The following is a 72089-nucleotide window of genomic DNA, read 5'->3' on the forward strand; positions in this document are numbered from 1 at the left end:
TCTGCTCCAGGGGCCCCTTCCCACACTGTCCTTCCCACACTTTCCTTCCCGGTGGCAGAGCTGCGGCAGAGGAAGGCCAGAGCAGGGCCTGCTCTGCAGGCGAGGGCAGTGCTGCCCTTGGGACAGGTCCTAACGGCCGTCCACACGAGAGCCATGTTTTACGCAAAGGGAATGCCTGGTGATGCTGCAATGCAGAGCAAGGGTTATGGATTAGGCCACTTTAGTCAAGGAGATATTAGGTGTATGGGTCCCATGATAAAATATGAAGTCCATAATTTTTATGAACTTAATTCTTTTATGTAGTAAGGAAGAAGTGGAATGGCAGATCATGGAGTCTACCTTCAGGAACCAGCTCCGTGACCTGAGGCTGCTTGCTCCCTTGACTCTGTGCTAGTCTCTGTGTGACTATGGCCAGTGACACTGTCCTGCAAGATAAATGTAAGCAGTTTTTAAAAGACAGTAGAGCACAGTGGGTGGAGAAGGTATAATATAGTCCTACGTTCTTTTGTCCGGGTGTTTATTTAAGTCTATTTTTTAATGAAGAATTTTGAAAACCAGGGTATCCCAAAAGTGTTAGCACAGTTTTACACTTTAAATAACTTTGCAAATTTAATACAACAAAATTTACTTTAAAAATAGCATTTGCAAGTATAAGTAGGTATACTTATTATATTTTGGGGGGATTTGAATTTTGGTTACTATATTTTTTTATTTAAAATTTTGTCTTTAGTTAATGTTTGTTGTTTTCCCTTAGAGAGAATAAAACCAAAAGTTAATGTTAAAAATTCCACTAAAATGGTAAAAATCAGTAAATACTTATTACATGTAAATAACATCACTTTCAAGTGAACTTTCACATGTTTTAACATTTAGACATCTGAACTTACTAAGCTGCACCTGTGCTAAGACAAGGCATCTATAACCTAGGCAGCCTTTTTATATTCTACTAATGGAGTCAAACTTCGCAGTCTTTCTTAAAAAAAAACAAAAAACCTCTTCATACACTTATAATATCTTTCACTGCATTTACAGCTCAGTTTTTGTGATTTCTGAAAATGTAGTTTCTGTGAGTGGCTTAAACTAAGTCAGGCTGATGGTGAAATGTTAAAGTTGGTACAGATGGATGTCAGGAGAACGAGTTGCGACTAAGTGTCAACCATGGCGCCTGTGAGATATAGAGAGGAAGGAGTGAGGCCGCTCAGCACAGAATACCTGGTGGAGTGGGCCAGGCAAAGTCACTAATAAACAAAAGGCAAGAAGGAAATAAAGAGGAACTTGACAGTCCTCGTATCAGAAAAATGTGGTTTTGATGGATATGCACTTTCCTCTAATGTGATTTTTTAAAATATTTTAAAAGATTTTACTTATTCATTTATAGAAAGAGGGGAAAGGAGGGAAAAAGAGAGGGAGAGAAATATCGATGTGTGGTTGCCTCTCATTCACCGGCTCCCCCAACTGTGGACCTGGCCCACAATCTGGGCGTGTGAACTGACTGGGAGTTGAACCAGCGACCCTTTGGTTCGCTGGCCAGCATGCTGTACACCGAGCCACATCAGCCGGGCTGATTTATATATATTTTTAAATATTTTATTTATTTATTTTCAGAAAGAGGGGAAGGGAGGGAGAGAGGGAGAGAAATATCAATGTGTGGTTGCCTCTTATGTGTCCCCCAATGGGGACCCGGTCTGCAACCCAGGCATGTGCCCCGACTGGGAATCGAACCGCGATCCTTTGCTTCACAGGCCCGTGCTCAATCCACTGAGCTACACCAGCCAGGGCTGATTTATATTTTTATATAAATTTCTCCACACTTATTTTCTCAGAAAAAAAGCACAAATTCCTTTTTTCCCTCATAGTGACACTTGAAGTGTTGATTAAATGTTTGAAAAACATTGGAGCATTTGATACATTATGGAGATAACACCACCCCTCCCCAAATTCCCCGTATATATATACATATATACATATACATATATATGATAAATACATATCATACATTGCAATTTTCTAAAAGTGAACTTTTACAGGGCTTAAAGTGATATATAAATATAGTTTAAGTCACATCATATATAATTAACTAAAACAATTTATACAACATTTGAGGGAGAAAGCTGATAGGTTATAAACAATTACATAGTGTTATCAAGAAACTTATATTAAACTGAACAATTGAATGTCAAAAAAAGATTGTTTTTCTTTTCTGAAATATTTTGCCTAAGCCTTTAATGATACATTTCCTGGAGGTTTGTGGGGTTTTTTTATTTGAAACATATTTACATATTTTTCATTTGTAGATAAAACTACAGTCTTTTAAATCTCAACATGCACAGGGAGATTTTAGACAATGTGTTGTATTCAGAAGAGATCACTTTAAACTTTCCTGCAGAATCAAAAATACGCTGCGCACAAGGCAGTCCAAACTTTTGACAAATGACCACACTAAACACGGTCCGACTGTCACTTCCATGTGCTGTTCTCCACCACACGTCTAACAGTGACAATTCCAGAGCAAATTCCCTGACTCAATATGCTCAGGGCTTTATTTATTCTTAAGGGGGGAAAGTGACATATTCTTGCTTCTGTTTTGATGGGTAGCATTTAAAAACCAACAAGATTTCTAGATCTATCCCACCACAATGGACACTCCATCAATTAGTAAAGAGCTGAAGCAAAATAAATTATTGAGAAGTAGTTTGTCATTCTCGTTTTTTAAATGTCAGTCAGAAAATACTTATGAAGGATTATTTCATGTCTAGACGTTTGCTAGGTACTATGGGAAAAAGAAACTTCTGGAACACGAGGCCTTTACTGACTAGGAACTTAGGATCTCTGCAATTAAAGTATTGTCCCACTTATTTTCAGCTAGTCAGCTCTGACGTGTTTACTATGATTGGAACTGTTTGAATTTAAATGTTATTTGATTCCATCTATAGCAAGGAATGACAGCAGAAAAACTTCTAAAAATTAGCTTCTGGGCAGAATTGCCTATGAACAAAATAGATGAATTTTAGTTTTGTCTTTTATTCTTAATACAATTCTTAGAGGGAGTGATTCCCAAATATTTAGTGTTTCATAAGTAAAATAGTCTAGCACTTTTCTTTTTTTGAATTTTATATATATTTTTTACATTATATAAAATATATATGCTTATGTTTTAAACATTTTTATGTTTTTAAAGATTTTATTTATTGATTTTTAGAAAGAAGGGAAAGGAGGGAGAAAGAGAGGGAGAGAAACATCAATGTATGGTTGTCCCTCACGTACCCCACACTGGGGACCTGGCCCTCAACCCAGGCATGTGCCCTGACTGGGAATTGAACTGACAACCCTTTGGTTCAGAGGCCCAGGCTCAATCCACTGAGCTACACCATCCAGGGCTATAAACATTTTTAAAAATATGACCAACAGAAAAATTCCCTAGAGATCACTATTTTAAAATATTGACAAATAACTAGCTATATTAATTTCCTAGGGCTGTCATAACAAATTACCAGAAACTGGGTGGTTTATACCATAGAAATTTATTCTCTCACAGTTGCGGAGGCTAGAAATCTAAGATTAAAGTGTGGGCTAGTTTGGTTTTTTCAAGGTTCTCTCTTCAGCATACTGAAAGCCCTCTGTGTTTTCGCATCATCTCCCCTTAGGGTTTGTGTGAGTCTAATCTCCTTTTCTTATGAAGAACACCAGTCTAACCACTATGCTGTACACTTGAAACTAATACAAAGTAATATTGAATGTGACCTGTAATTGAAAAATGTTTTAAAAAAATTTACATCACAAAACAGAAAAAAAGAAGAACACCCGTCACATTGGAAATGGACCCACTCAAATGACTTTATTTAACCTTAATTACCTCCTTAAAGGCCATATCTCCAAATATGATTGCATTCCCAGATATTGGGGGTTGCAGCATATGAATATGACAGGACACAACTTAGCCTATAAAATTATCTGTATAAGCCAATTGTTGATAGACAGATAGGTGGAACTAAATATACACACATATATCCTCCTCTCAATATATGATTTTTATGTAACTATAAATGCTCTATGAAATATTTTCTTAAGGGCTAAATATTAATTATTAAGTTTAACATAATATATTTAACTAGTTTCCCACCATTAATCATTTGAGTTATTTTTTAATTATTTTTAAGGATTTTATTTATTTATTTTTTGAGAGGAAGGGAAGGAGAGACAGAAACATCAATGTGTGGTTGCCTCTTTTGTGCCCCTCCCCCCAGGAACCTGGCCTGCAAGCAGAGTATGTGCCCTGACTGGGAATCGAACCAGAGACCCTTTGGTTCATGGGCTGGCACTCAATCCACTGAGCCACACCAGTCAGAGTCTCATTCGAGTTATTTTTAGAATGTTTTAATTTAAATACTGCTTATCAACATTATTACGTATATAACTGGGCACAATTGCCTATTATCTTTTCTTTGTTTTTATTGTTCACATCATTAGATGTCCTCGTTTTACCCCCATGCCCACCTCCCCCCACCTTCGCCTCTTCTCCCCTCAGGCCGTCACCACACTGTTGTCTCTGTCTGTGGGTTATTCATACATGTTCTTGATTCTCTTGGTCAAAGTATCTTCTCTTTTACTCTTAGAGTTTTATACTACAAATTTGGCATCAAATCTCACTCCAACAAGTATAAAATAAACAATGCCTATTTACCTCAACCATGAAAACTTGTCCATCATTCCCTAACTTCTTGAAAAACGAATGACAACTTATGTATTTACATTTGTATTTATGAGATTAATTTGATGCTGGTAAGTTTGAACACTGTGTGTGTGTGCTTTATTCTCGTCCATATTCTTCCTCTCGTGAATACAGGTCTATCTGAATACAACCCCAACCATCACTGAATACAATTAACACTCATTTTCTCCACTGAACCACTGAGCAGACTGTAAGTCATTTCAGTCAGTACCAGGGAAGCTTTTGTAAAGTTTAATAACCCAAGTCACTTTCCTTGCACCACATGCCCTCTTTGTGACAACTGTAAATTCTGCCTCACTTAAGACCTTGCACTCTGAGCTGACACAGACACAGTGCCCTTGCAGAATCCCACCAGAGCTGTGTTTTAGTGACTGTTGTTGTGCACCCATATTTTCCGAATATTAATGGCAGCTATTATTTGCAGATATCAGGCTTTGCCTGTGGTTCTCTGTACCTCGATATTGAACTATTTCAACTCTAATACTTTTATGCACCGTTGGTTACCTCCTATGTGGCAGTGTTTGACATAACATGGTTCCAGGTTAATGTGGCAAATAAAGCAAAGTTTTAAATGTTTTATTGTCAGTTCCTTTTTTCCTCCCTGCTCATTTCCCTGCCACCCTCCCTGTATATTGTAAATGGTGATTTGTTCCTTGGGAGACGTGGAAAAAATGGCCTAAAAATTATATTGGACATACTTGATAAGCTCTCAGTGGTGGTTTCTCAGAAATAAAAAAAAAAAAACAATAGATTTCCTTAGAGATACTGACACTTCAGTTCACGGGCTGTTTTTGGTTTGTTTCTATTCCATACTGGGTTTGTCTAGGTGTTCTGTATGATTGGTTTAAGTGTTCCAGACTGCTGACACCATATGCCTTGTGAGCGTCTTTTGTTTCCAAAGTATTTTTTCATAGATTCTAAATGAAATGAATTATACAGCACATTAAACAAAGTACAAGACTGGGGGGAAAACAGAAAATAGAGAATGAGCGCAAAATGATTCCTTGGCTTTTGAAAAATTTAACTTTACTTACCAAACTATCCAATTACATTTTCAAAATCCCCAGCGCCCTCATCACCACCACCATCACACTCCACATTTATCACAGCTCAGCGCTGCCGTATATTTCAAAATCTCTGTATGTTTCTGGCCAAGGTCTTTGAAACAGCAAAATCTCCCTTAGAAAAAGGGGAGGGTTTGGAGAAAGCACATAATCATTTTCTACAAATATAATTTACTCCATTTGTCACTCCTTTATTCTTGATTTTTTGTTGTGTGCTTCTGGACACATATCCATTTAAATTTCATCTTACCTTTGGGTCTGTGTGTAGCTATACACCGATAGGTGTGGGGTGCACAGCGGCCCTCTGGCCATCACGGTGACTTAAGTGCTTATTTCTGCTGAAGATGAAGAAAGCATTCCTCAAACACTTACTGAATGTGCCTTTCACTCAACAGAGATAATTAGATAATTAAGATAAGCGACTATTTGCTTCAAAGAAGATGGTATATTTGCTTAATTGCATGTGAGTGCTAAACACTATAAAGGATAAAGTTCCCTGAGAATGGAATATTTCCCTCTTACCTGGCAAAAGCATAGTTCATGAAACTAGGGTCAGAAGAAATTTGCAATCAGTTTGAAAATAATAAATATGTTCTGATTGTTGATATGAACCACGTTACCTTTCAAACATCCAAAATTCCATATTCATTTAATCAGATTTGATCTTTAATCATTTAGGCTCCATGAGCACAGTTAATTGCTTAGCCCAAAGTATGTCTTGGTAAGCAAAATGACAATATCACACACAAAAAATAATTAAACAAAACTACTCTCTCTGGACATTGGGATGAAGCCATTCTATCACTGCGGTGTTGCGTTTTAATTAAAACAGATCTAGCAACTCATCCTTAGTAAGAGTAGTACTATTTCATTAGACCAAAATAAATTACCAAGTAGTAGGTAAATAAAACCAAAATAAGATAAGACAAAACCAATTATTTTTGCTTTAATTTTCAGCTAAACAAATAAATAAGCCAACAATGGAAGCAACTGATGGCTAACACTTGATAGTACAAATTTATCACTCCCTATAACTGCTTCCATTTGGAATAGGAAGTTTGTCTCTGACTCTCACTGAAGTGACAGCAAGATACCAAGTTTAAAATTCTCAAACTGTCAACGGCTGTTTTACTAATTATCCAGATTCCAAGGCAATCATACAACCGTAATCATTCACCTCACGCCTGGAAACATAAGTCTTGTTCTTTTGATGAATATTTATAAGACAGCGTAAAGCAGTCTACTTTCTTTTCCCTTCAGGCAAGACAATTTGGAGTTCATCAATATGTATTACCAAGGACTTTTATAAAAGGCACTTCAAAGAAAATTCATCAGGCATTCCTTTTGTCTTGATTTCTGTTAGACTGATACTTCCTTTTGACAAGTATCAATAAATTATCCTCTGATGGCTAGAAATTTGATGTCTTATTCAGAAACTCCCTCACACAGCAAAATCTAGGCTTTAAGATTCAAGTGAAATTATTAAGATCCTGCATCTCACTTAAGGACAGACAGAAGGTATGCAAATTAAAAACAATAAAACAAACACGCATATAGTCACCCTACAGCACATGGGATGGAGTACCATAGGGGAACATTTTCTTACTGTATACAACTTGCAACTTTTCTATTTGCCATGCAAACATATTTCGAATTTTCTCATAAGTTTAAAAAATATTGCAAGCTTGGTTTCTGAATAAGAGAAAGAACCGTAGCAAATAAAACCAAATTAGTATAGATATGGAAGGTGGAGACTGACAGGCTGTCTTTCTCCATAAGGCAGATCAGTTTCCTCTTTCAAATTTCATTGGTTAGACTCATATTTCTGTAAGAGGGTAAGTAAATGCAATTTTCTAAAATAAGAATAAAATGTCATTGTTCTATTTAATGAACTTTGAAAAAAGATATAAAAATCATTTTATTTGTATTCTTTATAAAAATACTTAGCATTTTGTTTTATTGTTATGGAAAAGAGTATTTGAAATATGGAAACAATTGATATTTATTTCTATAAATAAACACATAAGGTATCATGTGGACTAAAGAGTCTATCTTACTTTATGGCTTTACTCACTCTTTACAGTTATTGTGCTAATTATAAAATATTTCCACATTCTAAGAAATTGTTTTGTTGTTATGTAGTACAGTATAAAATGAAGTATAATATTATTTTAAGCTCAGACTTAAAAAAAGGTGGTATGTGAACTTGAATATATGCTTTTCAAACCAATTGTAATATTAATCAAGCACCCATTTTTACAAATTTATATGCACTATCAGAACATGTATCTTATTTGCAAAAGTATAATTCATAATGAATAAGTAATTTGGAATATAGTTTATTTTGTAAAAATAAAGGGAAGAAAGAACAAAATGATTATAAGCAAAATACTTGTGGCATAGAGAATGCAATATTCTCTGGGCCCCTAAGGGCTGTGCCATGTTACTCAGTGGCTTTATAAATGTTATTGAAGACAAGAGTATCATTTGAATATAGTTTACTTCAATATTATTTATTAAGAAAATGATGATGATGTAAGTTTGTTGTATTTTCTAACTTTGCAACCCAAATATACCATGGAAATTGTTGCTATGCTCTTAACTATTAATTATAACATGGAAAAAATAGAGCAAGAATACAAGATAAATTATTTCCGATCATATTCCATATATCCCCCCTACAATTTTATTTCAAATAAAATTTGCCTAAATTCTGTTTTAGTTATCTATTGTTATAAACCAATCACTGGACCATGTAATGACTTGAAACAATAAATATTTATTTTCTCATTATTTTTTATGGGTTGGAAAAACAGGTGCAGATTAGCTGGGTTATTCTGGTGTAAGATTTCTCATAAAGTTGCAGTGAAGGTGTTGGCTGGGCTGCAGTCATTTGAAGGCTTGACCATGGCTGGAAAATCTGCTTCCAATGTGTCACAAGCATATGTTCATGATATAATCTTTTCTATAAATCAGCGAGCCGGGCAAATGATCAGTTAGCTGGCTGCTGTCTGGCACCGTGGAGTAGACAAGAGTCACACACAGTAACTATGCTTTTATTGGATGGAGGTTCACTCAAAGTAGAACATCAACACAAATCAATGTCCTACTCACAGTCTGACAATCTAAGAGAAATATTAGCATATACACAGCCCAGCAATCAACAGGGGATAATGAACCCATGTCCCAGAGCACCAGTCTGTAGGTCCAGGAGACAGCATGGTAGACAAGGGAGTTGTCAGCATCTTGCAAGGAAGGTTTTCCAGAGCCATGTGGGGAGCAGGACAGATGAAGCCCTCAGTCCAGCAGGCCAGATCCTCCCACGGCCAATGCCAAGGGAGATCAGTGTGGCATGGAGCAGCATTCTGGAGAGTGGAGTTTGGCTGTCTCAGCAGAGGTCTACAACCTGCTTCACTTATATGTTGAAAGTGAAGCACTCTACCCTTTTGGGTCTTTTCGATGAATGTCTTGGCACCCCTGATGCAAAGTAGGGAATTTTCTCAGGAGACTATGGGTGGTACATGGCTATTCTGCTTGAAACCCCTCCAGACAAGTGTGGAATTTCCCCAGGGGCCTCTCTATGGGTGGTCCCACTCAGCAGACATGGCTGCCTTGACCACGTGGGTAGATATCTTAAGTGTGTTTCCTTGCCAGATGCGTCTGCTCTGATTTAACTAGTTTCCTTTTTGAACCAAAATGTCATTGCTGACTGACAGCCATTTTAGTTGACATGAGTGACTCTACTTTGTTTTATATATGTTATACTATCTTAATTAGACCAGTACCATTTTATTGGTCCTGATCTCCACACAAGGTCATCACACAGGTATTGTCCAGTCGCCTCAATTCCTACAAGCTGTCACTGGAGATCTCAACTTTCCACTTTATCATCCTTTCCATATGGCTGCTTGAGTCTCTTCCCAACATGGCATCTGAATCTCCCCAGAATGTGTGAACCGAGAGAGAGGGCTCTTCTTGGAAGCCACCCACTGTGACTTTCATTATATTTTTCTAATTAAAATAGATGCAAATCACTAAATCCAATCCACTCTGAAAGGGAGAGAATTTAGGCTCAAAATTTAAAAGAAATTGGTATCAAAGATTTGTGGTGTAGTTTAAAATCTCCACAAGTGTGCTCTTGGTATGTGAATCTCACAACTGCAGCTTAAAATGGTATCTGCATATCACAAAAATATATAACAATTTCCAATTTATTCAATTTGGATTGAGTCACTCAAATTAGTTTTAACAGTATTTGAAAGTCTAAAGGAACAAGTAAATATTACATGCACTTGATATGTGATTTTTCCATTACATGATTAATTTTCATTTATTTATTTTATGTGTTTTATTAAAAACATTAAAAATATTCATTAAAAACATTTAAAAACATAGAAATAAACATAGCAATGCTCTTGTATTTTTTATCAGTCTGAATAGAAAAATGCAAAATGAACTTTATCCTCCAGGAGGACATAATAAAAGCCTATGACAACTTTGGGAGAAGAAGTGTTGAAATAAACTGGTTTATAAGTTTTGGTTGGTGGTATGAATACAAAAGAGTAAAAGAAGACTAAAGATGAAAGACCAATTAATAGGTAGTGAAATAATTTGTATGAAAGACAACAGGCATTAAAGCTTATGGTGGTAGTCGTGGTAAAGATTAAAAGGAAATCGATTTAAGAAATATAATGAAGAAGGACAGCACAATTATCCCTTACTTAAGGAAGATTTTTCACTCTACATCTTTTTTCTGGTTGGTGCTTAAGAAGAATTTAGATATCCATTTCACAGCTACAGCAACTTCTTTTGCAGTAATGAAGAGATAGCCGTCTTAATTCCCAACCTAAGCTGGAGAATTCAGGTCACTCATGGCTTCTGGTGGAAAATGCATAACTATATCAATGTTCATACAAGCAATAGAGCATGAAAGAATAAGAGAAAGTGATAATTACAATTAAAGCATTAATGGTATTTGTCATCTTAGGTGGTTAAAATACAATGCAATTTTTAGATAAACTCTTCTGGAGAGACAGATGATAGAAAACCATTAGCCAGAGTTTTTGTTGGTGATGCTATGGTAGTAGCCATACTGTTACATATTTTCCAACATACAGTTGCCTCCCCTTGTGCTTGGGGGATAAATTCTAAGACCCCCAGTGACTGCCTGAAAGTGCAGGTAGCACCAAACCCTATATTTTTTATACATACATACCTTTTCACTTAAAGGAAGCACTTTACAGCTTCTCTTTGGCATATCCTAATAGCCAGCATGACTAATACTGATCTTTGGGTCTATTAAGTAAAATATGGGTTACTTGAACTAAGCAGTACAATAACTCAACAGTCAGTCTGATAACCAGATACTTCTAAGTGACCAACATTTGAGGAGCACTTAGAGTGTGGATATGTTAGACAAAAAGACGGTTCTCATCCTAGGCAGGACAGAACAGGATTGCACAAGATTTCATCACATTACTCTTAGAGCACATATTCTAAAGCTCATGAATTATTTCTGGAATTTTCTATTTAATATTTTTCCAACTGGTGACCTCAAGTAACAAACCATGGAAAGCAAAACCACAGATAAGAGGGGACTATTGTATTCTCTAATGCATGTCAGAATAAACTGAATGATAAGATGGAAATATGTGTATAAGTAATGTACAGAAAAGGGGCTTTAGAGCTTGCCACACAATTCCTCTCCTGGCTCTATCACTACCTAGATTTGTGATCTTGGACACGTTACTTAAAGTTTCTAAACCATGATTTCTTTAAAGACAATAATTGAAATTCACTTGAAAACTAAGGAATATTAAATGAAATGGTTTATGTAAATACTAAGGACAGCATCTGACACTTAGTAAGCTCTAATAAGTATTTATGACAAATCTTATCTTATAGATGATATTATTGGGAATCATTTGATAATATGGAACTGGCTGTATTGAAATAAGGATAAGCTGTGATAATGCTCCCTGGAGCTAGGACAGTGGTAGTCCTGGTTAGGCAGCAGTAAAATGTTCTTCTAATCGTCTTTTGTAATTCCCATCATGCATTCACAGAGATTGGAGCCATGTTAGCAAAAGACCAAGATAATTGTGTGCACTGGTGTCCTGGAGCTTTCACAAGATTGCTAAGAGAAAAGACACTAACTCATGCTTGTCAGAGTGGTCTTATATAGGAGAAGTACCTTATCATTCAGCCTAGCACTATTCACATGAAGTTGGCCCTCCTAAAAGCAGGTGGGGGAATGGCCAGAGACATAGATACTTTTATCAGTGCAAGATTGTTCTGTCATTAGCCAGAGATCTGAATTTTTGAAGGTCTTCCTGATTTCCAGGAACAAAAGATCTTGGGTAGCCATAATTTTAAGAAGCATTTTGAGCCCTGGCTGGTGTAGCTCAGTGGATTGAGCACGGGCCTGTGAACCACACAATCGCGGTTCGATTCCCAGTCAGGGCACATGCCTGGGTTGCAGGCCAGTTCCTGGTTCCTGGCAGGGGATGAATGAGAGGCAACCATACATTGATATTTCTCTCTCTCTCTCTCTCTCCTTCCCTTCTCCTCTAAGAAAAATAAATTTTAAAAAAGAAGCATTTTGAACAAAATCTCGTAAATACTGCAGTTCTCATTTAAATGTTTTTAAGTTAGGGATTTACATGGTTAGACGTGGCCTGATGCAGCACGACTGATACAGCTGGCTGAGTATGGATTACCCGAAAGTGAGTGAAGCAGAGAGCACAGTGATGGAGCCACTAGGAGGAGACGGGATCAACAACGCGGAGTGGGATGCTGTATCTTGAGAATGTGTTTGTGAAAGTTACTGTGTTTTGCCATGCATAATGTGCACCACATTTTGGCCCAAACTTTCAGAAAAAAAATCTTTTAGTTTTTTCATTCAATTATGTATGTATATATGTATGTGTGTATTTTTAGACACTTGTTTTTTGTATTATAAAGAAATTTTAGCTTTTACTTTTAAACATATACGGTACAAGAAATTGTATATAACAAATAATTACAAAACACAAGAACAGATACAAGGTAATTCCAGGTACTACCCATGTATAATGTGCACCCTTATTTGTCCCTCAAAAGTTGGGCCAAAAAAGTGCTCATTATACACGGCAAAATATAGACAATATTATTAAGAGAAATGCATGAGTTCAAGTGAGAAGATGCTATGAAACAGTTTAAAAATGATGAGTTGGGTTATTAAAACACTGACTTTTTAGAGCAGATGGTAGGCAATCAATCTTCATGGTAGCCCTGAGTTTATCAGAAAATATCTTTATTTTTTAGTAATAGATTCCAAGAGAGAAGAAATATGTCTTCTTGTAGAATCTTAATTTTTTATTATAAGATGTGTCACACATTTTTCTTATTTAGTGATAATAGATCATCTTATAATTTTAAAAAACAGCATTTTTCTTCCTCTTACAGTTAAAAGAATATTATATGGTTTTACCTTTGGATCACATACATTACATTTAACTTTTTAAATATCTTGCTGATTAAACAGCTGAGTCATCCTGGAGCACACAATGCATTAGGTTAGACTATTGAATGTGATTATAAAATTATGAATCTTGAAAAGAATATCATAATGTTCTTTTTTGGCATGTCCCATAAATTAAAATGATCAAATAAATATTTTATGTGCCAAAAAAATTACACCATAAAACATTTACAGGAAAAATAACATTCATTATACATTTTTAACAAAAAGCATTTTCAGTTACTTTTTTTCAGCTTTTGCATGTTAACAAAAAATTTTATTGGCATTTTTATATGTTATACTTACAGAAAATCAATATGTTATCATCATCAAATTATTATTATAAATTTCTAAGTAACAAATTTTCTTTTTTTATTTCCTGATAAATACTAAATTATTATAAGACCCATTATTCCATTAATGTATCACTTTGAACATGATAACTACTAAATACCTATTAAAGAATGTATCTCACTGGACAAATCAGACCAGATTCATTCATTTAAACATGCTCTTCACAGCTTTAAACCATTCCAAAAATATTTCAGTTGCTTCTTTTAAATGCAAATGTACAATGCATAATTTTATAATTGTTTTTATAAATAAGAAAATTACTGTTCACATAAAATAACATTAAAATATAATTTTTATGTCTTTATTAGTAAAAACAAAATTAACATTAGCTACCATCATTGCCATTTAGAAAACTTTACCTATAGTTGTTTTATCATTGCAATAAGGAAAAGATTATTCATGACCTTCCTTCCATAGGATGCAGTGGCTCTAAACAAAATCTTGACACTGTGCATGGAAAGAATAGCAAGTAGTGTTTACACATGTTAAGACATTTTCAGGATCAGAATAATGAGCACAGCAATTACCCAGAAATTTCCTCAAGACCCTTCATAATCTTTCACACTTAGCCCTTAATGTGTCATACCCTATCCCAAGAAGAACAATAATGCACGTTCTGGTACTGAACTTTTCATTTTCTAGAATTCTGTATAAATGAAACCATATGGTATATATTACCTATCGATTGAACTCACTTTGATAATGCCGTTGTTTATATTGCTATCTCCTGTATCTATATTGTTAATTATAGATATTAACAATAGATATTGTTCTTCTATATGGATAGATATCTATTGTATAGATATTATTCTTCTATATGGATACTCCATTGTTGATACATATACCTATTTAAGGACTTTTCCCCCTAGTCTTGGATTATTACAAATACAACTACCATGAACATTTGCTTAGAAGTCTTTGTGTGGATCTACACTTTCAGTTTTCTTGAGTTAAGTATCTAGGAGTGGAATATCACATAGGGTAACATTTTAAGAAACTGCCAAACCATTTTTCAAAGTTGTTCCGCATTTTAAATATCAATCAAAACAATATGAGAGTTCCACTTTCTCACCAGCACTTAGTCTGATCAGCGTTTCTAGTTTTACCCATTCTATTTGCTGTGTAGTGGTGTCTCAGTCAGTTTAAACTGATTAAACAAACAGCACAGACTGGATGACTTAAACAATAAATATGTATTTCTTGCAATTTTGGAGGCTAGGAAATCTATGGTTAAGGTGCTAAACAATTTGGTTCTGAGTGAAGTTTCTCTTCCTGGTTTGCAGATGGCCATTTCTCACTGTTTCCTCACAGGGAAAAAGAGAGATCATATTTCCTCCATCTCTTTTTATCAGGGCACTATTTTTATCATAAGGGCTCCACCCTCGTGACCTAATTATTTTCCAAAACTCTCACCTCCAAATACCATCACACGGGGAGATTAGGAATTCAACATATAAATTTGGGGGAGATAAAAACATTCAGTCCACTTCAAGTGATACCTCATTTTGATTGTAATTGGTCACTTCCTTAATTACTAATGACATAATTTTTTAATTTTGCTAAGAATTTCTATAGAATAGGTATTATTTCTCCCCTATCTGTTTAATAGAATACAACAGTATAGCCATAAAGACCTGGTGTTGTCCTTGTGGGAAGTCTTTTAATTCAATGTCTTTAATGAATGGAATGGTTATGCAGGCTATCTATTTCTCAGTGAGAGAGTTTTGTTAGTATTGTCTTTCAAGGAAATTGTTCATTTCTTCTAAGTTTGAATCATTGACAAAAATTTGTTCAGAATATCCCTTTTTGTCTTTTTAGTTTCTGTTGATTTGGTCACAATATATTCTCTCCTGTTTCCTATATAATCTGTTTCTTCTTCCTTTATTTTCCTATCAGTCTGGATAGATGTTATCAATGTTTTTTCCTTTCATTGATTTTATCTTTGTTGTTCTCTCACTTCAGGGATTTTTACACTGATCTTTAAGATTTCTTTGATCTATATTGGATTAAATTCTCTCTTTTTTCAGACCTCCTAATGTCTTATGGTAGGAATGGGTGTAATTTATTTGAGATTCTTTTTTCTAGAAAGGTTGTTTAGAGCTACAAATGTCTTTCACCATACTGCTTTAGTGACACCCAACTAAGGCTCATATTCTGTGACTTTATTTTCATTCAGTTCACAGTGCTTTGATGTTATTTTTTATTTACTCTTTAATCCACAGATATTGGGAAGTATGTTGTTTAGTTTCCGAATATTTGTGGATTACCTGGATATCTTTTTGTTACCAATTTCTAACTTAGTTCCACTGTGGTGCGAGGACACATTCTGCATGACTTAAATCATTTAAATTTATTGAGGCTTGTTTTACAGTTGATCTTGGTAAATGTCCCATTCACTTTTTAAAACAATATGCTATCCATTGTTTTGGATAGAGTATTCTAAAACTGTCAATCAGATCAATTCCATTGATAATGTTCTTCATGTCATTTATATGCTTCCTGATTCTCTGTCTACTTGAGCTATCAATCATTGGGAGAAGAGTTTTGAAATCTCTGACTTTAATCATGAAATTACCTTCTCCTTGCAGTTCTATCAATTTTTCTTTTATGCATTTTGAAACCCTCTTATTAGGTGCATAAACATTCAGGATCGTTCTGCCTTCTTGACTCCTTTATAATTATGGAAGGACAATCTATATCTAACTAGTATTATTTTCTCTGTAATCTAGTTTGGCTGACATTAATATAGACACTCCACCTTTCTTCGGATTAATGCTAGCATACTATAATATTTTTGATCTTTTAATTTTCCCTTACTTATGTCTTTAAATTGAAAGTGATTTCCTTATGAGCAACATATTGCTGGGTATTGCTTTCGATACAACTAACATTCTCTACCTCTTACCTGGGACATTTTGACCATTAATGTGATTATTGATATTGTAGGATGATGGCAATCATTTTGCTGTTTTTATTTTTTCAACTATTCTTTCTTTCTTTTTTCTGCCTTCAAGCACAAATGCCCTTAAAAATAAAATATCATGCCATACGAAGAAAAAATAAATGTAAAAATACCCCTGTATGTAAATGTAAAGAAAGTTGACTGACAAAGAAGTAGCCATTTATTTTTCACATGTCAAGTTTTACTGAGAATGCACTAGGCTGTATGCACTGTGTTCATTCAGGTATGAGTTGGAAATTGCAGACACCTTCTTGTGAGCAGCTCTTCATGGTTATGTCCCATTATTGAAAAGCCCTTCAAGCAGAGACAAGAGCTCTTATTCTTGCCCTTTAGGGAGCACCTGAATACTCATTAACTTTAATCTATCTACTTGTGCTCGCCTAAATGGCAGTGGTAAAGTCCTTTCCATCAAGTCAGTATCCATTAAATAGCCTTGGAAGTACATTAATATATATATCTCTATCCTTAGAATGCAAGACTTACATACGTAATAATGTATCATTGGTCTTTCTGAGACATATTCAAGACATGCAAATATATCTTGGAAGTCCGAGCAGCAATCATGTTGTGTTGTTACCAAGACTGGGGATACTGTCATTTTTTTCTATTCATCCAAAGTCTTCGATTTAACTTTTTCTTCCATTGAGCTAAATGCCACATCTTCAAAGATAAAGTATTTGAAGGGTCAAGTCGTTGCATTACAAATCTATAGAATCTGCATGAGCAACTGCTAAAGCTGTAATTTCCCAGGGGAGTTCATCAAGAAGGCATTGTGTGGTGAACAAAGGTGTGCTTATAATAAAGTAACCTGGACTTTTCTTAATCAGATGATTTAAGCCCAGGGGACTCTTTACTATTGTTTCTTTTTGTTATTGAAAATCTGTAACTGGGTGAAAACGTTTGATTACCCATTTTAAAGAGGAAATAGTTCGTATGAATAAATTGTATCCACAAATAAGACTAGAGTACAGTATTCTCTGGGAGTCATCTCTCCAGACAAACATTTCCCTAGGAATTTCTCATGAAAATAGAGTGATTTTGACCCTTATAGTCTCATATTCTTCTGTTAATGTTCTACTGGAAAAGATAACTTAAAGATGGGGGGCAGTAAAGAGATATGGAGAAACATAAAGAGAGCAAGAAGTGTATTAATAAAGAGAACTAATTAGGACTTCAACGTTAGCTGTATCAATTAATTTTAGTGCAATCATATTGCTAGCTCTGGTCTCCCCATCTTATCTAAGTATATCTCTAACAATGATTTTGGCCAGTTGTAAACTCCAATAAATTCTCTACTGCCATTATTCTAACTAATAACCAAAAATAATACCTTCCAAGTAAATTCCTTACTCTCAGCTAATAACTTAATTTTCACTTCACTGATAATAAGCAGAAGCAGTTGGAATGTAATTCAATCATCTTCCCATTAACAAACCTACTGATTTATCTCAACTTAGGCCCATGTGTTTTTTTTCTTCTTCCTCAAACGGCTGAATGGTCCCAGCAACTAAGCCAACAACCAGGCCAACCCCCCAACTTGTGGCTGCCATCTCCTTCATCGTTCACTCAGGCACCTAGAAATTGTGTAATCAATTTATCCTTCTCCACACAAAAATTCCCAGGATCAGCAAGCGTCCTCTGCTACTGAAACAAAAACAAAACAAACAAAAAAATACACTCCTTAACATTACAGCCCTCTTAAACTACATCTGCCATTTTTATCACTGTATTTATAGAGGAAGTGATCAAAAAATGTTTATATCTTCTTCCTCCAATTCCTTACCTCCCATTCTTTCATAATCTTCTCCAATGTATTTTCCCCAACAATCCAATGACATTTTATCACTTAATTCTTCAGCTTGAATGATTGTTCCTCAATCCTTCACTTTATTGAGTTCTTGGCAGCATTTAAAACAGAAGATGATCCTTACTTTCTTGAATCACTCTCTTCACTTGGCCACTAGGACACCTTTAGGATTTTCCTCTTACCACAAAGATGGCTTTTTTCTCAGTCTCCTTGAGTTCTTTCTTTCCAAACTCTAAATATAGATTCTGCTGATCTCAGCCTGTGCATTTCTCTTTTTTTCCTAACTGCCTGACTACATTCAGGTCTCCCTATACCTCTAGCCCCAAACTTTCCCCTCACTTTAACACTTAGATTACCACTCTACCTACTCAATAGTTCCACTTGAAGATTTATGAAATCTAAAAAGTGCATCTGTACCAAAGGAGAAACATTCGTCCCATTCTCCTCCAAGCTGGCTCTTGTCTCAGTGTTCCCATCTAGACAAGCACCTACTAGTCATTTTGACCATTTCCTTTCTCCCTGCTACATAGTAACAAGGATTATAAACTTTGCCACCTTCAGGATAAATTTTGCATAAAGACACTTTTCCTCTCTACCACAAATATCTAAGCCATCCCACAGTCATCCTCACCTAGATTCCTCCGTTAGATGGCCGACTGATCTCTATCACTCTTTTTTCTCTTCCTGCAGACTTGCCTCCAGGTAAGAACCAGAAAACACTTTTGAAAGTGCAAATCAAATGATGGTACTTTTCTACTCAGAACCTTTCAACAATATGCTGTCCCACTTAAAGTCTACTGTCTAAATTCCATGGTCCATAAGTCTCTCCTTTGTCTGATCTGGGCCTCTTATTCTAGAAGTATCTTCAGCCGTGTCGTCCTTGCCATTCTTCACTCACTTTAAGTTCTCTTCATTTGTTATCCTAAATACCCGAAAAAAATCCCCCAAACATTTGAATGTTCCCTTACTTTTTAAAATTAAGTCTCAGGTCTATCATCACGTCCTCAGAGAGGCCTTTTCTTACCAATCTGTCTAAAAGAGCCTACTTCTTTCTTAGACACCCTTTCTAACAATACATATTACGTAAACTCATATGATGTAAAGATGACTACTTCTTCATGTTATTCTTACTCCCATTACATTAAAACTTCCTGGTTCTGCTTTAAATGTATGTCTTTCTCAGTCTCCAATGTTGCTTTTTCATATTGTTCAATTAATCTCTTAATTTAAGCATGCTTAGGATTCTGTGTTTGGCCCCTTTATCTTTCACTCAACAAAACTATGCCTGTTATTCTCATACATTATCTTTATTTATTAATCTCTACGTTTATCTGTGTCTTTGCCTTAGTCAAGATCTGTGTGTACAAATGCACCTCCATCTATTAAATTAATTATGTCAATTTGGACTCTCACACAAGCACCTCAAACTCAATATATTCCAAACAACTCATAATATTACCTTTTTTCTTTTCTCATTTTTCTAAATTTAATCCTTATTCTATTTTTCTACTTTAATTTATGCCACTACCAAGTTTCCATTTACCCAAACCACAAAACTTGGAGTCATTCTTCATTTCTCTCTTTTCCACACCTGTCAAAGTCAATCAGTTGCCACTTTCAAAACTTTCCACTGCTCCCTATTTCTACTTCAAATATATAAATTCAAGTTCCTGTCATTTCTTGCCTGTCAGTGATAAAAATATGTATTTTTGTGCATATTTGCTGATAGCCCACCCAGCAGCCATTCTTTCTATCCTTCTCCATTTTTACATAGCATTTATAATTTCCTTTGGAAACCAAGTCTCCTCCATTGTGTAACCTCGCAATACAGTTGGGATCAACGTGACTACCTGCTCTAGGCATTGGCCTTGATGGACAAAGAACCATACGCATGATCTCTTCATGCTACATTGTCAAAGTTGGGTTCATAAAACTGAAACTCACAATTATTGTTTAATCATTGCAGAAAAAAAAAACCACTTCTCAAATGTGAAAAAGTAAGTGTAATCCCAGTGTAATCCCAGTTACGGCAGCCCTCTCGTACCTTAAGAGAAGCCAGCCTGAGGAAAACTCGACTCAAGAAGGAAGCCAGGGAAGACTCAGAGAGACATGGAGCCTAAGCCCTAAGATTCCACCTTAACACTGGTCATGAGACAATTAATCATTTTTAAGCTATAAATAAACTTAGGTCAAATTTTGTGTTACTTGCAACCAGAAGTTCCCTAATTCTGTCTAATTAACCTCACATCTTTTATAGTTATCTCAGGCTTCATTTTTTCATCTTACCAACAGTTTAATTTTGTCAACTTTGTCACAGCTAAAAATTTTTCAGTGGATCCAGAATAAAATGCAAAGTTTCTAGCATTGCACACACCCTATGCTATGGACTTACTAACTTTCTTCCAGTTCCTTAGATATGCCACAGTTGTCAGAATGTAGCACTTTCATCAGTGCTGTTTATTTCAAAAGTCTTTTCCTCCTTCGATGCCTATCTTTAAGGCTCATCCTAAATTCAACTGCCTCTGTGAGATCTTGTCCAACCCTTGAGTAAAAGTGCCAACTTTCTTCTCTGTATTTTCCCATCAGATTTCTGATATGACTAAATTTATGTTTTTGAAAGCCACTTTTGTCCATATCTCTCCTGATATAAGTCATCATTATTGGCTTTCTTATCTGTCTCAAGTAAACCACTAGTGCTCTGTCTTATTCATCTTTATGTCCGTATCACATTTGTTGCAGGATCAATGATTGTTTCTTGAATGAGCTGAATAGACAAGGATCCTGCCCCCAATCAAATCTACATTCTAAAAGCAATATGCTTTTTTTAAATTTAATTTAAATCTATGAAGTCAAGATTAAAGTGCTGAAGGCCATGGGAACAGTATAGGGGAAGTAACTTACAAGAGGTGATTTCTTTCCTGCTGAGATAAATTAACGAAAGACTTTTAGACAAAATACAGTGAAACCTAGGAAGGACTTTGCTACCACTATCTTGTATATGACATTTCTCTATACGTGATAACTTCGAAGTGAAAGACCACAAAGAGGAATAAAATAGAGAAAATACATTCCTAATGGTGTGATCACCTTGGATTTAAAGGAGATCTCTGATCTGATCTCTTCCCTGATCTCTCTAGTGGTGACAACAGGTTCCTCAGAAAGTTTTCCATTTGGCCAGTTTAATTATGTACCAAGAAAATGATCTCTACTGTCTATATTAGTTTATTAGAACTTAAAGCTAATGAGGAAAAACTTTAAATGATCAATATTCTAGTGCTTTCTTAATATGTTCTTGTTACAAAGATCTTCATTTTCAGCTTGTATTTGGATATCTGACTATAATGCTATGTGTTTAAATTTGTTTGTATATATGTCATAGCTTTAAATATCAGTTTTATGTCATTATATTTTCCATATCTGATGAATCAGCAACTGTAGAAAATAAAATTGTATAGGAAAATGAACTAAATGCTTATTCATGCATTTGTGTTACCCTCCAATAATCTGCAATATCATCTTTAAAATTATAATATTTACATTATTTATTTATGCATTTTAATAGTGCGATATATAGTAGGCTGACAAACTCTGTGAACCTGAGAATTAAGAGCCCATTAAGACACTGTTTCTAGAATAAGGGACATTTTGCTCTGTAGTATTTCGGTAACTGTGAGACACTGGGGAGAATGCCCCCTTCTGTGGTGCTCAGATTCACACTTCCTTCCCTCCATCGGGAGGTGAGCAGCCTCGTCACACATGGACCAGGAAAGTTTCACATTCCCACAATGTGAAACATGTGGGAATAGTACCCAATGCAGCCTCTCTTCGAGGTGTTTTTCCATCACGGGCACCATCATTTCCCTCCCCTGACAACCCTCCTCATCACTTTATTTTCTCCAGCCTTTTTAGAAGGTAACCATTCCTACATTTTCAGTTTTCTTATTTGAAATACCCAAAGATAGTTTATGTTCTATAACTCTAGATGTATAAAAACGTGTATGTTCCAAAAATGCTGGAAATGTCTGCATTAAATTTTGATATTAGATAAATAGAGTCATTCTTACACTCTTTACTCACAGCAATTAATGAAAATAGAAATTTGGGGAATAAAAATTTGAAAATCTCTTGGACAAAATACAAAAAACAATTTCATTGCACCGTTATTTCCATTACTTAATTTAACCAACATTTATATGGGAAAAATTAGTTTTTCTATAAGTCTTTACTTGTTTCCTATATTTCCCTATGAAGTTTAGTGATGTAGCAGGTGAAGGCGCAGAGCTGGGACCCTTTGGGTCCGGAGACACGTGTGGTCCGAGACCCATTTGTTTGATCCACGACTCCGTCACACGTCCACACACACACGTCCACACACACACGTCCACACATACCCTGTGAACCACAGGCCAGGCTCATTATTTCCCCGATTAACAATGTCTCCTAATGGAGATGGCAGGAAGCACATGCATCTTTTCAAGTCTGTTATGCAGACAACATTTAAAAAGGTACATAAACATTCCTAGCTCTGTACCTGGCATGCCGTGGGCCCTTCATAAATGTTACTTGGTTTCCCCTTTTATTTGCCTTTTTGTGCATTTGGATCCAGTTAGAGACTTAACAATCTTCTTTAAAAATGCTTACAAATACCGAGAATTAGTGCTGGAAGCTTAGTTAGTTCTTTGTTAGACATTTTCTCTATCTTTAGTTCCCACAGCAAGTATGTATGAAATCTGTCCAGTAGGTATCCAACCCTGTAATATGAAAAGGAGAGCTATTTACTGAAGAAGACACAAGATACAAGAAACATTGGACACAGGACAATAACTCCTCAGTCCCCTTCAAAGTAGGCACTTTGGGACCTCACACAGTTCCCTCAATCACCGCAGCTGCCTCACCATATTTTTCTGAATCTCACTGAAGGTCTGAAATTTCTTCCCTTTCAAAGGTGATTTTAGTTTTGGGAAAAGCCAGACGTCACAGGGAACCAAATCTGGGTGCTAGGGAGGCTGAGTCACCTGGGTGATTTGCTGTTTCACCAAAAAACTCTGCATGACATGGGATGCATGAGTGGGAACATTGTAGCGATGAAGCTGCCAATCACCAGTTATCCATAGCTGTGGCTTTCTATGTCATCCGAATAGTTTCCACTGAAGAATGTTCAAGCTTAATACAAAATTTAATGAAGATTAGTTGCTCTACTCACTCAGTCACTTTGAATATGATGACTACACCTTGCACATGCTCACTCAATGATTCTACTGCCCCCAATGACTAGTACAGTGAAGTCATCATTGATCATGCGTGAGCATTCCGTGTACTCTCTTTGGCTGCCAGGTTACATCAATGTTGCAAAAACCATTCTCATTATGTTAACAATGGCTGGAGTTTTTCTGAACAGATTATATATACACATATACACACATACATACATACATACATATACACATTTAAGAGCATGATGAGGTAAACGTGATGAATACATAAAAATCAAATTTCTGTTCAACTTCTCTTCCTGAATTTCCTTCTCATCCCTCTGAAACTAAATGTTGATTAAAAATAAATAAATAAATTTTTCCCTCTGGCTTATGTTCTCCATTTATTCAAGTGTAAAAACCTTTCTCGAGAAATACTGTGAAGTGTCCAAGTACTGGCTTTTTGCACTTGTTTAGACCTTTTACAAATAATCTGCAACTTAAAACATTCTTCTACTTTTATCTAAGTAGGAGATACTAGAAGAAAAATTATTTTACTAAAGGACTTAGAGACTTTGGGATATAATATAAAAATACAATGATTTATTTTTTTGTAGATCATTGATAAATAAGTATATTAGTCAAATAAGCAGACAATATTTGGATTTTATGTAAACTTTTCCATATCTGTGGCTGACCCTTGGTTTCCAACTTAGCAGTCGTCTGCCCAGAATGCTGAGTTTGTTCCTATATCAGATTATCCTGCCTTTCAGCTGATAGCAGGTCACAGTGACAATCTTGGTTGTCTAGGTCAATCCATTAAGTTATTGGTGATTGCTGTAGGAAAGAATGTGACCCAATTTTAAATCATGAAAAATAACAGAAATTCTATTGAAAGTGGAAAGAGCCAAAACAAAACAAAACAAAACAAAACATTTTTTACTCCAAAAAAGGTACACAAGGAATGAATCTAGAGGGTGTGACATTATCAAGATATCAATATTGATTGGTCTCAACTTTGGTGCCCTTTACAAGAAGGCCAACATGGGCTATCCACAGATAAAACACCACTGAAAAAACCCTAGAACCTGAGGGTGGGCTGAAGCTATCTTCTGGACCACAGAGACTAAGGAGGACCACATCAGAAGAGCAAGAAGAGTGGCTACACTCTGACCAGCTTGCCCATCGTCCAGACTGGCACAGTGGCACATTGTGAGAGCCCTCAAGAACCTATGGTTTCTCCAGGGGGGAAAAGAAAACCCAGGGTGAACATCCAGATCCTCCATCTTGGAAGCAGTCTTTCCACTCTGGTCCTGTCTCACATACAACACTGGGGCTTGGCCACTGTGGATCATATTGAGATGGAGAACAGGGGCAGAGCTTATAGCATCTGGCACTCAGATCTTGGCAGATTACATTCTTCCTTGCAGCAAGGCCTGAAGAGAAATCCCAGCCAAAGTCTCTGCCAGTCTGTTGAGCTGAGCTGGTGGCCTTTTCCAGCTAGAGCTCAGTTGGCAGTTATGCCTGACTCAGGTTTTCTAGCCAAAAGATATAATGGCCCATAGGGTCCATTCAATAGTCCAGCCTGCAAAAGGCAGCAAATCTGAAGTTTTGTGCAAATGCTGAGTAAATCCTCCAGTCCTGCCTAACCAGGAAGCCTAGGAAGAGAACCTGGGCAGCTGCAAAGTATATCCTACAGTGGCACTTGCAATGCTGCCCAATGTACAGATCCTAGCCAGTAGCTCTGCTCATCTACAGAGTTCAGCTGGTGACTGCTGAACCCATTGGGGTTCTTCTGACCCGAGAACCCATTGGGAAGGTCTGCCTAATTTAGGTCTTTAACCATTTAGAGGTTCTGGACGTAAAGCTGGTTTCATGGCCCTGTGCATACAAGGAAGCAAATTTCCAGCCCTATCAAAAGACTGTGTAGAGACCCTAGTCCTACTAACCAGGAAGACTGACAAGAGGACCTGGGAACTTCAGAACCCATCCTACAGCCATGCTTGGGCAGGGAGGCAGGTCAGTAGTGCTGCTAAACTGTTAAGTATAGTCTCTGGCCCTGCATAACCAAGAAGCCTGAACAGTGACCCTGGGCAGCCTCAGAATCCAGCCAATGCTTCTGCTTAGTTGCAGAGCCCACCCTACAGCTTTGACAGATGGCTGAACGCAGCCTGTGGCCTGGCCTGGCCAGATAGAACAGCCAGTGGTCCTGCCCAATTGCAAAGTACAGCCTCTGGACCCACCCAACAAAGGAGTTCTGACAATGTCCACACAGAACCATAGAACACTCTTACCCACACTCAACTGTGAGATATAACTAGAAGCCCTTCTCAACTGAAGAGTCCAGGCAGCAGAGCACAGCCTATTGCTACATTCTACTTAGGGGCACAGTCTTAATCCTCAACTGACCACAGAGCACAGACTGAAGCCTTATCTAGCTGTGAAATCCTGCCTGCTGCCCTGTCTGAACACCAAAGCAAGTCAAGCCAGCAACACCATCTGTTCTAGAAACACAGCTAACACCATACTCAACAGTGAAAAGTTAAGAGCTTTTCCTCCAAGATCAGGAAAAAGACCAGGGCACTTACTCATATCACTCTATTTTACACAGTACAGAAAGTCCTAGCTAGGACAACTAGGTAAGAAAAAGCAATAAAAGGCTCCTGAATCTAAAAGAAATCAGTAAAACTCTATCTATTTGCAGACAACGTGATTTTATATATGGAGAAAACTAAAGACTCAACCAAACTGTCAAAATAAACAAAAGAATACAATAAACTTTCAGTACACAAAATCAATATATAAAAATTAGTAGTATTTCTGTGTACCAAAAATAAATTATATGAAGAAAGAATAAAACAATACCATTTACAAAAACATCAAAAGAATAAAATCCTTAGTAATAAATTTAACCAACACAAGGTGAAAGATCTATACAATGAAAACTCTATTGATGAAAGAAATTAAAGACAACAAAAGTAAGGGTATAATGAGGAGAAGAGGGCAGGGTTTTTAGGAACATATATAAAGAACACATGGACAAAACCAAGGGGGAGGGGTGAGATTAGGGGTGGGGGATGGAAATTGCTGAGGTGGGGGTTAGTGATAGGGGAAATAGGGAGACAACTGTACTTAAACAACACTAAAAAAGTTTAAAAAAATAAGAGTTATGCATTCTGTATGGAAGAATGAATATTGTTAAAATGTCCATGCTACTCAAAGTCATCTGTTGAGTTTTTGTAATCTCTACCAATATTCCAATACCCTTTTTTATAGAATTAGAACAAAACAATCTAATATCTAAAATTCATATGGAACCAAAACAGACCCTGAATAGCGAAAGCAATGCTAAGAGAAAAACGACAAAACTGAAGACACCACATGGTTTTATTTCAAACTATATCACAAAGACATAATAATCAAAACAGTATGGTCTTGGCATAAAAACAGACGTGTACAGCATTGAAACAAAATTAATTGCCCAGAAATAAACCCATGCATATATGACCAACTAATCTTTCACAAAGGTGCCAAGAATACTCAATGGGGAAAGGACAGCTTCTCCAGTAAATGGTGTTGAGAAAACTGGTTATTCACAGGCAAAACAAGGAAACTCGACTCCTATCTTACACTATCGATAAAAATTAACTTGGGTTAAACCAAAGGCTTAAATGTAAGACCTGGAATCATAGAAATTCTAGAGGAAACATAGGTAGTAAATAACTTGACATTGATCTTGGCCATTACATTATGAATATGAGACCAAAATAATAAGAAACAAAGGCAAAAATAAACAAGTAGGACTACATCAAACTAAAAAGTTTCTGCATAGCTAAAGAAGTGATCAACATAGTGAAAAGGCAACCTACAGAATGGGAGAAAATATTTGCAAACCATATATCTGGTGAGAGGTTAATATCCAAAGTATATAAGAAACTGATGCAACTTCATAGTAAATTAAAAATAATTCAATTTAAAAAAGGGCAAAGAACCTAAATACACTTTTTTTTCAAAGAACCTATTCAAACCATCAATAAGCGCATGCAAAGATGCTCAGTATCACTAATCACCAAAGAAATGCAAATCAAAACCACAACGAGATGTCACCTAACACCTTAACAAGTGTTGAGGATGTGGAGAAGAGAACCCTTGTGCACTGAAGGTGGGAATGTAAATTGGCAGAGACACTGAAAAATAGTATGGTGGCTTCTTAGAAAATTAAAACAGAAATACAGTATGATCCACAAATTCCACTTCTGGGTATATTTCATTATATACATCTACATATGTCAATTATTAAATTACCTTATGTATATCTTAAACTTACACTGTTATATATCATTTCTATCTCAATAAAGATAGAAAAACTTAACGAATTTACCACCTTTCAATTGTCTGGGAATTATTTTCTGAGATCATAGTAGATAGGTTATTGATAACTAGAAGGGGACAAGCCTGAACAAATGTCAAGAGACTGAAGATGACAGGGTTAAACGATAGGGAAATTCCAGTTCCTTACTGATATTGTACAACTGTAGCGTTAATAAACTGGGAAACTCACGTGAGGACTTGTTTTATATATATAAGCTAATTAAGGCTGTTCCCTGACTGACGTAAATGCTAAGAATTATAAAAAATACAGGTTTTTTAGAATTGGGGAAGGGTATATGCCCTATGGCCTGCATTTGCACAGGACTGACAGTGAGCTCTGGGGCCTTTGGCATATGTATCAGCAAGTGGTGAAGGCTTCTGTAATAGACAATTACTGAGTGAAATCCCTGGCTGTTAATTATGTCTCAGAGAGGACATTCATTCTAGGCTGAAAACTGTTCTCACCTCTTGTTTCATTTTGGATTCTGCTACCATATTATTACTGCATCTGCATCTTTGTTGTCCCTCGCACAAATATTCCATGATACCATCATCATTCTTAGTCATTCTGTGAGTATGGGAGTATGCTGAATAATTTCCAAGGCCAGAGAGGAATGTGTTGTTTCCATTAGCATTTTCTTGCTTAGTGTTCTTAGTGTTTGAAGGCAAGATAGTTAACTCCAGACCATTCTACGTGGATAGTCCTATCAAGCAGGACTTCCAAGAAGTGAAAAAGTCTTTTACTGTGCACAAAATAGAGCCTTAACAAGCAACTGATAAACATGAGGACACTAAGTGAGAAAATTTAAATGCGTATGACAATGAGTCGAAATCTCCCTCAATCTGCATTTACTGACAGAACATGGGGGATTGGACAGGTAAGACACAGTGAAAGTAAGGGCTCTCCTTGTAACCAACTCTCTGCACCTGACAGGTATACAGAAAACAGAGGTAGCAGTGATTTTTCATGGAGCTGATAGACTCTGCAAAGCTGTCAGGTGTTAACTAGCTTACCTTCTGCTCTTTGCAGAAAGGTTAATGGATACAGCACATTTTCCAATGTGACTCTGCAAAACAAAAAAATAACAAACAGTATGTGGTGGTATTCATTTTACTTCTATTTTAGCCTACCCTATGTAAAATCTAGAGGTTGAATGCCACATCAAAGCTTCCAGCTATCAAAAATTTGTTAGTGATCACATGTGTGGGGGTAGGGTAGTGCAGAGTTGTATTGGAAGGCTGCACATGAACCCCTAGTTGTTAAAGTGCAGCGTGAAGGATGGACCTTTATTCATTTGTAAGGTTGTAATCTCTAACCTTAACCTTTTGTACAAACATGGTCTTCATTCTAAACTATTGTATAATTATGTATTATAAAACTTTACCCTTTGCACCAAACAGTATGGCTAATCTATATGTACAGATTGTGATAACAAAGTTAATGAGAAACTTCCAGTCATTCCGGTAAGAAAGAAAACGTTATCAACAATGTTCCGGTTGTTTCGCTCCAGGGAAGTGAATACCGAACTATGTTTCAGACTGTCCATTCCCTTGATGTTTCTCTTGGTTTACCTGGTATACATAATGTATATGTATTTCTAAACATGAAAGGTTTAGTCTTCATGTTTTGGATATTTTATTCATGGAATCATACTGTTTATACTCTTGTGGGCCTCACTTTACTCACTCAACATTCTGTTTTGGAGATTTATTCTGATGGATGGTTCATTCGGTTATTCTATCTCTAGGAATTTGTTGCTGCAATTCACTGCTGCTTTAAACATTCTTGTGCATGTTTCCCAGTGCACTTGGGAGTTTCACTGGAGTGTAAATCTAGTGATGAAACTGCTCTATTACGGTAATTGTGGCATTCACACTGGCAACAACGAAGAATAAAGGTTTCTCAGCTGTTATTTTCAATCTTTAAAAAGTGTGCATTTGGTGGATGTAAACTTGACCATTTGCATTAAATGTTAGCTAATGAGGTGAGGGCATGCTTCCCAAGTTTATGTACCATTTTTATTTTTGTTGGGCTTATTTTACTCTTGAGATTTATTTTGGCTTTTTGTTATTTGAGGGTAGTTCTTAACATAGTTTGGACGCTAACACATTGTTGGTTAACTGTAAAAACAACTGCTCTGTGACCAGGGCCTGGGCTTTCACTGTTTGTGTGGTGCACATCGATCAACAGATACTCTAATTTTAACGCACTCAAGTGCAACAACTTTTCCTTTATGTTCTATGTGTTTGGTACTTTTAATGAAATAATTTCCTACCTTAGTCTCATTATGATTTGTTAAATATTTTTTCTAAGATTATTTTATATATTGCCTTACATAAATAATTTTTTTCAATCTACTTAAAATTGTCCTACTGTTTCCTAAATGATATACCTTTTCCTCACTTAACTCTAATGCCACATTTGTTATGGATCAAGTTTCCATATTTATCTGTGTTTACTTTCCCCCCAACACTCCTCCCCACCTTAGCCATCCCAACCTCCCACCCTCAATCCTACCCTCCTTTGGCTTTGTCCATAGGTCCTTTATGCATCATCCTTGATGACCCTTTCCCCTTTTCCCCCGTTATGCCCTCCCTTTCCTTTTCTGGTTACTGTCAGTTTGTTCTTTATTTTTGTGTCTCTGGTTATATTTTGCTGGCTTGCTTGTTTTATTGATTAGGTTCCACATATAGGTGAGATCGTATGGCATTTGTCTTTCGCTGCCTGGCTTATTTCACTTACCACAATGCTCTCCAGATCTATCCATGCTGTCAAACGTGGTAGGAGCTCCTTCTTTCTTTCTGCTGTATAGTATTCCATTGTGTAAATGTACCATGGGTTTTTTTGATCCACTCATTTACTGATGGGTACCTAGGTTGCTTCCAGCACTTGGCTATTGTAAGTAGTGCTGCTATGAACATTGGGATGCAGAGGTTCTTTTGGATTGATGTTTCAGGGCTCTTAGGGTATAATCCCAGCAATGGAATCACTGGATCAAAAGGCAGGTCCATTTTTAGTTTTCTGAGGAAATTCCATACTGTTTTCCACAGTGGCTGAATCAGTCTGCATTCCCACCAACAGTGCGCTAGGGTTCCCTTTTCTCCACATCCTCTCCAGCACTTGTTGTTTGTTGATTTATTAATGCGTCCCTGATGAGTATGAGGTGATACCCCATTGTGATTTTAATTTCAGTCTCTCTGATGGCTAGTGATGCTGAGCATCCTTTCATATGTCTCTGGCTCCTCTGTATGTCCTTCTTAAAGAAATATTTGTTCAAATCCTTTGCCCATTAGATTTTTAAAATATATATTCAAGTTTCATGAGAATTTCTCTTGCAGTTTTGATAGAAATCAAGTTAAATTTGGGAAGATTACAGACTTGAGTCTTTCCAATGTTGGGCCTTCTTATCTCTGAGTGTGGTCTCTCCCCATCCTTTTAACCTTCAAATTCTTTGATTATTTTTAATAATATTCTTTAAAATATGATTTCTGCAATTCTGTTACTTTTATTTCTATTTCTAAAATATTTTGATTATATTTATATAAAAATATAAACATTTTAGGCACTTATTGTGAACATAAAATAATGCACTTAATTTCTGCATTTAAATAATGCACTGACATTTTTGACAAATTTATTAAACTGGCTTATTATTTATAATAATTTTACACTGTAGACCAGAGGTTGGCAATCTTTTTTTTCTCTAAAGGGTCAGATAGTAAACATTTCAGATTTTGAGAGCCATATGGTCTCTAGCGATTATTCAACAGTGTCACTGTAGCATGAAAAGAGCCACAGACAATACCTAGATGAATAAGTGTGGCATGGCCGTGTTCCAATGAAACCTCATTTTCAAAACAGGTGGCAAGTTAGTTTTGACCTCTGGGTGATTGTTTGCTGATTACTGTCTTAGGCTATTACATCAACTGCCCAAACAGCAGTTTTGCTTCATCTTTTTATAATTCTTATCTCTTTTTTGTCATTTTTATTTTCTAACTGCTCTAACTAGGAAGCCCAGAATTATCTTTGAAAGTGTCAATAGTGTTCATATTTATACTTTAGGTCTTGTTCCTGATATTAAAGAGAATATTTCTGATAGTTCAGTGATATATATGATATTTGATATGTCTCCATAGTTTCATCCAATTATGAGAGTTTCCCTCTTTTCCTAGTCTATGAGGAGTTTTATCATTATTTTTCCCGCATCTGTTGAGACGTTTGAATATTTTTTTCTCTTTTAATCTGATACTGTGGTGAATTATATGAATAGATTTTATAATATTGTGAGAGCATCACAACTCTTGTACATTTATACATGATGGTATTATCTTTTTAAAGTAGTATTTGATTTGTTTTCTATTTTTAAAAAAATTGTCATGTACTTTTATGAGAGAAATTGACCTGTTCATGTTTTTTCCCATGTCCTTGTGTAAGAAAGGATAGTACGAAAAAGTGGAGAGAAGACTAAAATAACTACATTAATAGGATAGTCAGGTATTTCTTCCCTTTTTTACTTTATGAAAGTTTTGTATACTAATTAACTCTTCCTTGGATATTCAATTGACTTCTCCTATATTCTCTACGAAGAAAATTCTTAACCACCAATCCAACTATTTTTTAACAATTGCAGCATTATTCAATTTTTATGCTTTATTCAGTTTTGATAATTAGTATTTTTCTATGTTTTCAAGTTTGTTTGCATGACTTCATAACATTCTTTATCTTTTTGAGTTCCTGTAATGTTTGTAGTTATAAACTTGTTTCCATATTTAATACTATTTGAATCCTTTCTATACATTACTTGATCAATCTTGTCAAAGCACTTTATTAATCTTCTCAAAGAGCAATGATATACCTACATTAATCCTCTGTATCATTTTTCTACTTTATTAATTTATGTTATATTTTATTATATTTTCTTCATTAGCATGCATTGTTTCTTTGTTCTGGTGTCTTAAATTGAACTCTTGGCTTATAAAATTTTAGCCTTTCTTTTTTCCAATATAAGCATTTAAAGCTACAAGTTTCCTTTGCCCTTTAACCACATTCTATATATTTTTACTATTTATTGGATTATAATTTATTCACAAGTATTTTTAATTCATATTATGGTTTATTCTTTGAGAGATAGTCATTTGGAATATGTTTTTAAATTTCTAAATATAGAGAATTTTATGTTATTTACTTATTGTTTTAATCTTTATTGTATTTTTCTTCCATTACTGTTTAGTCCACTTATACTCACCTCCCCTCAGCAATCACCAAGGTACCATCTAATAACCTTGGCCAGATGGCTCGGTTGGTTGGAGTGTCCTCCTGGACACCACAAAGTTGTGGTTTTGAGCACTGGTAGGGTGGATGCACATGAGGCAACCAATCTATGGTTTCTCTCTCACATCAATGTTTCTCTCTCTATAAAAACAATTGGTATTGGGGTAGTGGGATGGTGGGGAGGGATGGTGGTAAAAGGCAGAAAACTGCACTTGAACAATAATAAATAAATAAATATATAAATAAATAAAATTTAAATGCTTAGGGGAAAAAAACAATAAACATATCCCTGGGTGGGGATTTAAAGTTTCCTCCTAATGTTGGTTTCCAACTCTTGAGCACTATAGTCAGACTGCCTTGTATTAGTCCAATTCTATGCTTCTTTTTGTAGTTTAGTACACAGTCAATTGTCAGAAAAGACTAAGTATGCTGGAAAAAACTGATTCTCTAGTTCTTGTGCAAAGGTTCTATAAACACATTTATATAAAATCAAATTTGTTAATTGTACTGTGTAAAGTTTTATAATCTTGTTATTTTCATTTTCTTAATATGTCAGTTAATAGGAGATAGGAATTACAATCTTTTCCTAATTCTCCATGGGATACGTTCATGTATGTATGTTAGTAGTTATAATTTTATAAGATCAATGTTTATTTTAGTAGGTGTACACAAGGTGGGATGTCTGTGACTTCTGTTGAATTGAAACTTGTATTCTTTTCTCAGAAATGTGTTTTACGTGGAGTACATTTTTATAATAATTTGCTATCACAATTCTCAATTCATTGTTGTGTCTGATATTAGTTTTCTTTTTTATAAGTTTACATTTATACAACTTAATGTTCATCTGTATCTTTTATAAACATTATGAAACTAGATTTTACATCAATTTTGAACAAATTTGTTTTTAATAGAGTAGCCCATTTGCATGTACTTAATTACTGACATATTTTGTTTCTGAATCTATATATTTCTATAATTTTCTTAGTTGATTTTTTCCTTCAGTATTTCTTTCTCTGATAACCTTATGCAAACTCTTTATTTTTAATATTTTATGGTCATCTGTGAAATTTAGTATACCATATAGCTTTCCAAAGTCTTTAACGTATCCTTACCCTACTACTAAAAAAAAATTAATGTTTCTGTTGTGGTTTTTCCCAAAATTTACCTCTTCCAATGTTTTACCTTTAGTTTGTTTCATTTTAACATGAGTTATAATTTTATAAGATCAATATTTATTTTAAATTATATGTTCCTTCATTTCATGTCATACTGTCTTCCTGATTTCTCTTCCTTAGATTCTTGGGAGCTCCTTTAGCAAGAATGTGGGGTTACAAATTATCTCAATCTTTGAGACTTTATTTAATCTCTATTTTATCATTTTGTTTTACTTTTTTTTCAGGTGTATTATTCAAGTTGTTTTTTTCCTCAGGACATTGAAGGTATTATTTCATTCCTTTCTGACTGATATTGTTGTCAAAAAATCAGTTTTCATTCTAATTGTTGTTTCCTGGTCAGCAATTTGTCTTTTTGTTTGGCTACTTTAACATTGCTTTTTTCTTATGTATGTTCTGAGTTTCACTACAATATTTGTAAGTATAGACTTCTTCCTGCAATGCATGGTGTTGGGAATGTGATGGACTTTTGAGGATTGAGAATTCACATCTTTCTTCAGTTCCAGAAACTCTGAGTTGCATTTTCAAGTAGTGCCTAGTAGTCTACTCCCAATAACTCTTCCCTCTAAATTTCTTTTTCAGGACATCTTGTTAGATGGATGTTGGACCTATCCACTTTCATTCCCCTGATTCTTAATCTCCCCTTGATATTTTGCATCTTATTTTTTTCTTCATGACTCAATAACTGTCAGTTCTTTAGATCTATCTTTTAGTTTATCTAACACGTTTGACATCTTAATATTTGACTTGGGTTTCTTCCAGCCATACAGAAAGGATAAATATTGGCCTCAAAATCACACGAGGGCTAGAGTAGGAAATGAATTCTCAGGAAAGCCTTTCTTTCCTTTCATCTAGAGTCGGTGTCCAGAGCAATAATGACACGTATCTTTATTAAAACTATTATTGCACTTTCTAATCATTTAAACATTCTTTCATTTAATGTGCCCCCTCTTAGAGGTCCTGACTTTGTGCAGACTCTGGGCTTCATCTTGTGGCCCTGGATCACACAGCTTTTTGCAGCCAGTGCTGTGGACCATATGACATAGGCAGATGCCCAGGCCGGCAGAGAGCCCAGACTCATGTATTAGGACACATGATTTTCTGGTGACTTTTGGACCGTATGAATTTTTCTCATTTTTTAATCAGTTCAGTTAAACTGGTATTTTTAGATGTTATAAATATGTAGTCCATAGTATTTGAAAGTAAAAATCAGACAATAATCACTTTATAGGCTCACACGTAAATATCAGACTTTTAAACTAGAATAGTCATTTTCTCCTTCTACAGTATAATTTTAGTCTTATCTAATCACATGAACTTATTACATAAGAGCTAACTCAAAGTCTATCTATATGCTAGTTTCATACTCTTTTAATAAATGGCAAGTTTGCATTTTTTGACATATGAGGTCATGTCATCTGCCAACAGATCATTTGCCTTTTCCTTATCTGACATGGGTATCTTTTATTTCTTTCACTTACCTAATTGTGTTAGGTAAGTAAAACCAACTGTGTTGCTGTGTTTCTTACCAGAAATGGTAAGAGAGGTCATCTTTGACTTATTTCTGATTTTAGAGAAAAAGCTTTCAGTGTTTCCACCATTCAGTATGATGAAAACTATGGAGTCTTGATATATGGCCTTTATTTTGTTGAAATAAGTTCTTCCTATATCTATTTGCTGAGTTTAATTTAATCATGAAAGGCTATTGAATTTTGTCAATGTTTTTTAAATATAGTAAGATTATTATGTAGTGATATTCTTCATTCTGTTAATGTAATATATCACACTAATTGATTTGTGTATGATCAACTATCCTTATACCATCCCAAGGATGAATCTCACTTGGTCATGGTCTATGATCCTATTAGTGTGCTGTTGAATTCCGCAATGGAACAGAATAAAGCCAAGAATTAAATACACACATATATGGTCAGCTGATCTTCAACAAGTGTGCCAAGAACACACAATGGGGAAAAGATAGTCTCTTCAACAAATGGATTGGGAAAACTGGATATCCACGTGCCAAAGAATGATTTTGGACTACTATCTTATATCATACCCAAAGTTAAACTTAAAAATGGATTCAAAACTTAAACATAAGACCTGAAACTCCGAAAATCTTAGAAGAAAATAAGGGGAGAATGTTACTTCACTTTGACATTTCTGGTGATTTTTTAAATATGACACCAAATTTACATGCAACAAATAAAAAAATAAAAGACTATATTAAACTAAAAGTTTCTGCACAGAAAAGGATACAACAGGATGAAAAGGCAACCTACAAAATGAGAGAAAATATTTGCAAGCCATATATTTCATACAGAATTAAAATTTTAAATGTTTAAGAAATTTTTATAATCCAAGAGCAAAAAATTGAAAATGGGCAAAGGATTTGAATAGACATTTCTTTAAAGAAGACGCAAAAAGGCCATGTGTATTAAAAGATACTCAACATCTCTAGTCATTAGGGAAATACAAATAAAAACCACAATGAGATATCATTTCTCATGAGTTAGGATGGCCAGCTATTATAAAAAAGAGAGAGAGGGAGAGAGAGAGAGAAAAAAGTTAAGTGTTGTGAAAATGTAAAGAATATGAAATAATCAGTTGCTACATAAAACAGCATGAAGATTTCTTAAAAAATTAAAAATAGAACTACCATATGATGCAGAAATCCCACTTCTGGGTAAATACCTGAAAGAATTGAAATCAGGATCTTAAAGAGATAATCTTCCATCAAATGTTCATTACAACACTATTCACAGTAGCCAAAATTTTTTAAAAAACAGTATAAGTATCTGGATGAATGGATAAAGAAAATGTGGTATGTACATACAATGGAATATTATTCAGCCTTTAAAAAATAATGCCATTTGCAGCAACATGAACCATGTTATAGGATATAATGCTAAGTGAAATAAGCCATTCAGAGAAAGACAAATACTGCATTATTCCACCTAAATATGAAGTAACTACAGTAGTCGAACTCATAAAGGCCCAGAATGAAACTTGGAAACAATGATTACTAGGGACTAGGTGATAAGGAAAATTGTTGTTCAACTGGAATACAGTTTCAACTATACCAGATAAATTACTTGTAGAGACCAGCTGTACTGCATAATGTCTGTAGTTAATAATTCTGTAATGTGTACCTAAAAATTTAAGTAGTGGATCTCATGTTAAGTGGTATTAACACACACACACAAACACAAGGATACTAAGAAACCTTTGGAATTGATGGGTATATCTATTACCTCGATTGTGGTGATGGCTTCACGGGTGTATGTATATATCCAAATTCATTAAATTATATACATCCAATCAGTGCAGTTTTTGTATATCAATTATGTCTCAATGAAGTTATTAAAATCAGGAAGCTAACTGGACTCCACACAATTACTTCTCTCAATTCTGGAAGTGTTCTCAGAGGTCAGTCCCCATCACTATTCTGCGGACAGACCTGCATTAGCTCACTAGTACATCCCTGGCACCTAGAACAGCACCTGTCATGTAGAACATTCTCAAGAAAAATTTCCTAGATGAATAAATTGTGGATGATATATATGAAAAATACACAATGCATTTTCAAGTTGTCATCCCCAAATACCACTTCTTTTGTTTTTTCTAGTACATATCTAGCATATTTTTACCTTTTCACTTCTGCAGTTATCCAATGTAATACTTAGATGCATACCAATCTGAGGGAATGACATATACAACTTTTTATTCTATCATTGTCTAAAAATATAAATTCATAGAAATAGTTTTCAATCATTATTATTTCCTTCACCAGCTTTATTGACCCTGCAATTACTTTAATTGAGTAAGTCTTTCTAGCTCTTGAATTTCCTCATAGTTATGTCTTCCTTAATTTTTCAGGAAGTGCTCCATGTACATTTCACCTTGCTTGGTTCCTAGATAATAACATTTTTTTACCTTTCACATAATTTTTAATGCATTGATACAGTAATTCACACTGAAATGCTAAAATTCTGTAAGTTATGTTTTCTTACTAATGTCTCCTATGACATTGAGAAAAAAGTCTCCCCTTATTCCATCAAGATCCCTAAATATTTGAAAGCCTTTGGTTAAGCATGAGCATGAAGTATAATAAATGATTCAAATTATTAATGTTATTTAAAGTATATGTGTGACTCTGCAGCAGCTTTAGTGAAATTAGCACCCAGCTAACAGAAAATGTGCACTTATTCCACATGGAGTATGGAGGACTACAGAGAATTCCCAATTTTGTATTTAACTTTACACAATGCCTAAAAGTTTCAATGTAGAAACTTACTTAAAACTCTGCCCTGATCTTTTTCAGTAAAAACACATTTGTATGCAAATTATACTGTTGAGTGTACACCTGAAAGTGTATTGCTTTGCATTTTTCCTAAGCCCCAGCAAAATAGTTAAAGGACAACTGAAGGATGTTTGATTTGAAAACGCCTTTGAATAAGAATGTAAAATAAATTTAAAAACAATTTCTTCATGCCTGACACAAGATTGGTATGTGGTGTGGAATTGTTTCACTATTCAAAAGGCGTTGTTCTCACCGACTGACCTTATTAGTGTGCACAGTGGTCAGTGGCATCATTTGTTCTACCTGCACAGGGCAATGTGGAATGTGTATATGGCTACCAACAGTTTGCCTCGAGTAGCATTTTCTTGGGAGGTCAGTGTCGGAAAGACCAGCGGTAGGAGGGAGTGTGGAAGACTGGAATACTCACTCACCTTTGAAACTATTAAGTACACAACTTGAATCGTTTCTCTGCCATACACAAAGAGTATAAATTTGGATAAGCTGTTAATCACCTCTTGAACTTGGTTTCCTTATTCATAGACGTATGAAAGCATCTAAAATTGATAAAAGTATGTTAGGTAGTATAATTTCACCTTTTAATGTTATCTTCCCAATTAAATATTTATTTAAATTAAGTTCAGCAGTAAGTCATCTATCTCTAGACTAAATCTAATGAAGGTGTGACTAAATTTACTTGCATTATTCACTCTAATCTTTGGGGATTAGAAGAAGAAAGAAAAGCTGGAATATTTCAAGTTCTCCTTGTTTCCTTGAATAAAATGTAGCACACCCATAAAAAATGTAGAGATCAAACCATATATAGGGCACCTACTCAACTATATCTGGATTATGTGAGCACTGATGTTGAGTTTAAAAATCAATATTTAACGCATATTCCAGTTAAATTTTCTTATGTCGATTTTAAAGGATTTTTAAATAATTGAGCAAAAAAGTTACAGTCATGGATATCACTATATTGATTTCAATACCTGCCATCTGTCAAATTTTGTTTGGTATTACAATAAATAAACAAAACTAATTATTTTGTAAGATATTATTCTCTTATATATACATAGCTCTAAACTGAGGGAAATAGGCATTTTAATGATTTAATTTGTTGCAGAGAGTCCTTGAGAACATAAAACAATCAAGTATATTTGTTTTGCCTTCTGCATCGAGGGGGTTTTTGTTACATTTCTAAAGATCACACATAAAGTTAATGGTGATTTTGTATTTTCAAAAAATACATTTGAAGTGATAATACAAAAATTTCATTGATAGCCTGAAAGACACTACTTTAGATAGTGGCCATAAATTTTAATGTCTGGCCTATTATGTGCTCACATTCATGTATTGTTGTGCACGAAACAGCAGGCAACTACATCAAAAGAAAGAATGGTCGCACTACACGGCAATACTTTTCTTACTTTAATTAAATGCATATATTTCATCTCTGGTTCATTCTTGCTCTTACTGTGTGCTACTTCAAAGTTTCTTCCTCAGAGTTATGATGGAAAGTCAGTCCATAAAATAACTGGTTGGAATTGTTATATATCACATTTTTTAGACACAATAAGTATCATCATTACAGTCAATATGAAAATTGATTTGGGGTATTCGTTAGTAAATAATATAGTCTTTAAATCCCAAGAATGCAAAATTCTTAAAGGTGTTATGAATGTAATTCCTGTTAGAATAGTTGTCTGATGTTATAACAGTGTCAAGAAATAGGAAAAAAAAACTTATTTTTTTCTAGGTTAAAATAAATGATAAAAAGAACTTGGCATAGAGAAATTATTACTTAAAAATCTAAATTTTATCTCCACTTATATTTTTAAATCATTATTACGGTTTAAAAATATAAGAAGTAAAGAAATCATGAACAGTCAACAGGTATAATTCATATTTTAGTGTATCCCATCAAAGAACAACTTTAACTGAGAGATGTAAAATATTACCAACAATTTTCACATCCACAAGACATCACATGTGATTTCAATACCTACCAAACTCTTCAACTTTTATTTCTTTTGCATACTCTATAGTAATAGATAATTAATTTGTTTACCTTTCTAAGATCAGCTTTTTCATTCATCCTAATTTCTTTGTTTTCTTTTGTTTGTAGGTCCATACTTCAAATAAACTGAGTGCCTGATAAAAATTTTTATTTTTAAGTATATTTCATTGATTGTATTGTTATAGTTGTAATAGTTTTTTCCCTTTGTCCCCTTTTGCTTGGTATCCTCTTCTCTCCAGCAATCTATCCTCCCTTAGTTCTTGTCCACGGGTCATGCATGTAGATTCTTTGGCTTCTCCATTAACATGGAGCTCCATTAGCTTCTCCATTCCTATACCATTAACATGCTCCTGTCTATTTTGAGCCTCCCAATTCAGCTTCTTGACCCCTGCACCAGCTGTGTCCTTTTTCCTTCTGTGTCCCCTTCCCAGCTGATAACCCTCCAATGGACCCCCATACCTATGATTCTGTTCCTGTTCTAGTTGTTTGCTTAGTTTGTTTTTGGCTTTTGTTTTTGTTTTTATTTTTTAGATTCAGTTGTTACTCATCAGTTTGTTGTCATTTTAATATTCATAGTTTTGATCTTCTTATTTTTCTTAAATACACCCCTCTAACATTTCACATAATAATGGCTTTGTGATGATGAATTCCTTTAGCACTACACTGACGAGGACGCAATTTATCTGCCCTTCCATTCTAAATAATAGCTCTGCTGTATAGAGTAATCTTGATTGCAGATCCTTGCTTTTCTTCACTTTGAGTACTTCTTTCTAGCCCCTTCCAAAAAGTAAATGATTTTGAGAAACCAGCTGACAGTCTTATGGAGACTCCCCCATAGGTAACTCTCTGATTTTGTCTTGCTGCTTTTAAGATTCTCTTTATCTTTAACCTTTGGCATTTTAATTATGATGTGTCTTGGAGTGGGCCTCTTTTGCGTCCATCATGTTTGGGACTCTCTGTGCCTCCTGGACTTGCCTATTTCCTTCACAAAATTAGGGAAGTTTTCTTTCATTACTTTTTTTCAAATAGAGGTCCAACATTTTGTTCTTTCTCTTCTCTTTCTGGTACCACTATGATTGGATGTGGATGTTGGATTTCTTGAAGTTGCCCCAGATGCTGCCTACACTACCCTCATTTTTTTGGATTCTTTTTTCTTCTTTTTTTGTTCTGACTGGTTGTTTTTTTTTTTTTTTCTTCCTTATGTTCCAAATCATTGATTTGATTCTTGGTTTCACCCACTCAACTGTTGTGTCCCTATAAATTGTTCTTTATTTCAATTACTAAACTCTTCATTTCTGGCTGGCTCTTCTTTATGCTGCTGACATCCTTCCTAATTCCTTGAGCATTGTCATAACCAGTCTTTTGAACTCTGCATCTGATTGCTTATCTCCATTTCATTTAGCTCTTTTTCTGGAGTTTTTTATCTGTTCTTTCATTCGGGCCAGGTCTCTTTGTCTCCTTGTTTTGGCAGCTTCCCTGCGTTTGTTTCTATGTACTAGGTAGCACTAATGTGACTCTGTGTCTTGGTAGTATGGCCTAATGTAGTAGGTGTCCTGTAGGGTCCAGTGGCACAGCCTCCATTATTACCTAACCTGGGTTCTCAAAGTATGCCCTTTGTGTGCGATGAGTACCCTCTCTTGTAGTTGAGCCTTGATAGCTGTTGGCACATCAGTGGGAGGGGTTTACCCAGGCCAGTCAGCTACAAGGACTGGCTATCACCACTGACCACAAACCTCCATATTCCATGGAGGATCAGCTGTGCAGCGACAGGGTGGTGGTGCTCCTACATGACCTATAGCTCTTTACTGAGTATATAGGCTCTGGGGTTTCCTGGGTGGTGCAGGTCAAGGTTAGCTTCCACCTGTGTTTGGCCCAGGACCACCCCTCAAATGGGGGGTGGCAAATAAAGCCCTTCCCAGACCAGGAAAAACTAAAGGAGATCTTTATCACCCAACCATTATTATAGAAAATGTAAAAAGGACTTCTTTAAGAGAAGAAGATCAAAACTATGAATAACAAAATGGCAATAAACATATACCTATCATTATATGAATCTAAAAAACAAACTAAGTAAACAAGAAGAACATAGAATCATGGACACATAGGATATTTTTACGGTTGCCAGATGGCAGGGAAGTGTATAGGAATGGGTGAAGAGGTGAGGGGATTAAGAAGTACAAATAGGTAGTTACAGAATCACTGTGGGGATATACAGTACAGTATAGAAAATGGAGTAGCCAAAGAACTTACAAACATGACCCATGGACATGGACACCAGTGGGGAGATTGCCTGAGGGAGAAAGGCGGAAAAATTGGGACAACTGTAATACCATAATCAATAAAATGTAATTAAAAATTTATTTTACAGGTTCTGGCCTATCCATCTGTCTACTGATATTCATAAGATTGTATTTACAGATTATCTAACCTTAGATTATACACTTTTGATTATGAAATAATGTGATAAACCTGATTAAGCAATTTCTTCTTCACCAAATTATTTCATTTTTAATTCAGAAGACCAATTAATTTAGTGACATATTTTGGTGCAAAGTCCATCACAAGTGTTTCAAAGAATAGAGTTAACAGAACAAAGAGCATGCATTTGGATTGCTCATAAAGACACACCTGTGAGGGGTTGAAAAACTCCTTTGACATCACATGAAATAATTTCAAATCACAGATATTATACAACTCAATAGAAAATCAAAGACTGAAAGAGAGATGGCAGAAGATAAAATAAGGTGAAGTATGATTATGAAAGGCAAGCTAAGAGATAGTTCATCTATCAAAGGACACACCTGCACAATCGCTGCCATTTACATGTGCGTAATTTTAATAAGATATTCAAGGATTTGTGCTGAAGAGTTTTTGAACACAAGTGTACTATAGCTTAAAGAGTTTATAGACTTGCCTCAGTTTTTAATGAGTAGTGACAAGACTGATCTATACAGAAATATCAAAGAAAGGGAGGGAGGGAGGGAGGGAGGGAGGAAGGAAGACTTCTGAAAGATTATATACGCCTTAATTTTTAGTAAACAGTTTTGTCAAGAAATTCTGCTTGTATTTCTAAGCCTTCATTGCATATGTACATACACATACAGACAGCATACAGAAAGTACATGTGTTCAATATACGGTCAGCATCATACTGCATTTACTTAATAATTTATGTAACTATATGAAATGTGGCAAATTTATACTCTATAAACCACCTGTAAAGAGAAGAGGAAAATTTTACCCAGCATCTGCAGCTTCTTAAAATTAGCTGTGAGTTGCCCTTTTAAATCAGGACACTGGTGAAGAGAATGATTTCTTTGGAGTGAGGGTACTTCAGAATTCCTGGGGTTAAGTGGAAGCCCACAGGTCTCAGGAGCCAGTTCTTCTCCCTTGAAGAAGTTTCAGTGCACGCCCATGAGGTGCTTACATGCTCTTGAATGCAGCTATTATAAGGACCACAAAGACGGGATGAGTGAAAAGAATTTCTTACAGAAATAGACATTACCCAGGGAGCCAGTTTTAGGCTGGAAGTAATAGAGAGATAAAATAGAAAGGTTGTGATCTTCATTCTTCATCTCCCTACAACTTGATAGCTTATTCTTGATATAAACCCTTTTGCCTAAAATAATGGCTTTTAAAAACACACTTAAAAAAACAGACTTCAGTGAGGTGCGGGGCAATGGAGGGAGTTTACTGTGGGGCAGAACTTACACAGCGGGTGTCAGGTCTTTCTTCAGAACAAGATTTATTTTGAATTATTTACTCTTGGAACCTGCTATGTTTACCAATCCACCCTATGAACGCATCAATGAATTCAGCGCATTTTGGAATCAGGAAGGAAAGTATCATTTATATTGGATTCAAATGTTAACTAATTATTTCTGTCTATGTATTATTATATTCATGCATTTTCATCTTACTCTCATATGAAAATTTTAAAGTGACTTCCTAAATGTGCCCCACAAAACCAACATTCTATCTCAGTAGCTTTCCCATCATTGCATAAAAATGATTCATGCATTTCTACTCTATTACTTCACTTTCTTTGCATCAAACTTTTTTAAAGCATTAATTACCCTGCTGTAAGCAGAATGCTTAACTAATTTTCACACTTACCTGCTCCTAACTCAGCTCTCAGTGACATTGGCTCAGTCAGCTACTAGGAATATACATCAAATAAGTAAGTAAGTAAGTAAGTAAGTAAGTAAATATATAAATAAATAAACAAAGAGAGATTCATCACCTCTCATATCTAACCTAATTCATGGAATGGCAGAATTTATTTCACAATAGCCCATACACAAAGCAGACTAAATCATAATAGACCTGCACAAAGCTAGAATCTACAGAACTCCCATGCTTTTATCCCATCAATCCTATGACAGCTGGTGAAATTAGAGACCCTAGAGAAAAGAAACCATGGGTTTCACAATTTGCAAGGGTGCAGAGCCAGCCGCCTGCAGTATCCCACTTCTTTCCTGTTAGGATGGGTAAGGTGCTACTTGGAAAGGAAATCCCCTGTGGAGGCCCCATGGAGGCTGTAGGTGCTGATGCTTAGGGGCCAGCAGGAAAAGATTATGGAGTTTGAAAAGAATGTATAAGACAGGAACCTGAAAAAACTGTGGAGCCTAGAAGGGAAGCAGCTGGGTATAATATGAAGAGCAACAGTCATTGGAGTGATTACCTTGAGCAAATCACTTACTCTCTCAGAGCACTAAACATTTACTAAAGTTTGAATAAGCCAAGAAATAGATGACATATGTGGATCACTTATTTTGAAAAATAGCTTTTTTTTAACAGATAAACATAAAACGTCTAGGTGGTCCTTAAGATTATAGAGTTAATTGTGTAACTGGGATGCAAATAACTTACAAAATTATGATGATAAACTCTACTTTTTCTAAGCCATAAGGTTGTTTGAATAAACAAATAAAGTAATTATATGGGAAATATCATTGAAAGCTGGTTGTAATCCCAGTTTGCCTGAGACAGAAAACTTTTCCTGGACACAATGCTGCTATAGCGAAAAGAATAAAGAGAATACACAGCAAAGATGAGCGTTCAAATTTTTAGAGACCATAATTTTCTAAGATGTAAAACTACAAATTCAAGCATGGCCAAACAGGACACGTTGGTTCAGGTATGCATTTATGCTTGTGACCATTAGGTACAATTTATATCAGAGTAAGTGAATTTTCAGCATGGCTCAGGAGATGTGGGTTCTAGTCCCAAATTCACTAGTAACAATGGCAATGGCATTCAGCCAATCAATTCTCTTTTGTGAGTTTCACTTGATTCCTCTGTAATTTAGAGCCCTTGAACTAAAAGATTTACAAATTCCATTTCAGTTCAAAACCTCTGTGGTTTTGGAATTAAAAATACAGATTCTGGTTTTGTGGCTTTACTTTACCTTTGCATCGGACACTAGAATGATGACATTCTGACATCCTCAGCCACCCAGTGAGATTGGTGAGATGGCTACAGGAGTGGCTGGTGTTCCCACAGGGAATGTGCGATCTAACTGGGCAGGTCTTGTTTTAAATCCCGCCTCCAGGACTTTCTGGCCAGAGAACCCTGGGTGGTATAAGCTTGTCAAGTCTAAGATTTCTCATTTGAAATGATGTGTAATCGTGGTGATTGAATGAGATAGTGTGACAACGTCAGCCACATGGTGAGTGGTCTACATTTTTAATCTTGCTTGCTTTCCTTTGGGGTTGGACTGGCATATAAGTAGCTTATAGCTAAAAAGTTAAAACATAATGACTTGAAAAATAGTAAATTTCTATTCTCTAATCATAATGAATATTTAACCCCAACCCCAACACACAGATGACCTCTTTGTAGTCATCCTGACCTGTCTTTCTAACTCTCAAACCAACCTCTCTTCATAATAACATTTAAAAATAAAGTGAAATAAAGAATACAAATATGGAGTCTATAATACCACTAAATTTCCCTCTTGAATTTCTATGAATACTTATTCCTAACGATTCCCTTGCAATTTCAGTAATTAGTATAAATGATTTAAATTAAAGCATTTTTGGCTCAATGACAATAGCTCCAGCTACTATGGTTATTTATTGTATGAATTCCTGCAAAGCACTTCTCTTTTCTCCCCACAGTAATGTTAATTTGTTGTGGAAGCAGCAAAAGAAAGCAGTTGTCCTATCATATCAGCTGAAGAATCAGTTGAAGTCCTTGTTGAATTTACAAAGAATGAATTAAAAAAAGATTCTGTCCTTGGCTGGCTCAGTTTACTTACTCATTCTCTCTCTATATGCATCTATTAATTTACATATGTATCTTCAACATAATTATATCATGCATGTACCTCACATACACGTGCATATGTCTGACAAAAATAATGTTTAAAAAATAAGTTACTATGTCTATAGGTGTGATTTTATTCAAAGCATACTAGCATTGTTGACACCTAGTACACTGTCCTAATTTGAGGAATCATTCTCAAAAAGGGCTGAACAAATTCCAATTCGCAATGCCAAGTTGGCTTATAAAAAAAGCAGGCCATTATTTTTTTTTTAATGAGTGGCGCAGCTGACCCCTTCTTCATTCAAGGTCAGACTGTGAAAATGTTAAAGTGACTCTCGAGGCATGAATATTCATACCACACATGGATACACACACACCCATCTTTGTTTTCATATAAGTTACTGGTATGGTAGAGGTTACTCATTAAAAAGAATTGTGTAGGTGAAATCTGTTACTAGTTTATCAGAGCACCTGTCTGCCTTCACAGCGCGTATGGCATTCCATCCAGAAGCCACATAGGTATCCACTTTCTATAGGCTTTGACACCTTAAAATATATAATGAGGATCTGTCCTGCTTGGAATCGGATTCCTAACCTGGAACTGTTTTATACTTAGCCAAAGGCCCTTCTGCCGAGTTGAGGATCCATGGTCTGGGAATGAGCACTAAACCTGCTTCTGCTCCACAGGACGATGGGGTGACTCTGCACCACTGCCTGGCTCCAGCCTCTGCCTTTCTTCGCCTGAATTGTTGCAAGAGTGCTGATTGGTTTGTCAGATTCTAGTCTTGCCTGTTTCAAATATGTTTTCCACACTGCAGTCAGATCTGATCATATTTGTCTCTTGCCTCAAAGCATTTAAAAGCCCTTGGGATAAAGTTTAAAATTATTGACATGACTGAGGAGTCCTCTGGTACTCTGTCTTTTTGCTTCTCTGCCTGGTGCTCTCCGTTCCAGCTACACTGAGATACTTGCAGTGGCCAGAATTTGATGTGTGTGTGCCGGCCTCCAGCTCCCGGCACATCCCACACCCTCTGCCCAAACTGCTAGCTCTCCTGCCTCAGCCTCCCCAGGTGAACTCTAGTTTGTCTCCCTTAGGGGTCACTGCAGCCATGACTTCCTCTGAGAATCCTATCCTGACACTTCCTCAGCCTGTTCTCATGATTTGTCCCTATATGTCACAGATTATTTACTCAGATGTGGTACTTGCCATATTGTATCATAATTGGTGATTTATTTCTTTGTCTCACCTATAGATTTTCTTATAAACTCTTTGAGTGTAAGGGTTATACATGATGAGCTGTTATATCTCTAGCAGAATACCTGGCACTTACTAGATGCTTAATAAATCCTGATAATAAATCAGCAAAATAATTAAGGTCAGTTATGACACAGATCATGCGCTTATGAGATTTAGTTATTAACTTAATTCCAAATAAGAATCTAATTCAAGAGCTAAAAAATATGCACTACTCAATAAGTAACAGAAAAAACTTAAAATCACTCCATGTTGAAATATATAAATTTTATCCTCCTTAGAAATATTTTAATTCATTTTAATTTGAATTAAATTCTTTAATTTGAGTAAATTCTGTTACTCAATTTTCCCAATAGGAAAATACTCTTCTTTCTATTTTAAGAAAAGCAACTATGGAAACATTCGCCTTATTGCTCAGCTTTGCTGGTCACCCCCTATATAATTTGTTTAACTACTCTATTTCAGTCATCTCACTTACTATCATGGTCACCCATATTCAATGGAAATGATAACCATTTATGGTCATCCTCATGGTTCTGGACATTGATACAGCTCAACTAGTAGTCGTCACCCACCATCTGTCATGTGGCTTTAGTGAGATGGTGAGACTTGAGTTATTTGGATGGTTGTGTCATTTCATATGCTGGTGAGGGACACTGGCCATCATCTGGGACTTCAGTGGGAACTACTGGCCAAAATACCTACACATGGTCATTCCATGTGTCCCGGGCTTCCTCACAGCATGGGGCCTCCATTCCATATATAGCCAGGAGCCCAGCAGAAGCCACACAGCCTTTTGTAACCTAGTCTCAGAAGTCATGCCATCTCATTCCCCCTGCGTTCTATTCTTTGGAAGGAAGTTTATAAGGCCATCCATGTTGAAAGGGAAGAAAAATGAATTCTACCTCTTGATGGAAGCAATGCCAAGAACCTTTCTGGGGCATGTTTTAAAACTGCCAAATTTATCTAACCACAGGTCTTCAGACATTCTTCTAAATAACATGCTCCTTCACTGGTGCATCTCACTGCAGACCATCTCCCCCTATTTTCAGTATGCCTCTGCATGCATGTTTCGGTTTATTGCTTGGAGGGGAGAGCTCAGGATGTTGGAGACTGTGCATGCACTAGGACTTGTCATCAAGTGTATATGTGGAGTTGAGTGTGCTGGTGCTGGACCTGAGACCACAGGCGCCTGCGCAGTCACGTGCATGAAAGCATTTGGATATTCACTGTGAACTCTCCATTATCACCATAAACTTCCCTGTTAAAGCTGCTGATGTGCATAGCTAAACTTTCAAATGTTTCATTCTAATTTTAATAGTTACAATTTTCTTAGGTTGTGGCTTACTTTTTCTGAATCAACAATAGTATATTCTCTTTTAAAATATCCTGTCTGACGTGATTTAAAAAGTTTTGAAAATAGTGTCGAAGTTTGCACAACACTGCCAAAACAATTAAAGCCACTGAACTCCACACTTAAAAAATGGTTTTAGAGGGCAAATTTAAGAAAGAGAGGCGCAGAGAGACGCAAGGAGAAAGAGAAACCATAATTTTAAAAAATTAGTAATATTCTGTACCCAAAATCATTGAATTGTATAGTTTAAGTGGATGAATTTTATGGTGTGTGAATTATATCACCATAAAGTTGTTAAAAATGTTCAAGGGAAAGACATGGGTACTGTCTTTTTCTTCCCACAATTCTAGAGTAAGGTACTTAGAGTCGTATTATATTTAACATAACAAGAAATAGGACTATATGTTGTACAAACAAGGTACGTCTTAACAGTGACATGGGGCTCACTAGTTATATAATATGGACTTTACCAGCTTGGTACTTTGGTGGTTTGTGCTAACTTTTAATCTTAAGACGTTTTTTACAGGTTTCTTGTGTTTTTGTTTGTTTTGTGGACAATTACCAAAGGCCCTTTCTGCCTAAAAACTGGCAGCACTGAATTTGTGCTCTCGCTGAATGGGCATCCTGTGTACACATAAAGGACTGGCCCTAAACTGACAAGAAGTCGTATCAGACAGGAAACAGTTATAGATGACCTTATGCAGAAATCCTTTTCAATTTTATATATAATCCTCTCCTCTGTTTTATTTCTAATGATTTCCATCATTAAAATTCTTGGCTCACAAGTGAAAATGTGGGAGTGGAACCAGCACATGGAAAAATATATGTGGAACAAAATTTAAGATATAAAAACATTTGGGTGTGGAAATTACTGTTATGATTTGTTGTTATTTCAGGCTGAGCCCAAGAATAAAAAATGTTGTCCTAGTCACCCTCTTACTGTCCTAGTAAAAACTTTTCAGCTGCCTAACATTCCAATGAGCTCTGGCTCTGGATCACACAGTCTCATTTCATAGTGTCCCCTTCTGCTTCTGCTCCAGTCCAGCCCAGCCCAGCCCAGCCCACCCCATCCCATCAGGGTCACCTGTCTTTAGTTCTTTCTTCAGCTAGAGCTCAGCTTGTCAGTGGTCAGGAAAATGTAACTGGTTTGATTGATCTAAATGGGCTCTTTCTGCTCCTGCTCATGTCTGTTAAGAGCACATAGAAAATGGGTCAGATACCCAAGATTCAGAATCTAGATTATACTGTTATAAGCATCATATATCCCAAACTTGGGTCTTAATAAAGTAAAAAATAGATCAATAAAATATCTTAAAGAACATCTTCTCCAGTGCATGTAGGCCAATAGTAACTACTGAAAAAAAAAAAAGAACTTTGAAATAAAATGACCAAAAAAGTATATGTTATCTAACCAACATGCTCATTTCAGTACTGGGGGGACATATCGGTTTTATTCAGTATTTAGCCTTGTCTCTTCTAATGGTAAACAGTTGACTTCATCTCCCTTCTCTATATAATGAAGAGTGAAAACATAATCTCATAGACTGAATATCTTATGTATAACAGAAATGTCTTTTTCGCCAGTCCGGGATAAAAGTACCACAGATGCAGCGGCTGGTGAGCACCTGCTTCCTGGTTCATAGACATCCATCTTTTTGAAAAGACGCGGCAGAAGGAGAGAGCACTCTCTGAGGCCTTTTCTGTAAAGGCACCGATTCTGTTCATGAGTGGATCGTGTTTTAAAGATTTTACTTATTTGTTTATTTTTAGAGAGAGGGGAAGGGAGGGAGAAAGAGAGGGAGAGAAATATCAATGTGTGGTTGACTCTTGCACACTCCCTACTAGAGACCTGACTTGCAACCCAGGCATGTGCCCTGACTGGGAATCAAACCGGCAACTCTTAGGTTCACAAATCATTGCTCGATCCACTGAGCCACACCAGCCAGGGCAGGACTCCACTCATATAACCTAATCACAATCAAATGGCCAGACCTCAAAACACCATTAGGTATTAGGTTTCAGCATATGCATTTCTGCGAACACATCTAGTTTATAGTAACAGTTAAGTGAGGGCTCCGAGCCCCAGAACAGCATGCACAAGAGTCCACTGTGTATTTCTCAACATCTCAGTAATTTCATCACTATTAAGCCTATGTCAAGGAGTCTCAGATCTGAGATAAATATCAGGTTTAGGAAAATAATTTTTTATCATCAAAGTCGCAGTTGATGATGATGCCTCCAAATGCATGTTTCCAGTTAATAATGATACTGCTAATTTTCATTTGTATGCTATACACTCTCAGCCTATGTATTCCGCATTCATATATATGTTAATGGTGCATTTTTCTTTCAGAACAGTTATGTTATGTTGACCTTTTTTGTGTAACTAAAAGACATGACAAAGAATTCCCAAAATCTTCACCGATAGGAAGAAACAAAACTACCAAAAATCCCACAAAATAAAACTGCCTGAGTNTAAATATCAGGTTTAGGAAAATAATTTTTTATCATCAAAGTCGCAGTTGATGATGATGCCTCCAAATGCATGTTTCCAGTTAATAATGATACTGCTAATTTTCATTTGTATGCTATACACTCGCAGCCTATGTATTCCGCATTCATATATATGTTAATGGTGCATTTTTCTTTCAGAACAGTTATGTTATGTTGACCTTTTTTGTGTAACTAAAAAACATGACAAAGAATTCCCAAAATCTTCACCGATAGGAAGAAACACAACTACCAAAAATCCCACAAAATAAAACTGCCTGAGTGAACTGTAAAGGAAATCGTGGTGAAGTCACTCACCATAGACCTCACACCAGGCTTGCAACAGAAAACCCATGGGAGATGGAAGTCAGGGGATGTCCTCTTATTGTCCAATGTCTTCCAAAAAGTGTTTTTCATGTAACAGAAACTAGAAGAAGATTTCCAACCTTATCAGGCTTACTTCTCCTTTTATTACAAATATTTGACATCCTTTCCACTATCCTGAAATGAAATTCATAGATACTATACTCTACCAGTGCATACAAATTCAAAGAATCAATATAATATTATGACATGTAAAAGAAAAATAGGTGGAATGTAATTTCTCAAACATTACTGTATAGTTTACATGTAAATACTTGAGAACAACTACACTAGAATATGAAATCAAATGGTTATATGCTTGCACTTATTATGCCCTAACTTAAAGAGCCACGAATGCTTACCAATTTATGGGTGTCTTATTGGCTACACAAATTCCACTATGATAAGAATGTTGGTATTGTAATTTTAAAGTTCTGAATGAAGTCAACAACAATCTTCTCTAGAGTTACACAATATTTGCATTTCAAGTAATGCATACATTGTGATCATGCAAAAAAATCACTTTGTGTATATATGTATAAAAAAGTGATGTTCTTGACTCAGGAAATTAGGTTAGTGACTCACAAAAATATATGATGGGATATATCAAAGTCCTGCAAAAATTAAAACAATTTTTTACGCGAAGTATTTCCTGTGCAACGCTGGTTAGCTAGCAACCTAGCTAACTCCTCCTAAAGAGGAGTTTTTCCTCCCAACTTGTGACAACCAAAATGTCTTCATAAATTTCCAAAACATACTTTGGAAAGTTGTACCACCCACCATGAAAACCAAGTTCTAGTTCTTCCAGAACAGGAGGTTAATCCTCCTGTGTGAGAAGCTGGGCCCTGAACTGCCTTGGCCCTCATTTGGCAGGGTTTCTTCTCTCTGCTGACGGCCAGTGGTCTTTGTCTGGGGGTTGGATTCTCCACAGCATGATCATGCACCCACTAGTTGGTTCATCTGGTATTTACTGAAGGCGAGTCAAGAGATCTTCAGTAAACTTTTATAAACCTCGTATAAAACCTTATATTAAACCATTGACCAGGTAGCTCAGCCTGTTGGAGCATTGTCCCCATAGGCCAAGGTTGTAAACTCAATCCCCAGTCAGGAAACATACAAGAATCAACCAATGAAAGCACAAATGGGCAGAGCAACAAGCATTTCTCTCTCTCTCTCTCTCTCTCTCTCTCTCTGTCTCTCTCTCTCTGTCCCCCTTCCTCTCTCTCAAATCAATTAAAAAATAAATTGAATCTAGGTTCCTGGTGACCAGTAGTGACATGAAATTTTTGCTTAGACACACACCACTCCAGGAACAGTATTCTCAGGCTGCTTCAATTTTGTGAGGTCAATTCCAGGAGGGGGCTTTGGCACTCCAAACACAGTACCGTAACAGACCACATTTGGTCTCCTCCATTCCTTTATTCTCTTCTCTCCCTAACCAACATGTAAAAATAGGAAGTTAATGTAAACTGAGAAAATGCCACACTGCTCTCTAGACTAGTCTAAGCCTAATTTACCTAAGCCTATAGGAACATTCCCCTTGGAAGAAAAATCTGGTCGTAATGGTATAAGAAAGAAGAACAATATGAATAATCTACAACTGCATTTAAGGCTATCAAGAGACACATATATTCCAGACGACATGATTTACCAAATTAGTTCTGGAACAGTAGTTTGATCAAAAAACTTTTCCTGTGTATTTTATGTGAAATTGTTTTTGCAACTGTGACAAGGAAAAAATAACTTATTCTTTGAACTTATTTTTCCTCATATTCCTTTAAGTAATTTTTCTGCTTTTGGGAAGAAATTGCTAACGCCCTCTCCTGCCACACATACCTTTGTGGGTAAAGATAAATAAAGACAAATCACACCACACTGCCTTTGTTCTGCAACTTGAGTATGTGAACATTTGTCAGTTTGTACTTGCTACCCGCTGGCATGAGCAAGTATATTTCTTAATCTATTTCACACAATTACTGCCCAAAGAGAGATCACTCTGTTCTTCCTTAATTTTGCTAAAGAGGCTTGTGCTTTTCAGGGTGGAGCTTAGAAAGAAAAGCAGCAGGAAAGCCAAATTCACTTAATGAAAACAGAGCCCACAGCTCTGAGTTTCACACGTTGCTGGAGCTCCTGCTGTCCAGGGGTATTAAACCTTCCACCAGTGTCTTAGGCTCAAGCTCACAACACATTAAAAAATGAGACATTCTCATTTCCTGGCATTCTACTCAACTGAGTTATCAGAGGATGTGAAATAAAAGGATTTCAGACTTCTTTTCTTAAAAGAAGAAAGCTAGAGCATCCATTCAAGAAATTATTATTTCCTCTAAACTGCTTTTATGTCCCCCAGAAATATAGAAATGGTGATAGCAATAATAATTAAAATGGTTATTTATAAACGGCCTAATATGTGTCAGGTATAATACTTAATTCTTTATCTGTGTTAATTTATTTTCTTACCTCACTCAGCAAGTCAGGTAGAAAGAATTAAGTAAGAAGGGTATTTTGGAGAGAAAGGGTCTTCATTGCTTCTAAATTATATCTTATTTTTAACAAATTAAAATTTAAGAATAACCAAATGTTGAACTTATCCTGATAACATCTACTAAACTGTATTTTAAATTTCGTGTCTGAGTTTTAGAGCCACATTCCACTTAGGCTCAATTGTTTGGAATGAATACAATGTAAATTTTGATAAAACATTTCAACGTTTTGATTTAGATAATTGGATAATCCATTGTAGGAAAATTGCTGGATGATATCTATCATCTAAATAATAGTATAACCAATATAATAATTGTTTCATTTCATTTTTTTAAAAATCCACTTGACTTTTAATTGTAAAGAATAATGTGATGGCTTAGCCTAAGAATTTCACTGACAAATATTTTCTTTTGAAATTAAAGTTTCCTTCAATATGACATGTACAGTGTTTTCATTCTATGGCTTAAAATATATTTTATCCACTTAAAATTATAATAATAACAAATACAAAAATGCAGCTTATCTTATAAAAAATTTTGAATATGAAATCATAAATATAAAATTAATGACACTAATAATATGAAAACCATGATAGGGGAATTAAAATATAAATTAAACTGAATAAAAAATGTATTTTCTAGTGTCTTAAAAGCCCAATTATCTATCATTCAAGTATTCCATTGTAAGGTATTTGATAATTTCGAAGTGTCATATTACATCCATTAGAGCTATCATTTAAGCTTTCTGTAGCTGATATATATGAACCATGAATTATTTCTATTACTGAAAATTTTTGAGAAATTCAAACTAAGTCTAAAAGCATTGCAGAAGTAGTGCTTCTTCAGATTGCATTTTCCAGAGTTCAGAGTAGGGAAGGTTCTGCCTTTGGAGGCAAATTATTTCCCAAATAATCATGGCTGAAGGCTTTTGCCCATCAGTTCTGCCCCAGTTCTTATAGGCACAGATGGAGAGACTGGGAATAAGAAATGTCCCATTAAAGTTACCACTTCAGTGCTATCATTTGTTATAGTAATTTCTGGAATTTATTAGTGCCTCAGTAATTGATTATATGCACATGGTCTTCAATGCTGAAAAATGTATTACTAATTGGGAAGTAGTTTGTGTTACCCTGGGATCCTCAAGAACAGAGACTTGGGAGTCTTGTGTGCAAGTAGCAGCATAGTATGATGCCAGGCTGCAGGGCAGGGGGAGGGGAGAGGAAGCAAGACAGAGGAGGGAAAGCCGGTCACAAACTCATTGTCGCACTGACCACTGACTGCAACAGGGCACTGGTGCATAACCCCCCCCACCCCGAACCTTCTGGGGAATATTAAGAAATGAATTTCTGAGCCTCCCACACAGGAGACCAAAAAAGGAAGCATTATTATGGGCTTCTGTCCCCATTGATCAAGACGACCTTGTAAAACATCAGTTACCTTGGACTTCCAAGTTGTTTATAAGTGAATGCTAATTGTTTTTCCATCAGACCCCAGGGCAGCATCGAAGGAGCCCTAGGACAGAAAGGAAGCCTCTGACTGCACCAGCCTGCAGCAATATTCTCTCAAACCGGAGAGGTTGCACCTGTGGGAGCCTGGCTGGACCCTGTCCATAACTCATCACCACTGCAACAATTGAAGTTGCAGTGAAGATTTGAAGGGATGCATAAGAAGAATCTAAAACTATTTTTAAATGGCTTAATTTCTTTCTTACCTTTGGCAAAAAGCCTACTTATATCAAAAACATCAGTTGCAAAATAAATGACAATGTTCTAGCATTCGTGTCATAGTAATTGCATCATTCGTGTATAAACACAAGGCAGTCAGTCAGTCCCAACTGGGTCTCGTAGTAGATTATTGGGGTCATGAGTCGTGCAATAATGTAATCTGATATGAAAGAGAAGCTTGTACAGTAAAGCATAAGGGCTGAAACGTAGCACAATGCCCTCATCCATGTGATACCTTTTCTGCATATTTCATACATTATATACATTATTTAGCTTATATTCTGCTGACAAGGAAGGATCAATTAAACCCACTTTTATTCTCAACTTTTTTCTCCTATACCTTGTGAAGTTTATTTGTTTTGTTTTTAAATTAAGTGAAAAAACAAGCGAGAACAAAAGAAAGTGAAATGAAGGGGGAGAGAAAAGTTGCAAGTTCTTGCTTTGAATTTTTTTCTTGAAAAGAGTGTTAAATATGAAATGGCACTATGAAACACTTTACAGTCTATTCGCCTTCTTTTGGAAAATAATAGTGGGATTGAAATGAACACTTTCGAAGATATTTCAGTTCTTGACATTTAAAATCAATATTTTTTCTCACGGTCATGAATATTTTTTGGAGAAGCCTTGGCAGCTATTTTTGTTCATTGTAATTGTGGCTCTACTGTAGGTGAAGATGGAACACCTTTCTCTCATTATTAAGAGCTTAGTAGCCCTGAGCTAAAGGCTGTGATTCTTCATGTCACCACTGCGGTGGCAAATAAGAATTCTCATTTAGTTTCCAGTAACCTCATTTGTCAAGAAGACTGTTTTTCAAGTTTATATAGATTTAAAGCAAATAAAAACTAGACTGCCAAATGCCTCTTGGTCATAAATTACATTCATCAATTAGAGAAAAGTTAAACTAATGAGATATTAATTCTGCAGACCACTAGCTTATTATAAATTTTATTTTAAAAATATGTGAAGTTAATTTAATTTCAAAAAGGGTTCTTCATTACTGATAATTTCAATGTGCTGCTAATGTTTTCAAAAAGGCACTTATGTGAACCGTATTCAAAGCGAGGGAGCTATTAAATTTCCCAAACTTTATAGTGAATGTGAAAGTGAAAATATGTTAGCAGAATATTCTGTATGGCAGTTTGAAAAGTTTTTTTTTTTTTTTTAGTAAAAGCTTTGAAATTGTTCTCAAGTCTTTCTTTATGCTTTCAATTTTAGTTTGAGTTGATCAAGAATTTTAAAAAGGTCGTGCTCTATCTAAGAAACTTGAAATTTGTCTCAATCTTGAAATGACAAGCCTTCAAGACAAATGAGGAAACCCCTCAGAGGGGCAGAAGTATACACACAGGGCCCCCTCCGTGCCTCCAATAAACTTAAGGCTTTTTATTAAAGCAGCCATGTGTTACTGACTAGGTAGCTTTACAAACCCTGTCTGAGTTTATTCTCAGTTATTCCCCATTACCTAGCCTACCACCTAAAAACTGCTGGGTTTTAGCTTCACAATGCAAAACTCAACAAGAGCATGAACTGCTAATGTTGCAGCAAATCAAGTTAACGTAGGTTATCATGACAACTCTCACCACATTCGCACTGTCCTTTCCCTTCCGTTCATTGAAACACAAGATGCCCCTCCTTTGAAGATTATAAATATTCACAGATAAGCCATCGAAACATCATTTTTGTGTCCTTTCATCAGAGAGAGGTTTCACATTTTCTCAGAACCTATCAGGTTTAGCTTACATTACTCTAAATTTCCATCTTATTCCGAGTGATTTTTTCCAAGTTCCTGATCAACATTTTAAATATTTTTTATTAACCAGTTAATCCAAATTATTCTTCAAGCCTGTGTATAGTTGCATGACAGTATGTAATGGGCAAACCAGTGGGAAAAATGCTTTAATGTGCATTTCACTATCCATCACAAATATCTTATTTCATTGCTCACATATCTGAGGAAATTCATAAATATTTTTCTCTAATACTATATTTGAATGCATTAAAATTTCCAAAGCTAGTAAAAATTTTAAATATAATTTATTGATGATTGCTATTACAGTTGTCCCATTTTTCTCCCCTATATCCCCCTCCACCCAGTACCTCCATTCCCTTCAGCATTCCCCGACTTAGTTCATGTCTGTTCATTGTACATATAAGTTCTTTGGCTTCTACATATTCTTTTCTTAACCTCTCCCTGTCTATTTTATACCTACCATTTATGCCTCTTATTCCCTATACCTTTAACCCCATTCTCCCTCTCTCCCCTCTCCACTGATCTCCTTCCATGTGATCTCCATTTCTGTGGTTCTGTTGCTGTTCTAGTTGTTTGCTTAGTTTGTTTTATATTATTTTTCAACTATTATTACTACTTTTACATAGAATCAAAAGTCTAGAACCAAATGAACTATAATTCATAGCTTAAAATCTACTCTGCCCTGCAAAACATATTTAATCTAATTTTAAAATTAAATTTGAATTTTGTTGTCATGGAAAGAATGTCTATGGCCCATTCTTAAACCAGTATAAAAGCACTTGGACATTGCTTCTGGGGTGAGACCTAGAAACCACCATTCTGACTAGCTACTGGTAGATTTAAATAATACTTGGAAGACCTATTTTCATTATATTTGCATTGTATTTATCTTCTTTGAGTAATTTTTCTTTTTTCAGCTTCATTGAGAAATAACTGACAATTATTTATATTTAAATTGTAGAACATGATAATTTGCTATACATATACATTGTGAACTGATTACCTATTGGGAACCGCCCTGCCTGGTTTCAGGAGCTGTAACCCCACCATGGCTAAGGTTGAGTAAGCAACCTTTGGACCCTAAGCCACTAAGGAGACAAAGCTTATCTCCCTGGCAGGAGCACTGCCTTGGCCCCTTTTACTTCATCCATAACTGGACCCCAATGCTTGATCAGTTAGCCAACGATGGGTAAGATTCTCCAAGGCAAGAACAACCTAAGCCAGGCATGATCACACGGAGGCCCCAAGGAAGGACTTGGGGGGCTACAGCAAAAGGGGCTGACGGACCCCCGCCCCTCAGCTATGACATAGCCTGAGTCCTCATTCTGTCTCCTAATCTCTTGGCTGCCCGACTTAAGCCTGAAACAATGCTGGTGGTGGGTACCACCCAGTGCTGGAAAGGATGGGTTCTCTAGGGCAATCAGGCCTAAGAAAGAATATGTAAAATCCTGTGAAACCTGCTTTGTTTAGAATGCCCTCAATTAAATAAGGTCCAAGCAAGAAATGAGTTTGTTCCCCAAAGTTTTATATCTCTTTAGCTATCTGACCCTGACTCAAAATAGGCCCTCAGAGTTCTTTGTTATCTATTGTTTGATCCTTATCGCCTGACAATGATTAATGAGCTTTACCTGTATTCCTGTGCAAAACCAACCCAATAAGAGCCCATTGAAGAAAAGGCCCTTGGCCCTTCTCCTTTGAGAGATTGGCTACCTCTCCTCCCCTAGCAGATCATGTCTTGGTACACTTATTTTCATCCGTGGTGGCCGGGGACGCTCTGCGGGTAGAGACCCCCACAATTACCAATACTAAGTTAATTAACACATCTATCACTTCACGGTTAACTCCTGTGTGGTAAAGACAAGAGTATACAGTATCATATTTCAAGTATACAGCACCATATTAACTACAGTTACCACCCTGTACATAAGATCCTTAGAACTGATTCATCTTACAGAGTTTGTACCCTTTGACCTATATTGCCTAATTTTTCATTGCCCCTAGTCCCTGGTAACTGCCATTCAGCTATGCTTCTAGTTGAACAGCTTTGTTTTGTTTTTTTACATTGTCTACATATACATTTTCTTTATCCATTTATTCCTCAACAGATACTTAGGTTGTTTCCATATCTCGATTATCACAAATAATATTTCAATAAACATGGGAGTGCAGCTATCTTTTTGAGATAATTATTCTATTATCTCTATGATTCATAAGAAATAGAAACAGACCACAGGAAAAATATTCTAATTGGCTAGAATATGGAATTTGATATGATTCCAGAAATTAGTACTTCATTTATAGAATATGCATTTTTCTTGGGATTAGAAGTACAATATACCTATAACTTCAGTATTTTATCTTTAACCATCAGTTATTATACTATAAAACTTAAATCTACTGATAAATTTCATGTGAATTTGGATTATATTAGTAAAAATACAACATCTAAAATATGAGATGATAATTCCTTTCTTTCAGTAAATACAGAACTTTACCTGGTGTACAGACTTTGGTTCCAGACACTGAACTTTAAGAACAGTGAGAAGTCTACAAACAAGTGGAGGAAAGCACCAACAAAGTTGAAGAAACCATGGCAGAGACATAGTTTGGAATTTTGGCCCTAATTGTGCCCTCAAAGTGACTTTGCCTTTAACAAAGTGGTTCAAAGATGAATGCTATTAGTATTTCAACTAATTATAACTATCTTTGTTATATAGTGCCTAAGCTCTTACAATTATTTTAAACTTAGTTCTCTGAATTTTGATTTTCTAGAGGAATATCTATTTACTTATTTAAAAATGATGAATGCTTGAGGAAATCTGCTCTTTCTCTTACTTGGAGAAGAGTGAGGATCTATTTATTCAGTACTGTACGTCAGGATTCTGAGTTACTGCACTGAGTCTTCTCTGGTCAGCCTAATGAGAAAAGTGTGTAGAAAGATGTTAGGAACCTCACAGAATCTTGGGAGGGCCAGAGAGTCAGGCTGGCTGTTGCTCAGTGCCATGTTCCACCCTCACTGCTGTTGGCAACAACAACACTGCCCACTCCAACACAAGAGGCACTTGAAACTGTGTGCCCCAACTCAGGATGGTTCCGACCACAAACTGCACAGGAGCTCCTCCTGTCCTACTCACTGCCTGACAGAGTCTTTCATACATGTGCCTGATGGGTAAAGTCTGGGCCAAGCAGCAGAGGAGGCCAGTGAAGCAAGCTCTCTTGCTTTTACGTGGACAAGTGAGATCATAATGCAGTTATTTCTCTAGCGTTAGAAAGAGACTGAAGGTGGTGGGAAGGCTGAAAACATAAGGAATAGTCACTGTAAAATTATATTCTTTGAGTGTTATGTGCCAAGCATTTTTCTTTTCTTTTGGATATGAAGGTAAGTACTTTTATATACTGTAATTCTTAGAAATGGGGCCAGACAAGGAAGCAGTCTCTCTTCAATACCATTTCTAATATGTTACTTGTGTTCAAATAAATGTGGCATTATAAAATCTCATTAAAATTTGTTCAAATTGAAAAACAAAGCAGAATATGGACTAGAAATTTTTGGACTAAAAATAAAGATATTTTCTTTGAAAAAATTCAATAATCAAGATGATTAGCAATAAGCATATTTTATCATTATAGTAGTTTATCAAAATAGATGTTTAAAGAAGGTCCTAATCATCACTAAATAAATACAGAGCTATCCATAAGATCATACTGAGAATCAACAAACTTCTGGTTATCAAATGAATTGCATTACAGTTTATAAATCTTCATGTTAAAAATGAAATACAAAGATAGCAAAGCAGACAGCCACTCAGAAAAAGCAGATGTTGGCTTTTATTCTATTCACACACTTTTTGCTTATACACAAAAATCTGGCTTTCAGTTACGTGGGAGTCAGACAGTAGTTGTCCTATTGCAGATTACAGCTGCTCCTTAACTAATTAAGGAATGACTGGACCTCCGGTTAAAAAATAATACCTACTGGATTTTAGCCTTATTGTATGATAGTCTTAAAAAAAACTCCTTCAGTATATTAAGACAATTTTAAAATGAGAACAAAATGCTAGACACAGGTGAGATAATAGCTTAAGATAAACAATTAAAGCAAAACTACAGTGACCAAAGTGAGAATAGGAGTTTTTGGTGAATTGTGTCTAGGAGGGGTTTGGGGATGCTGATATTCTTCTTATCTTGGTCTGGGGAATGATTATCAAGGTGTGTTCATTTTGCAAAATCCATCGAGCTGTGCATTTATGATTTGCATATTTAATAATATATTTAAATTGGGTAATTTTTCAAAGTCCCTAACCTACTCACTCTTGCCATTTACCTTTGGAGTTCAAGCTAGTGTCTCCCATTGACCAAACCTATAGAGAAGCCAGAGGAAAGGGAGTGAATTAACTTCGTGTCTGGAAGGCTGGTAGAAGCCGAGCCTCCAGACACAAAGCAAGGCCAGGACTATCTCTGAAGTTGCCGGAGAATAATCAGCTTAGAGGTGGTTCTACTAAAGGAACACACCCCGAGCCTTATGTATAACAATGAAAAGCTGGATGGGGGCAATGAAAACTAAATATCCACGATGGAACAAATTAATAAATTACATCTGAAATAAGCATACAATGGTATAACATATACCACTGCAAATCAAAGCCGTATGAATCAGGAATAACACATAGACAAACTAATAAACACAGAGGGAACTTCAGAAAGAAAAGAAAGTATGACATTAATTTTAATAAATTTTTCAAATAATATGGCTTGTTTATTATTTGTCAATGCATTTATGTAGTACCAGGAGTAAATAAATGTTTAGGAATAATAAATAGAAAATTCAGAATAGCTATTTTTTTCTGAAGAAGTGAGGAGAGGAGTATGATTTTAAAGAGCTGTCACTGTATTTGTAGTGTATTTTATCTTAACCCACGTTAGTGGTACATAGATGTTCACTGAATCACTCCCTACACCTTGTGAATATCTAAAATAGTTCATAATAAAAAAACAAAAAGAATATACCACCACCAACATCACCACCCTTGCTTGGTATAATTCTGGACTCATGGCATATCCTTTTTCTATGACATTACTAAAAGTGGGAACAAAAACATTTAACAGTTCACATATAAAAAAAAACAATTCTGGCCTGGCTGATGTAGCTCAGTGGATTGAGCACAGGCCTGCAAACCACATGATCCCAGTTCGATTCCCAGTCAGGCCACATGCCTGGGTTGCAGGCCAGTTCCCAGCAGGGAACTCACAAGAAGCAACCATACATTGATATTTCTCTCCTTCTCTCCTTCCCTTCCTTTCTAAAGACAAATAAATAAAATCTTTTAAAAAAACAAAACAAAACAAAAACAATTCTCCTGACCTATCAATCAAGGAACACGAAGCAGACTCCATCAATAAGGAACATCCTTGAGCTGTTTATGATAGGACTAAGGCCTAGTTTTAGATGCGTATTTTGTGAACAATTATGCACCGATGTTACCTGGGGATAACAGGACAGTGTGTGGCTTTAGAACAGAGCAGGGCTAACTGCTCTGTCCACACAGAGATTTAATCTTCAACTTCAATTGCATCAGCTTAATTCTCTCAGAAACTGAAACTGAATTCACTTTAGTAAATACGTGTTTCCTGAATGACATTTTCTGCTATGTGATGTTTACATCTATTTATGTAGAGATTGAGGCTATCTACCCTCAAATGTCAATTGTGATTTATTGCCCTTGGAAGTTATTTAACCTATTCACTCTCCTTTTCAGAAGAACGTGTAGGTCGACTTGCTTTCTAATCATCTAAAAATTTTAGATCCACCTCCTTAGCTCATATCCTTATCCTTGAAATAATACCTAAGAGAGCTGTCCTTTCTTTTGTGAGCATAACAAAGCCTCCAAGTCGTGGAATCCCGAAAGCCTTCTGATGAGTGCAGCATAAGCTGAGGTCCATTTAACAAATATGATCTCATGCACCGTCAGCATATGTGTACTCACTCTAATTAAAATGCAATAACAAGAAATGCATGGCAAATGAGCTTCAAACCTCTCCCGACATACAAAACAAGTTTTCCCTGCCAGGGTCAACCGAACCACATTCCTCACTTATTTTGTCCTTTATTTCCACATAAATCTATAATACCAAGGGGAAAAAACTCCCTTTCTCATTACAGAGCAACAATACAATAATGTAATTTCATTACTCAAGCTAAGTACTTTTAAATACTACTATTCTATGGCAATTCCCCTTGCATTTATTATACTGGAGAAGATCTGCCGCCTTCTCATTTGATCTGCATCCATAATATTATCAAGTGCAAATTGCGGCTAAGCCAATCATAGGATGACAATTTTTGAATTATTGTTCTTAAATAATGACCATAATGTCAGAAATGCTACCACACTTTCTCTTAATATGGAAGGAATCAATTCAGTGTGTCTTGATCACAAAACCTAAAGACAAAAATTCAAGAATGCAGGATCTAGAAAAAAAAGGAAAAATTCAGGTTCAAAATATCTGGTCTCAAAATTTTAAAAATATAGCTGGAATTTGGACATTTTTCTTTTATTAAGGTTAGTATTTGTTCAAGTAAAATGTTTACATATAAGCAGATTTTCTTCCTTCCTATTGGTTTGTACCTGGTGTGCACAAATAGTTTCTCCTCCCCAAACACCTACCACCTACTGCAGCCAAAATCACTGCACTGCATAGAGTAACCTGAGCACTGAGTTTGTTTAGATAACATTCTCCTTTGAAATAGTGGAAAGCATGTCGACTTACATACTCAATTTTTTCTATAAATTGTATCCAAATATTTGATATCATATAGACACATATTGGTGTAAATGGAAAAAATACATCATTTTCTTTACTTTCCTTTGAGAAGTAACAAGACAGTTAAAAATGTTTGCTGTTATTGGAGATTATTTATTTGCTTATAGGACGTTATTGGAAAGAAAAAAGAAAGGAAAAGAAGAGGTGCACTCAACCTATACTGTGATCAACATTTTAGATAAATGTCACCAATAAATAATTTTGTAAGAGTAGCATTAAGGAAAAGGATAGGGAAATACCATTATATGTCTTTATTTTTTCCCATGTCAATTATTCTTCGGTTAGTTTCCTATGTCAGTTATTCCTCATCAGCTACTACTATGTTATATATCAATAATTTTAAAGAATCTGGTATTTTTTACACCTAGTACAAATACAAAAATTGGTTGATAAATTTAATTAAAATGTAATGAATCTTTAGAAGTTTTTAAATTTATTACAGAGGAAATGATTAGTGACAAGGGAACAGCTCCACCCACTTGCTAAACATGTCTCATAAGTAATGCTTTCTGTTTTGCTTTGTAACTGAAGTTTATAAAAAGTAAAAGAAGTTATTTAGTTGTAAAGGTTAGAGAAGACTGAAGTGATATCAAGTGACAGCATTTAATATAATTTTGTCATCTCTCATGCACTCCTATTTAATTGTGTCTTGTTTGTCTTCTGTTATGTATTTACCAAGAAGATTCACTTAGGTGATTTTATTTTAAGGTCATAGAGTGCAGGTAAGGGGTCATATTTATTATGTAAGCATTACATTGGCCAGTGTTATATCCTGTGTAGAATAGTAGTATTTTGTTTTAGATGATCACACCTTTTTTCTACTTTCAAGACACTGTGCCGAATGCTGAACATATTTTTTTAATGAGACAAGGTCTTGCTTGTCTACAAATAATTTATAATAAATTAAGAAAAAAATCTAAAAAATTGATATGTTCTGATAATAGTTTGAGCTGTGTTCTATGGGACCACTGAGGTGTAACGAACTAAGGCCAGGTGTGAAAGGCATTCAGAATAGGGCGTATATGAGCTAGACCTTGAGAACAATTGGGAAGGAGGGGCTGAATGCAAATGATGACGGTTCCCAAAGTGTAGTCTTTATGACTCACATCTGAGACTTATGTTAATAGTTATTTCATATTTTTCTATGTATTTCTCAGGGTTTATAAAATATTAAGTGAATTTGCCTAAAAAGAAAACTTGGCAGATTTTCTTGCCAGTATATCTGACACAAAGAGAAGGTAAAATTTAAAAAAATAGACATGTTGAAAACAGATTAAATTGTCATATTTTACTTATTTGTTATTGTTACCAAAGACACTGAATAATTGGGTTCAGTCCAAGCCTTTAGCCCTTACTAAAAAGTAAATTTATCACAGGTACTGAGGCAAACTAGATACTTGTTTGAAGAAATGCCAAAAGAGTGATGTCGTCTGACTTGTGTCGACTCAAAATTCATATGACAAAACCATACCCCCAATGTGATGATATTTGGATGGAGCCTTTGGGAGGTAATAAGGTTTAGGTCATGAGGGTAAGGACCTCACGATCAAATTAGTTTCCTTATGGGAAGAGACACGCGAGAGCTTGTGCGCTCTCTCTCAGACATGTGGAGACGCAGCAAGAAGGCAGCCATCTAAAGCCAGGAAGAGTTCTCACCAGAACCAGACTGTACCGGAATCTTGATCTTGGACTTTCAGCCAAAACTGTGAGAAAGTAAACTTTGGTTGTCTAAGCCACCCAGTCTATGATATTTGTTATGACAGCCCAAGCATACTAAAATAGATGCCGAGAATATAAAAAAGAAAAACTTTTCCAAGTTGTGAAACAATATTATGTAATCTCATGTCTCTGCACATAACTATCTACCTGCCATGCCTAGCCTATAACAAAGAGTAATTGCCCACCCACTTTTGAAAACTCTATAGCAAAAACCCTAGGAACACAGATGCAGAAGTGTGAATAAACATCTTATGGTTAGGGAAGAGTAAGTGGTCTAACATTAAAATATGTAGCTTTTTAAGGATTCAACCTAAAGTATAAGTTGGGGAATATAATGATATTCAGATGATTTTTTTTGGACTAAATTATTTGGTTTATTCAACTCTATTAGTTATGTGTTGCTGCATGACAAGTCACCATACAACTAGCAGTTTAAAATAATACACATTTAGTCCTGGCTGGTGCACCTCAGTAGACTGAGTGCCGGTCTGTGAACCAAAGGGTCACTGGTTCGATTCCCACCCTAGGGTACATGCCTAGGTTGTGGGTCAAGTCCCCAGTGGGGGACATGTGAAAGGACCACACATTGATGTTTCTGTCTTTCTCCTTCACCCTCCCTTTTCATCTCTAAAAATAAACAAATAAAATCTTTAAAAATGATATTACTCATTTATAATCTCAGTGTCTGTGTGTCAGCAGTCTAGGAACAGCATACTGGGCTTTCTGCTCAGAGTCTTACAAGGCTGCAACCAGATGTCAGCTGGGCTGCATTCTCATCTGGAGACTAGACCGGAAGAGAATCTGCTCCCAAATTCATTCAGGTTGTTGACAGGATTTCTGTCCTTGTGGCTGTGGGACTAAGGGTCTCAGTTTTTTTGTTGGACATTTTGAAGTTATCCTCAGCTCCCAGAGACCACCCACATGCCTAGAGGCCATTGTTATTCCCAGAGGCCACTATTAGTCTTGCCAGGTGGGCTTGAACAAGGTAACTGCCTACTTAAACCACCAAGAAGAATCCCTGGGGCAAGACTGCTTAGCAGTCCAGTGGGAATTATGAAGATAAAATTTGGACTACAGCAGGGATGGGAGGACCAGAAAGGGAAGCAGTCAAAGATGACATTGAACCAATCAGCATTTGTGGACTTTAAAGAAAACTTCTATGTAAAAATTTCGAGAATGCAGTTTGAGTTGTGGCTAGAAAGCTGACATGAAGCAATTTTTGAAGATGTGTAATTTAGCATTTGGAAAGGAGGAGAAAGTGGTAGGTAACTCATCATAAATACAGGGTAGGGCAAAAGTAGGTTTGCAATGGAGAGTATGGGAAACAGTTTATTCTTGTATTATTATTTATTAATATTGTATTGCTTTCTATAATTACTGCTGTGAACCTACTTTTGGCCCAACCAGTACCTAATATTTTAAAAGAAACAGCAATAATCATGATGCATTAATAAAAATTAGAATGATTAAAAATAAGTAAAAAGGAGTAGGTAAAATGCCTTTTGTATTTGTTATCTCAAAGAGAGGGAAAAAAAGATTATGTGATATTGAAGACCTTTGATTTCCTTCCTTTTCAGTAAAATAGGGTTCCTAGTCATCAGAACATAGATAAAGACAGACTGGTGATCAGAAATTAAGTAATGGCAGCATTTCACAAATGTGAGCAGAAATTTATTAAATCATGACATTTATCCATTCACTACTTTGATAATATAGATCTGTTCTATTTTTAATCTTGAATAATTTAAAAAATTACTCTACATTAAATATTTAACCTATTCAAAATTATCCTGTCCTAAATATATCAATTAAATACATACATTATATGCAAGATCACTTTTATTAGACCATATTAAATATTGAACTAAATTTAATAATTAAACTGGATTTCATATTAGATCAATTTAACACACAATGTAAAAAGTTCAATTTGTGCAAGAATGAAAGGATAACAGAAATAAATATTAGAGAAGTTTAAAGAAATAAATTACTATAAATTTCGTTAGTAAAATATCCAACATGTACTTTTTAAGGCAATATTTTACAATGTACATACATGTGTGTATCTAATGCACATAAAGGTAATTTTTTAAAATAAAGTAGATCCCTATTCTGAGATATACATCAAGATATTTATAACTTTCTGAATTCTCAGGTACCTTCATGGCATATTTTTCCCTCATAGAATTCAATCAAGTAGATTTGAAAACCTTAAATTGTCTCTCTTCAATCTTTAATGAAAGCTACCATGTTCAAGACAAAAGATGAGTTGAGATTGTGTTTGAGCAGTTAACTAGCCTCATTTACTTTCCAAGTTTATTCATTTGTTGCAAAACAATTCACTGAGCACTTAAATGTGCTGAGTGCTGCTCTAGGCGGTGAAGATACAGCAATGAAAAAAATGGAAAAAAAGAAAAGCCCCTGTTTCTGTGCAGATTCATTCTTGTAGGGACAAGACAGGGAGAACCGTGGACACATAAGTCACCGGCAATATGAAGAAACTAAAGCCAGGTACAGGGTGGGCAGAGATTAGCAGGGAAGGGAGGTATTTTATTTGGAGTGCTAAAGGAAGGCCTTTCCAGGAAGGTGATACTTGGGAATAATGGGAAGACAGAGCTTTTTTGATCTGGAAGAAGAGCTGTTAATGTCCACAGCTAAAGGTGAGTTACTTTTCATATTCTCTACCACAGATTTTCAGAAGAGTTGTAAACAGTTCCAAAGGGGAATATTAAATATGAACATTCAGTAAGTGTTCAAGGTTATAGACATCATAAAGGATCTCAGAATTTTACCCTTTCATGCAATTGTCAATTTAGAAGTACTTACACACCCATAAAATTCAAAGTATAATTGTTTAAACAGAATATTTAAATCAGTAAGACTCCAATCTTACTGATATGTAAGGTTACTGTTATCCTCTATTCAAGGTTAACTTCAACCTATGGCCCATAATTTTTCTAAAATACAACAGCCCTATTTTCTGCCTTTGTATGGAGACATCAGACAGGGCTAGAACTTCTTTAACTATTGAAAAGCTTGCAGACCTTCGGAGTCCTCACTTGGGACACTCGTTCTCACTTGGCTAGCACTATCTGCAGAAGTAAAAGATGTAGGAAATCACACTGAATTTATACCAAATGCAAGACATTAGTGGGAAGTTTGAGGCTAAAACTCTGAAGTTAAGCTGATTTTTAGAAAATTGCTTTCAGAAAATTTTCTGAGTTCCACTTCAGGATCTATGGTTCTAGTGCATTGATTTTGTTACATAACACTTACCTGATTTTATCACTTCCATTTATGAAAATTTTAGAAATTATAAGAGGTATCAAGCCAAGACAATTTAGCTTAAACCACAGGAATTTTGGGTGGCTCAATATTTTATACATATTCTGTTTTCCACCTCATTGTCACAGCCTTGCAAACACAGACTGCCTCGCTCTGTCTCATGGAATAAGTAGAACAGTGAAAGTTAAAACTCTTTCAGTCAAGAGCTTTCATCTGTGAAACTTGCTTCCCCAGGAGATGACATTTTATCTAGCAAAGCAACTCTGGAACAGCTATTTCGTAGCTTTGTTTGTCCCTAACTAAAATAGTTAAACTGAATGTGTTCCAGTCAAATAAAAACCACTCGCTTTTTCAACTTACTATCATCACTGTTTTTAAAGGTCTCTGAACACAGTACTGTTCTTTTCTGGATCCCCTGTACTTTAAAAGAGAGTCTGGCGTGCAAAGGTGCCCTCAAAATTCAGTTCAACTGACCTAGACCAAAATACTGCTTAGTAGAAGTCCATACTACTTTTACTTCTTGGGTCCCCGTTGCTTGGCCCCCACATGATTTTGGTCTAACTTTAATGAACAGCATTTGTCTTATTGTATATATCCTAGTATTCACTATTTTATCTCAGTAAAAAAATTAATAAAAGTAGTAAAACATGTCCTAAATCTAAATATAACTTACTGTTCTCCAAATAGTCTTTTATTTTAATTTTTAAATTAAGTTTGCAAGGAATAAAATGCACACCTGTCTATAACTTACACTCATTCTCTCCACTATGCTCTCTTGATTAAGCTCCATTTATGAGAAAATAAGATAGTTTAAATTAAATTCAGGTGATTTTTCCAGAATAATTCTTGGTGCTTATCCCCAAATTAAAAGTCAGAAGATCATATTCATAACTACATTGCAGTGTTTCTGGTCATTGTCATGTGCGTATTTTAAAAGGTGGCTCCCATGTGTTTTATTCTTCTATGCCACCCTTGTGCTATGCAAGATAATAGTGTACACATAGGTACGAAAACACAAGGTTTTATTCATGCACCTTTTGGGGCTGAAATAATTTGAGAACTTTTGGAATATTTAAAAGAAGTATTAATTATTCCATGATGCTTTCACCATACTTCAGTATTGTTTAGCAGGAAGTATTTTTAATGCCACATTCTTATTTAATAGAAAATGTGGGATTTGAACTTAACATGCTCTGACTTTGTCATTGATTAGAGGAAAAGTGAAGCAAGTTGGAATACACATGTAAGCTAGGGCACGCTTTCCTTATTTTTTAAAAATTTTTACTACTCAATTTAAAAGAAAAGTTGGATTAGAACCATGATTTCCCTTGAAAATGAAAAAAAATGGCTTTTGGAAGGAACATAAAGTAAGGAGACTCAGTNGATTTGAACTTAACATGCTCTGACTTTGTCATTGATTAGAGGAAAAGTGAAGCAAGTTGGAATACACATGTAAGCTAGGGCACGCTTTCCTTATTTTTTAAAAATTTTTACTACTCAATTTAAAAGAAAAGTTGGATTAGAACCATGATTTCCCTTGAAAATGAAAAAAATGGCTTTTGGAAGGAACATAAAGTAAGGAGACTCAGTATACTGATTGAATAATTAGACACTTAAAATCATTTGATAATCTGACTTTTTAAAAGCAGGCCTGCAATTTAATTTTCTACCTGTATCCACATGCTCCTGTTTATTATGTAAGGGTCCCACATTCCCTTGCATTATCCTAGGGAGCTGTTAAGTCCTAAGACAATGTCCTATAAAAACTTATGTTATGAGCCCTGGCTGATATAGCTCAGTGAGTTGAGTGCGGCCTTGCAAACCAAAGGGTTGCTGG

Source organism: Sturnira hondurensis, unplaced genomic scaffold, assembly GCF_014824575.4.
Source record: "Sturnira hondurensis isolate 20B ecotype Veracruz unplaced genomic scaffold, ASM1482457v3 Scaffold0025370, whole genome shotgun sequence".
Taxonomy (NCBI): Eukaryota; Metazoa; Chordata; class Mammalia; order Chiroptera; family Phyllostomidae; genus Sturnira; species Sturnira hondurensis.